Source organism: Theropithecus gelada, chromosome 15 (genome assembly GCF_003255815.1).
Source record: "Theropithecus gelada isolate Dixy chromosome 15, Tgel_1.0, whole genome shotgun sequence".
NCBI lineage: Eukaryota > Metazoa > Chordata > Mammalia > Primates > Cercopithecidae > Theropithecus > Theropithecus gelada.
The window spans coordinates 29,497,702-29,569,790 of NC_037683.1; the positions used below are offsets into that span (position 1 = coordinate 29,497,702).

The window sequence follows — 72,089 nt, forward strand, 5'->3', positions numbered from 1 at the left end:
ACCCAACTTTCCCCTCAGATTAGAGTTCAAATCCCTGAGTGCTATGGTTTGAATGGATGTGCCCTTCATCATTCATATGTTAGAATCTAATACTCAATGTGATAGGATTAAGAGGTGGGGCCTTTGGAGAAGTGATTGAGTCATGCACAAGCTGCCTTCATGAAAGGAATAGCGCCCTCATAAAAGGGCATGGGGGAACTAGCTAGCCCCCTTTTTTTGCTCTTCTGTCCTGTCTGCCATGTGAGGACAGAACATTCACCTCTCCAGAGGACACAGCAACAGGCACTGTCTTCAAAGCAGAGAGCAAACCCTTATCAGACATCAAATCTTCTGGGGCCTTGATCTTGGACTTCCCAGCCTCCAGAGCTATAAGAAATAAACTTCTATTATTTATAAATTAACCAGTCAATGGTAATTTGTTATAGCAGCACAAATGGACTAGAACACATAGCTTTCAGGATTCTGTGGCAATTTAGGATCTCAGATGCTCTGCGTTTGCTCACAGTGGTCCCTCTGCCTGAAATATTATTCCTCCCCACCTCCCCATGCTCTCTCCAACCTCCTATATCCTACAGTAGTACTTAGCCCAAGTGTCTCCTCTACTTGGAAGAAATTTCCTGACTCTTCCCTTCCCAGGTCATAGCCCCACATCTGATTTAGATGTATCTGAAATAGACAAACTCATAGAAGCAAAGAATAAAAAGGTGATTGGTGGTTACAGGACTGGAGGGAGGGGGAAAGGGGATTTGCTGATCAATAGGTATAAAGTTTTAAGTTCTAGAGATCTGTTTTACAACATTGTGCCTGTAGATAACAATACTGTATTGAACACCTAAAAATCTGTTAAGGCTGGCTGAGCACAGTGAGTGGCTCATGCCTGTAATCCCAGCACTTTGGGAGGCCAAGGTGAGAGGGTCACTTGAGGCCAGGAGATCGAGACCCACCTAGTCAACATAACAAAACACTGTCTCTACAAGAAAATTTTTTTTTTTTTTTTTTTTGAGACAGAGTCTCACTCTATCACCCAGGCTGGAGTCTGGAGTCTGGAGTGCAGTGGTGCGATCGATCTCAGCTCACTGCAACCTCCACCTCCTGGTTCATGCAATTCTCCCGCTTCAGCCTCCCGAGTAGCTGGGATTACAGGTGCACACCACCACACGAGGCTAATTTTTGTATTTTTAGTAGAGATGGGGTTTTGCCATTTCGGCCAGGCTGGTCTCGAACTCCTGATCTCAGGTGATCTGCCTGTCTCAGCCTCACAAAGTGCTGGGATTACAGGCATGAGCCACCGTGCCTGGCCTCTACAAGAAATTTTAAAATTTACTGGGTGCACTGGCTGGTACCTGTAGTCCCATTCTTGGGAGGCCGAGATAGGAGGATTGCTTAATCCCAGGAGTTGGAAGCTGCAGAGATATGATTAGGCCACTGCACTCCAGCTTGGGTGACAAAATGAGACCTGGTCTCAAAACAACTCCCAGCACTTTGGGAAGCCGAGGCGGGCAGATCACTTGAGGTCAGGAGTTCGAGACCAGCCTGGCCAACATGATGAAACCCTGTGTCCACTAAAAATACAAAAATCAGCTGGGTGTGGTGGTGGGCGCCTGTAATACCAGCTACCTGGGAGGCTGAGATGGGATAATCGCTTGAACCCGAGAGGTGGAGGTTGCAGTGAGCCGAGTTTGCAACAGAGTACTCCAGCCTGGGCGACAGAGCAAGACTCTGTCTCCAACAACAACAACAACAACAAGTTCTATGTCAGCCATAGGAAAGAAAAAACTAAATGTGTTTGGAGGGTAGATCTCATGTTAAGTGTTGTGACCACAATAAAATAAAATTAAGAAGATTGAATGAGGCTCGCTGAAAACTCACTTCAAAGCAGAGAGAACTTTGGTCCCCTGATGTGGCAGTTATTAATTTATTGCCTCTGAGCTTTGAACCCACCTTTCCTTGCCCCAGGGAACGATGCAAAGTCCATTTCCCCTTTGCCAGCTGGCTGGATGTTAAACGCTGCCAGCAGAGGGTGCTTGAAGGGCACTACAAACCTGGAAAAAGAAGGACGTTTTCTTCTCAAAGCAAACGGATCAACGTGCAGGTTTCCCTGTTCAGCACCAGTTTCTTTGCTGCCACATTGGGGCTGGCTGTGGTTGTGAGTTGAATTATGTCCCCAAAAAATATATGTTCAAGTCCTAAATCCTGGTGCCTGTGAATGTGACCTTTTTTGGAAATAGGGTCTTTGTAAATGTCATTAGTGAAGTCACTCTGGATTAGGGTGGACCCTAATCCAATAACCCGTGTATTTTTTTTTTTTTTTTTTGACCAAGTCTTGCTGTGTTGCCCAGGCCGGAGTGCAGTAACGCAATCTCTCCTCAGTGCAACCTCCGCCTCCTGGGTTCAAGCAATCCTTCTGCCTCAGCCTCCTGACTAACTGAGATTACAGGCATGTGCCACCACCCTGGCTAATGTTTGTATTTTTAGTGGAGACGGGATTTTACCATGTTGCCCCGGCTGGTCTCGAACTCCTGACCTCAGGTGATTCGCCTGCCTCGGCCTCCCAAAGTGCTGGGTTTACAGGCGTGAGCCACCACCCGGCCTCATGTCATTGTAAGAAGAGAAAACAGAGGCACAAGAGAAGATGGCCACAGAAGACAAAGGTAGAGGCTGGGGTTATGCTACCACAAATGGGGGAATGCCAAGGATTGCTGGCAACCACCAGGGAACCCCTCCTCCCTCAGAGGCCCCAGAAGGATCCAACCCTGCTAATACCTTGATTTCAGACTTCCCATCCCCAGAATGGTGAGAAAATAAATTTCTAGCTGTTTTAAGCCTTAGAGTGTGTGGTACTTTGTTTGTTACAACAGCCCTAGGACACTAATGCAGCTTCAGTCAGTTACTTTGTCACCAAGCTGGTGGCAGCTGTTAGCTCTCAACAGAGGCCAGTTTCTTCCCTACAAAAGCAGGCAGCACGCTCCTGGGGCAACCACACTCTCCCCTCAGAGCAAAAGGAGTAGTAAATGCATGCTTAACAGGTACCAGATATCCTTTAAAACGTACATTTTAAAACGGTTAAAACAGTATATTCTATGTTATGTGTATTTTATCACAGTTTAAAAAAATCGCAGATCAGGGAAGAGCTTTTTCTGAGTTTCTAAGTTCCATATCTGTTTACTTTTCCCTCCACCTTAGGAGTAATTAGCTGCTCTCTACATTCTTTATTTATTATTTGTTTTTGAGATGATGCTTTGCTCTTGTCACCCAGGCTGGAGTGCAATGGCGCGATCTCGGCTCACTGCAATCTCCGCCTCCCAAGTCAAGCGATTCTCCTGCCTCAGCCTGCCGAGTTACTGGGATTACGGGTGCCTGCTACCACGCCTGGCTAATTTTTGTATTTTTAGTAGAGACAGACTTTCACCGTGTTGGCCAGGCTGGTCTCAAACTCCTGACCTCAGGTGATCCACCCGTCTCAGCCTCCCAAAGTACTGGGATTACAGGCATGAGCCACCATGCCCGGCCTCATTATTTATTTTTTTAAAAATTATTTATTGTGAATTAATATAACATCACATTTACCATTTTAACTATTTTAAAGCATACAATTCAGTAGCATTAAGTACATTCACAATGTTGTATAACTACCACCACTATCTAGTTCCAGAAATTTTCATCACTCCAAATGGAAATCCTGTATCTCCTAAGCATGCAATTACTGCATCTTTTGCTCTGTACTCCTTAAGGTTCTCTTCTCCCTTTTAGTAGCTAACCATGACCAGCACCATAAAGGAGCATGCCCTACCTGAAGGAAGATAAGGCAGACTACAGGGGAACCAGGAAGAATCACAAAAGGCCTTGTCCAGGCGAAGATCAGCTGTCAGACTAATTATGCAAGGATGTATCCTTGATGGACTTATCCTACTCAAAAAAAATGAACACTATGCTTGAAAAGTGCTGCCAGGTGAACCAGGTCTCACTTCATCTCTCTCACCATAGGAAACCTTATGAACCAGAATCTGAAATAAAATATTGACATAGTCATCATATGCACAGGAAATTGGAAAATTTGGATGAAATGTAAAAGTTCCTAAAAATATATAAAATATCAAAATTAGTGCTTGTATTAATATTAAAGAAACTTAAAAGCCATTCAGGACTATCTCTCCTGAAAAAAAACAAGACAAAACAAGTTGCTATAGAAAATAGAAGATTTTCAAAATCTACCCATTCGTTTGATTACTGGTTATTGTCATATTGATTCCAAAATCAGATAAGGGCAATACAAGAAAATAACAGCTAATTGCATCCAACATCAGTGTCTTTAAAAAGTCCTACATCTTGATCCAGTAAGAACCTTTGCAGGAATGTAAAGATGTTTTACAATCAGAAAATTTATCAATGAATTAATAATAAATTAAAAGAAAAAAACCACATATTCCCACAAGTGATATAGAAAAAAATGTTTTATAATGTTTAATGACTATGATATTTAAAATTACAAAGTAGGAATACTGGACATTTTTCTTACCTTGAAAAGTTTATGTATAAAAATTCTACAGCAAAGTTGGACTTACAGCGAACTACACTTTAAGATCAGGAAAAAGACAAGCCATTGGAATATCCTTTCTACTGTTTAATATGATACTGGAGGTTCTTGTCTGCATTACGAGGAAAAGAAAACAGTGTAAGGATTATAAAGGCAGAGATAAAACTGCAGATATTTACAAATAATATGAGCATCTAGAAAAACTAACAGAATCAACAATCAAGCTATTAGAATTAGAGTTTAGCAAGATTAACACACAAATTCAACCCAGAAAAGTTAATAGCATTTCTCTCTATTGGCAATAACCAACTATAAAATGGAATATATTTTGTCCACTACTATGTATTCAGCATCCAGCATATAGTAGTTGCTTAATAAACATTTGTTGAATGTCTAAGTGAATGTGGCTTATGAAGAGCTTGCTGTTTATGGTTCTTCCTGGACTACTTACTACATGAATATCCACCTTTGCAATCTGAGGGAAGTCAGGGTTTAGTCTGGATGTACCTCTAACTGCAGCTGCAGGGCTGTATCATTTATAATATTCTCCCCACGATATCTTCCCACAGAGCAAAGCTATCTTCTTTCTGGCTTTCTTTGCCAAGGCTGAATAGAAGAATCAGGGGGCTTATCATTCATTAGTTCATTTCATACTACAACCCAGGCAAACGCTGAGGTTTGAGTGTTCTTTACTATCTCTGGTCCAATTGCTTAGGTGGACATGCTCAATCAGTCAGAACAATCTTCTGGGGAGGTTGTTTTGACCAATATAATTATTTGAGTAATAACATCTTAAGCCAAAAAAAAAAAAAAAATCCCTATTACCTGAAATCTAGCTTTTGATTCTATTTCTTTAGCCCAAAGGTCAAGATTAGATGATCACAGATGGATTTCGAGATGTAGCCTCTACATTCCATTCCTTAATTATCTATCTGCACCTTGAATTTCTTTTTTAAAATAATTTTTGGGCCAGGCGCGGTGACTCACGCTTGTAATCCCAACACTTTGGGAGGCCAAGCTGGGTAAATTGCTTGAGCCCGAGAGTTTGAGACCAGCCTAGGAAACATGGCGAAACCCTGTCTCTACAAAAAATACAAAAATTAGCCGGGTATAATGGAGTGCACCTGTAGTCCTAGCTACTCAGAAGGCTGAGGTGGGAGGATCGCTTGAGCCTGGGAGGTTGAGGCTTCAGTGAGCCATGATTGCATCACTGCACTCCAGCCTGGGTAACAGAGTGAGACCTTATCTCAAAAAAAAAATTATTTTTGTAGAGACAGGATCTTCCTATGTTGCCCCAGCTGGTCTCAAACTCCTGGCCCCAATCAATCCTCCCACCTCAGCATCCCAAAGTGCTGGGATTACAGGTGTGAGCCACTACACCCAGCCATTGAATTTTTTCATAAGGTATGTAAAAGGAGAACTAAGAAGCACAGCAAACAGTAATGTCTTCACAGATAACTTTTAGCTAAATTACTTCAATGAATCAGTGGACTTGTGGGTTAGCAACAGGTTATGATTAGCAACTTGATCACAACTATATCTAAGATTCTTGTAATTGGGATTGGTCTGTACAGCATTTCTAAGTTTTGATAAACAGCTTTGGAAATTTATATGGAAGACAATTAACATTTTCTTCTATCAACATGGACTTGTGAGTTCCATAAACTTAACTTTCATTGTTTCCTTTGATGACAACTTGTCAAGGACGGATTACCCATACTTATTCCAAAACAGAAGCCTTGATGAATAGACACATTTGCAAATTGTAGGGAATTCACGCACATCACAGGAAGTCTCAAAATTAAAATCCTTCTGATATGGTTTGACTGTGTTCCCAGCCAAATCTCATCTCGAATTGTAGTTCCCATAATCCCCACGTGCCATGGGAGGGACCCAGTGGGAGGGACCTGGTGGGAGGTAATTGAATCATGGGGGCTGTTAGCCCCATGCTGTTCTCATGATAGTGAGTGAATTCTCACAAGATCTGATGGTTTTACAAGGGGCTTTTTCCCCTTTGCTTGGCACTTCTTTCTCCTGTCGCCATGTGAAGAAGGACGTGTTTGCTTCCCCTTCAGCCATGATTGCAAGTTTCCTGAGGCCTCCCCAGCCACGTGCAACTGTGAGTCAATTAAACCTCTTTCCTTTATAAATTATGCAGTCTTGGGTATGTCCTTATAGCAGTGTGAGAACAGACTAATACACTTTCCTTTCAAAGTGGAGAAAGAAATGCTTCAATGCACATGTATTTAATGCATATACATTTAAAAAATAATATTACAGTTTAAAAAGCTAATCCAAAACCAGCATTGCCCTTGAACTTCCTTTTGTTGACATTTACAAATCTGTCCTTCTCACTGCAGGTGGACTGCCAGTGTAGCAACCCACTAGTGTGAGTCATGGTTCCTGGCATTGGACTGCCACCAATTTCATTGCCAACCCCATCTTTAACTTTGTCAGGCTTGTATGATTAGAGTTTCTCTTCTGCCTTCTTGGTGTATGTCTACATTTTTGTTGTTGTTGAGAGTTAATATCTGAGCCAGGTGTGGTGGCACATGATTGTAATCCCAGCACTTTGGGAGGCCAAGGCAGGTGGATTGCTTGAGCCTGCCCAGGAGTTCGAGACCAGCCTGGGCAACATGGCAAAACCCTGCCTCTACAAAGAATTAAAAAATAAAAACAATTGATTAATGAATTAAGATAATTAATATATGTTTCTTCCTTACCTCTCCTAAAATCTGTCCACTTGAAAAATGGCGAGGAGTCAGAGAATTCTGCCCGTATTCACTCCCTTTTTTTGTTTTACACATTCACTCTCCTTTACTGTTCAGCCCACTCAGTCACTTTTGTGGAGAAACTCATTTTACAATTCTCCCGTTCCTCTGGCATTCTTATTTGGGGCAAGCAGAAAACTCACACAGCTCACACAAACCGCTCATAGCGGGTTTAATACTGGACCTGCTAGGTCATCAGGGATACAAAGCAGCCGTTTACTTGCTGACCATCAGAGAGCCACAGAAAAATGCTGAGCAGAGATTTTGGAGAGGATTCACCCTGGATCTGTGTCTCCCCAACTGGTTCCAATGCACCCATCAGAGACCATACCAGTTCCAAAATTGTCCACTAGAGGATGCTACCCACTCCTGCACAGCCTGTTGGAGATGTCTAAAAGCTAAATTCCCATTTATAATGGTTTAAATTTTCCCTAGCTTTCCTCAGAATTCATAAATGAAGCACCTTTTTAAAACCAAGAACCCAAGAAGGGAAAATAAATCTGTATGACTGGCTACATGGACAAACGGGGAAAACTGAAAAAAAGCTCCAATACCCATTCCCCTGGCATACTTCCTATCAGGATGGAGGTGAAGGGGATTTTTTTTTTTTTTTTTTTTTTTTTTTTTTTTGGAGACAAGTTCTCCCTCTATTGCCCAGGCTAAAGTGCAGAGGCAGGATCATGGCTCACTGCAGCCTCAACCTCCCAGGCTCAAGCAGCCCTCCCACCTCAGCCTCCTGAGTAGCTGGAGGCTCATGTCATCATCTCTGGCTAATTTTTGTATGTTTTTGTAGAGCTAGGGTCTCATTATCTTGCCCAGGCTGGTCTCAAACCCCTGGGCTCATGTGATCCTCAAAGGGGACTTTTGAGCAAGCTAAACATACTTTTTAAAACCTGGCAGTTGGTTCTGTCAGGGAGGAAAAACATTTGCAGATGAAGAGCTCCAGTGTACACCTATTCACTTTTTGTCTAAATAATCTGTGAAGTTGCATAAACAGGCATTTCAGAAATATTCTCTATGATAAGGTTTTATATAGGAAACTCAAGGAGATATCCATCTGCTAATTAGCATAACCCCCAGGCAGGTCTGCCTGGCTCAGAGCTCCAGCTTCGCACCACTGTGTTCCACGGAAACAAAACGAAGCACAGACTGGAAGAACAAAGATGTGAGATGTGAATACTCAACAAAATTGTTGATGCAGAGAAGGCTTTTTAAATTAAGAAATGAGCCGGGTGCGGTGGCTGACACCTGTAATCTCAGTACTTTGGGAGGCCAAGGCAGGCGGATTGCCTGAGCTCAGGAGTTTGACACCAGCCTGGGCAATATGGTGAAACCCCATCTCTATTAAAAATACAAAAAATTAGCCAGGTGTGGCGGCGAGCACCTGTAGTCCCAGCTACTCCGGAGGCTGAGGCAAGAGAATCGCTTGAACCCAGGAGGCGGAAGTTGCAGTGAGCCGAGATCTGCACTCCAGCCTGGGTGACAGAGCAAGACAATGGCTCAAAAAAAAAAAGAAATGATGGAAATTTTTCATGAAGTTGATTACATGAAATGTAAGGGTATGCATTAAAACTCAATATTTAAGAACAAATGACAAATTTGGGAGTAGATATAGTAAATCTGACGAAGAATTAGTATATCTTACATAAGTATTTACATTATTTTAAAAGTTAAAAGGCATAATTAAAATGATTTTAGGGTGGGGCGCGGTTACTCACCCCTATAATCCCAGCACTTTGGGAGGCCAAGGAGGGCAGATCACTTGAGGTCAGGAGTTCCAGACCAGCCTGGCCAACATGGTGAAACCCCATCTCTGCTAAAAATACAAAATTTAGCTGGGTGTGGTGGTGGGCACTTGTAATCCCAGGTAGCCGGGAGGCTGAGGCAGGAGAATCACTTGAACCCGGGAGGCAGAGTTTGCAGTAAGCCGAGATCACGCCACTGCACTCCAACCTGGGTGACAGAGTAAGACTCTTTAAAAAAAAAAAAAAAAGACATTTTAAATAGTAATGGTCTTGAATCGACAGTCTCAGAAAAGGAAATCAAACCAGTCAGGATAAATGGAAAGACTTAATTTAATGAGTAATCACAGGAATGCAAACATTAACCACAAATTATCATTTGCCTGACAAAATTAGCAATGATTCTAAAACTTGCAATAGCGAATTTTAGCAAGACCAGTCAAAGAAGACAGCTCACACTTTTCTCAGGGCTGCATAAATTCCTAATTGAGACAGCTTTTTGTAAAGCAATTTGGTGATTGTAATACCTATACTACAAGAGCCCAGGTATTGTTTCAACTCCAAGAAAGTATTTATACCCTTTGACATAATACTTTTCTGTCTTAAGGAAAGAGTTCAAAATATGGAAAAGGATGTATGCACAAAGATGTTCATTCTGGCACTATATATGTGTTACCAGGCATTACCAATCTAGAGTTGCAAATGAGGTCAACATAAAAACAATAAAAGTATTCTTCTACGGCTGGGAGCGGTGGTTCACACCTGTAATCCCAGCACTTTGGGAGGCCGAGGCGGGTGGATCACCTGAGGTCAGAAGTTCGAGACCAGCCTGGCCAACATGGTGAAACCCTGTCTGTACTAAAAATACAAAAATTAGCCAGGCATGATGGCTCACGCCTGTAATCCCAGCTACTTGGGAGGCTGAGGCTGGAGAATTGTTTGAACCTGGGAGGTGGAGGTTGCAGTGAGCCAATATGGTGCCACTGCACTCCAGCCTAGATGACTGAGCGAGACTCCATTTCAAAATAAAGGAAAAAAAAAAGCATTCTTCTAACTGTCCCCATCTGCTCCACGAGGCCCCCAGTTGCCAGTAAAGCTTTGTGTTCTATCACTAGGTTGTCTTGGGTACCCAGCATCTGCTCCTCTATACTCTGGTTTGTTTTCTGTGGCTGCATTTACCAAGAAACGTAGCAATGCCACCCATACCCCATTAGGATCACTGTTGCTACTACTGCTACAAGTACTGATGCTACTGCAAACATGGCCAGCACTCAATGGTGAGAGTACTGATGTGAGCATCATCTGTCTTGGTTGCATTGGAGTGACAGCATAGATTACACAGTGACTTATAAATGTGGTGGTTTATTAAGGTGAATGTTGCTCAGAAACATCAGTGACAGAGATAGAATTTTCAGCCAAGGGAGATAAAACTTGTCTAGTTTAAATTTATACATGCTCTGCCTCCTATAAACAACTAAAGTGCTTTGTGAATGTTCGCTAAGTAAAATTAGTGATGTTCTATATTGTAACAACAGAAGTTGTAACCTCAAGACTATATACTGTACCATTAATATGGGAAACTATACTTGTTAAACTGTGATTTTTCTCACCAAAAATTATCAATTGTTTCATAGGAAATTGAATTTGGTCACTAATAATGTGATCATCTTGGCAGGGTGTAGTGGTTCATACTTGTAATCTCAGCATTTTGGGAGGCCGATATGAGTGGATCACTTGAGCCCAGAAATTCAAGACCAGCCTGAGCAACCTGACGAAAATCCATCTCTACAAAAAATACTAAAAAATTAGCTGGGTCTGGTGGCACATACCTGTAACCTCAGCTACTCAGAGGCTGAGGTGGGAGGATCACTTGAGCCCAGGAGGCTGAGGTTGCAGTGAGCCAAAATCATGCCACTGCACGCCAGCCAGGGCAACAGAGCAAGACTCTATCTCAAAAGAACAAAAAACAAAAAAACAAAAAAACAACTGTGTGTGTGTGCGTATGTGTGTGTGTGCAATAATCTCTGACCATGGCTTCTCAGGTTTTGTATAATTTAGTTCACCAGTATATAAACTGTAAAGTCTCTTGCCAGACAGGAAAAGGTCTCTAAATATGAACCTAGACTTTCCTATTTGAAGGCTATGCAAATAAAATAAAATTGTGTTGATGGCTTAATCTTTTTTTCTTTTTTCTTTTTTCTTTTTTTATTTTTGAGACAGAGTCTCGCTCTGTCGCCAGACTGGAGTGTAGTGGCACGATCTTAGCTCACTGCAACCTCCACCTCCGGGGTTCAAGTGATTCTGCTGCCTCAGCCTCCCAAGTAGCTGCGATTACAGGTGCGTGCCACCATGCCCAGCTAATTTTTGTGTTTTTAGTAGAGACCAGGTTTCACCGTGTTGGACACGATGGTCTCGATCTCTTGACCTCGTGATCCGCCTACCTCAGCCTCTCAAAGTGCTGGGATTACAGGTATGAGCCACTGTGTCCAGCTGACTTAATCATTTTGAACACAATGCTGAAGTCTTGATATTCTACAGAATACAAAGAGAAAGATTAAGTTAGTCTTCCTGAAACATGTGAATAGAACATTCCAGAATATACTCTGTTGAATGTACAAGATTAACTAAGTTTTCAAGGTATTTTGTACTGAATAAGAAGACATTGATAACAATTCTATATCTAACTTTCCCATTTGCTTTTCTCTTGGCACAAAGGTATTGTTTCTATTTTTTTCTCTCCTTTTGTTTTCTAAATGGAAAAACCATCTCATTCAATCCAAACCTACAAATGCCTCTTTCTCTCTGAAACTCTCAAAAAAAAAAAAAAAAAAAGTTGGAAAACATCATTCAAGGAGCACAAGAGAATTGTAACTCACATTGTGCAATTTTACCATTGTCCACATATTCAGGATCAAGGATACAGATTGATGGAGAAAAAGTAGTGTCTCCCTGGATTAATTCATTGTTGGATGGGGAAGGTGGGAAGCTCAGCTCATGCTTCCACAGCAGATTCTACCCTGACAAAATCTTACTCCAAAATTGGCATTATTTAAGCGCACAAATGTTATAGCTTCTGGCGCTCATTTCATACAGCCCCACCCCAAACACTGCATGATCTGATTCTCATTCTTGACTTTCTATTCGGGAACATCACCTGGCACATTTAACCTGTAGTTCAGGTTCTTCCACCCCCAAGATAGCTCTGCAAAAATCCTAGTTTTAGTATCCGGCTATTTGCAGCCCAGGCTGCATTGCTCTGTTCAATTTGTCCTAGGTCCTCAGCTTCTTTCTTTTTCTGGGACTCTTTTTTTTTTTTTTTTTCTTTTAGAATTCTAGGTTGGAGGATGCAGGAGTATAAACTATCTTCCACTGTTCTCTTGCTCCAGTGTTTTCTGAAAGCAGTTTCCCTTGGGGAACTGCCTGGTAAATTCAAAATAGTTACTGTTAGCTTTCTGCCAGAAATACTCATCTTCGAACCTTCTCTTGGCCCACAGCTCTGGTTCTGTGACTATGTCTGTCTCTACCACGTTCCTCTACTGTAAGAGGAAATTCCTGGACCCAAACCTCTGTCAGCTTGCATTACTTTCATTCCTTGGCACCATTCTACTAGCAGGTTAGATGTCACAGTGGATGTCATAGCTAGGTTGCGCCAGGTTTACAGCCCACCCTCAGTGCCCACCTCCCTGTGTGTCTATGTGCATCAGCTGTCCCCCTGAGACGACAGCGACCCACCAGAAAGTGTTAATCTGCAGCTGTGCTTCAGGGACAAATAGTCAAAGAACCAATGACTTCCTCATTTGCAATTGGCTATATTATTTTTCTTTTGCCCTTCCTTGAATATATTTCTTAAATACAGACCAGTTAGATGAGCTGCCAAGTTTTAACACATTTTTTGCTAACTTCTGAACATACACCATACAACATTAGCAATTCTAGTGGAAAATTTCCAGGATGAAATTCCTCTTAATGACTTCACTATTGCTAGGGGTTGTACTGGTGTACAGAAGAGTTAACATAGCAAGCCTGATCGTGACGTTGGCCTTGGGCTGGTGTCTGGGAACTTGGATTTGAAGAGTGTCCCCACCAGTCCCTAACTGACAAGGGTGACTTATTCTGCCTAGAAACTGTATAAACAGTGTGGTTTATGCTGAACACCTACGTTCCTTCAGGGGGTCTGGAATTTTGGTACATGCTAGGCAGAGGGTGCCTTATGTGACTAGACCCTAGTAAAACTTTGGGTGTTGAGACTCTAATGGGTTTCCCTCTAATGAGCAGGAACATTGAATGCTTATTGCTGGGGAAATATATTTTCCTTGCCGAAGGAAGAGTGCACTGTGTGATTCCTCATGGAGGGAGTGGGCAGTAGGATGCCTGCCCATGGATTTCCCCAGGCTCTACCTGAGTCTTTCTCCTTCCTCATTACATTGCCGGAATAAACTTTAGCCATGGATACAACTATATTTTGGATCCTGTGAACTCTTCCAGTGGCTCTCCAAACATAAGGGTATCCTTGGGTACCTCCACATGAGTAATTAGATTGATGAATCCCAATGTTTCCGATAGGGTCGAAGTCACTGGTGCCATCTCCCATTCATGTAACAAAGCTACTCAGTATGTCACAGAGAGTTTAATGAAGCCACTTGTTTAAGTTCTTACTTTTTTCTTTGTTGGTGTCTCCCTGAGCTGGAACTTGGGCCTGAGCCCAAGAGTCTGGGCTGAAGTTAAGATACAAGTAACCAACACTGAGCTGAGCGCTTGCTTTTCCCCTTGACCTTGAACCACTTACTGTCTGTGCATCTTAACTCTCTTCCATACAAAGCATTCCTTTCCTACAAAATTTCTCTGCCTCTCATATCAATATTTAAAAATTACTGGTGGGCGTGGTGGCTCACTCCTGTAATCCCAGCACTTTGGGAGACTGAGGCTGGTCGATCACAAGGTCAGGAGATCGAGACCATCCTGGCTAACACGGTGAAACCCCGTCTCTACTAAAAATACAAAACATTAGCCAGGCATGGTGGTGGGCGCCTGTAGTCCCTGCTACTCGAGAGGCTGAGGCAGGAGAATAGTGTGAACCCAGGAGGCAGAGCTTGCAGTAAGCCAAGATTGCACCACTGCACTCCAACCTGGGTGACAGAGCGACACTCCATTTCAAAAAAAAAAAAAAAAAAAATTATTACTGTTAGGCTGGGTGCACTGGCTCACACCTGTAATCCCAGCCCTTTGGGAGGCAGAGGCAGGTGGATCACTTTGAGCTCAGGAGTTTAAGACCAGCCTGTGCAACATGGCAAGATGACGTCTGTACTAAAAATACAAAAATTAGCTGGGCGTGGTGATGCACATCTGCAGTCCCAGCTACTCAGGAGGCTGAGGCTGCAGAATTATTTGAACCTGGGAGGCAGAGGTTGCAGTGAGCTGAGATCATGCCACTGTACACCAGCCTGGGCGACAGAGTGAGACCCTGTCTCAAAAAAAAAAAAAAAAAAAATATATATATATATATATAAAATTATTATTTTAGAGACAGCGTCTCACTCTGTCACCTGGGCTGAGGTGCAGTGGTATGATCATAGCTTTCTGCAGCTTCCAACTCCCGGGTTCAAGCAATCCTGCTTCAGCCTCCTGAGTACCTGTGACTACAGGCATGCACCACCATGCCCTACTCTTTTTTTTTTTTTTTTTAAGTTTAGTAGAGATGGGTTCTCGTTATATTGCCCAGGCTTGTTTTTAGGTTATTTTGAATGAAAAAATTAAGACACCACTGAGAGTTGCTAAAAAGTTCCTCCTAAGCGCCACTCATCCATCTGGATATAAATCCAGGTAAGTCATCCAAATCAGTAGGCCCTACTGACCCTTACCGTTCCCACAAAATTCACAAACCAAGGTATAAGACCTCAGTTAAGGAATGACGCCCGTTTCACAGTTCAGCATGACTAACAGCTGATATCTAAACAACGCCCCCAACCTGGCAAGTAAAATGCAAACATAACCCAAAGCCATCTGTGGGTGGCTCCTCTCCCCTTCAGAGGTCTGATTAAATTGGAACAAATCCACATTCTATGTTCCATGATAGTCCAAAGTCCTCCCACAATGTCTGTGGGCTCCCTGGGCTTGCCTCCTCCTGCGTCCTGCTAGCTTTTTTAAAATGTGAGCTCTATTTTGTTCCAAGATCATTAGGATATTTATCTCCTTCACCAATTTCCACAAGAAAATTAATTCATTCCAATATTCAGAAGTTTTTTTTTTTTTTTATTTCTTAGCCCTTGATTAAGGAATCCATGATGTAACCCAGAGCCATTCTCTCTACTCTTAATTTTTCCTTCTAAAATGGGGATTTCCAAATTCTTTTTTTTTCTCTCGCTCTCTCTCTTAAGCAAAGCAGTTCATTTCCTTCCAGGAAGTTTTAGTATCTGCTGGTAATGATGCTCAGTTTGCATTTTAAAAGCTCCTTCTAGCTGCTAGATGGTGAAAAGACTGAAAAGAGGCAAGGGGTAGGCAAAGGGACCAGTATCAGGTTATTTTAGGAGATGATGGTGGCTTGAACCAGATAGTGGCAAAGCTGATAAAGACAAGTGCATGAACAGGAATATTTTGAAGGAGATGCTGCAGTACTTGCCTATAGATTGGATTGTAGGTGGGTGTTAAGAGAGAAGAATCCCAGATAACTTGCAGGTCTCTGGATTTGGTGCTGGAGGTCCCAATTACTAATGGGGAAGGCTAGGGAGAAGTAGGTTTGAGTGGTGTATAGCTAAGGGTCAGTTGCTTGTAACAAAATGTCTGCTATACATAGTAGCTTAAACAAGTAAGGGCTGCCTCACTTGTTTAAAGGCGAGGTGGCTCACGCCTGTAATCCCAGTACTTTGGGAGGCCAAGGCGGGCGGATCATGAGGTCAGGAGACCGAGACCATCCTGGCTAACACGGTGAAACCCCGTCTCTACTAAAAATACAAAAAATTAGCCGGGTGTGGTGGCACATGTCTGTAGACTCAGCTACTCGGGAGGCTGAGGTAGGAGAATCACTTGAACCTGGGAGGCGGAGGTTGCAGTGAGCCAAAATTGCACCACTGCACTCCAGCCTGGGTGACAGAGCAAGACTCCATCTCAAAAACAAAACAAACAAACAAAAAAACGAGTACTGGTGTCATTTTTTTGCTGCAACATTCCAGAACTAACGTTGGGATCCCATGATGTTGCTTCTCAGGGTCCTTCTAACCTTCTGCTTTTTCACCCTCAGCTTGTGGACCTCATGATCATGAGGTGGCTGCTCTACCTCCATGCATGTTCCATGCAGATAAAAAAGAGAAGGTTGATTCTGCCCGCTTTTAAAAAGCTTTCCTGGAGGCCCTATCCAGTAACTTCTGCTCATACCTCTGGGCAGAATTGCCATGCGATCACTTCTAACAATAAAGGAGCTTGGCTAACAATTTTTTAGCTAGACGTGTTCCTATTCTAAACAACGTTGGGATACTTGCTAGCAAAGAACCAAGAGAGAATGCAGCTAGAAGCATCTGTTCCAGGTAGAAATCAGTTCGGTTTAGAACATGTACAGTTTAAGATGCCATGGGGAAAATGTCCAGGTGACTTTTTTTTCTTTTTTTTAATTCTTTTTTTTTTTTTTTTTTTTTTTTTTTTTTTTTTTTTTTTTTGAGACGGAGTCTCGCGCTGTGTCACCCAGGCTGGAGTGCAGTGGCGCGATCTCGGCTCACTGCAAGCTCCGCCTCCCAGGTTCAGGCCATTCTCCTGCCTCAGCCTCCGAGTAGCTGGGACTACAGGCGCCCGCCACCACGCCCGGCTAGTTTTTTGTATTTTTAGTAGAGACGGGGTTTCACCATGTTAGCCAGGATGGTCTCGATCTCCTGACCTCGTGATCCGCCCGCCTCGGCCTCCCAAAGTGCTGGGATTACAGGCTTGAGCCACCGCGCCCGGCCTCTTTTTTTTAATTCTTGAGACAGAGTCTCCCTCTGCTCTGTCACCCAGACTGGAGTGCAGTGGCATGATCTCAGCTCACTGCAGCCTCGACCACCCGGGCTTAAGCGATCCTCTCACCTCAGCTTCCCGAGTAGCTGGGACTACAGGCACACCCCACCACACCCGGCTAATTTTTGTATTTTTTGTAGAGACGAGGTTTTTCCATGTTGCCCAGGCTGAACAGGAGACTCTTTAGCCTATTAATAGATGGAGGTTGGAAGACATCTGGGACAGGAGATATAAATTTGGGAGTGTTTGGTTTGCTGATGGCCTTTGCCTTTTTGCTTGCAGTGTAAAGTATTCTAGTTAATTCAGAAGAGGTTAGTTATGCAGGAGAAAAGAAGTAATTCAAATAACCTAGGAAGGTTAGGAGAAATGCAACCAAAGTACATTAACCTTTGGTAGGAGGAGAGAACCTTCCTCCATTGTCACAGAAAGAAAAGTGAAGATGGGCCCGGTGTGGTGGCACATGTCTGTAGTCCCAGCTAATCGGGAGGGTGAGGCAGGAGAATGGCTTGAACCTGGGAGGCGGAGGTTGCATGGAGCCAAGATTGTGCCAGTGTACTCCAGCCTGGGCAACCCAGTGAGACCCTGTCTCAAGAAAAAGAAAGAAAGAAAGAAAGAGAGAAAGAAAGAAAAAGAAGTGAAGATGGATGCATATGCAGAAAAATTTGTAGTCTTGCCATAAAAAGACAAAGTCTCTGGTCTAATCTATTTTAATCTATCTGTGAAGCATCAGGTAAGAATAGTTGACGGGTGAGGCTTGTGAACTGTGTGAAAGGATAAAATTGTCATCAAATTTTGCGAGTAAGCAAATGTCCTGGAGAGTCTCTGAGTGTCATGTGTGCCTTTGTGTTGTTTGTGTTCATTAGAGGAGAACCAGTCAGTCTAGTTAAGTGATTTTCGCCAACAATGTTCAGGGGCTCATGGGAAGGTGTGGAGAAATCAGTGATTGCTTTCATTCGGGGTTAGGGTTATGCCAGGAGTGACTGATGGAAGAAGAAAAAAGCAAGGAAACTGAAAGCATTTGCCAGGGAGTGATTGCAACAAAGCAAAGCACCTCGGAATTGGAATCTTTTCTTTTCTTTTTTTTTTTTTTTTTGAAATAGGGTCTCTCTGTCACCCATGCTGGAGTGCAGTGGCGTGATTATAGCTCACTGCAGCGTCGACTTCCTCAGGCCCAGGTGATTCTCCCACCCCAGCCTCCCAATTAGCTGGGACCACAGGCATGTACCACCACATCTGGCTAATTAAAAAAAAAAAAAAAAATTTCAGAGCTGGGCGCAGTGGCTCATGCCTGTAATCCCAGCATTTTGGGAGGCTGAGGCAGGCAGATCACTAGGTCAGGAGATCGAGACCATCCTGGCTAAAATGGTGAAACCCCGTCTCTACTAAAAATACAAAAAATTAGCCAGGTGTGGTGGTGGGCGCCTGTAGTACCAGCTACTCAGGAGGCTGAGGTAGGAGAATGGCATGAACCCGGGAGGCGGTTTGCAGTGAGCAGAGATTGCGCCACTGCACTCCAGCCTGGGCGACAGAGCAGGACTCCGTCCCAAAAGAAAAAAAAAATTCGTAAAGCTGGGATTTCACCACATTGCCTATTCTGGTCTCAAACTCCTGGCCTTAGGCCATCCACCACCTCAACCTCCCAAAGTACTTGGATTACAGGCATGAGCCACTGTGCCCGGCTGGAATCGTATCTGAACTAAATTGAACTGAAATTTATGCCCACTCTGATAATAGTAATAAAAAGCCAGAAAACCAGAACCAAGGAAAAAAGAGAACAGAAATAAAAGACCAATAAACTGTTTAAGTTGAGCTTTATGCTGTGTCACCTCAGCCAACTCATGATTCCTGGTTCCTTTCTTGGCAGGAATCTTTTCACAAGGCCCGGCAGGTGTGGTGAATGAATTAGCAAACACCAGCATTGCATTTTAGCGCCAGCCAGAACAAGCATGCCCACAAGCGTCCAGGCAGAACTCTCAGCCTCAGCTTTGGGGACCCAACTAGGATTCGTTTCTTCTTCCCAGCCTTCCAGAAAGATCAAAGACTACAGACCACTCACTTTCTGACTCACCTTTTCCTGTCAAAAGCTTCTAGCTGGGCAGGTAGTACTCTGGCAGGGAAATGGTTATTTGTTGTTAAACCCCAGCCCCATACAAAGAGGATCTGGGGGAGCCAACATGGGGCTGGTGGGGTACATGTGGAATGAGATTGTCTGACGTCTGTGTGGAGGTAAGGAGATGGCAAGCTGGGAGTGTGTGGTGCAGACAAGTCAGTATCGGGGAGATGATAACCTGGAATGAGATCATGAGATAGCAAGCACAGCCCTCCACACACATTGTGTGGTCTCAGAATGCCAGGCAGGAGTTGGGGCTGGGAGACACTTCTGAGATGAAGGAGTGTCTGTGTGTGTACTTATGTGTAATCGAAATGGCCTTGTATTCCCTAATGCCTCACTCTGCACACTTCTGAGATGAAGGAGTGTCTGGGACAGGGCAGGAGAATGGTGTGAACCCAGGAGGCGGAGCTTGCAGTGAGCCGAGATCACGCCACTGCACTCCAGCCTGGGTGACGGAGCAAGACTCCATCTCAAAAAAAAAAAAAAAAAAAAAAATTAGTCGGGCATGGTAGTGGGCACCCATAATCCCAACTACTCAGAAGGCTGAGGCAGAAGAATCACTTGAACCTGGTAGGCGAAGGTTGCACGGAGCTGAGATGGTGAGATGGCATCACTGCACTACAGCCTGGGTGACACAGTGAGACTGTGTTTCAAAAAAAAAGGGGGGCCCTAAAAAAACCTCTCACCACTTCCACCATGCAAGGTCACAGAAGACACCTATGAGGAAGTGGGCCCTCCCCAGACACCAAATTTCCCAGCACCTTGATCTTGGACTTCCCAGTCTCCACAACTATAAGAAGCAAATGTTTGTTGTTTATAAGCCACCCAGTTGATAGTATTTTGTTATCAGTTTACTTAGCTTACACAAACTAAGACACCTACACAGAAAGCATTAATACAGTGCTTCCCAAACAGTAATGTGCTAAATCACCCCTGGGTCTTGTTTAAAATATAGATTCTAAATCAATAGGTCAGAAGTGTGACCTGAGGTTCTGCACTTCTAACAAGCTCTCAGCTGATCCTGATGCTACTGGTCCAGAGAACACCTTTGAGGAGCAAGGCTGTAATCATGTAAGAGTCATTCATTCCGGCCAGGCACTGTGGCTCACTCCTGTAATCCCAACACTTTGGGAGGCTGAGGTGGACGGATTACGAGGTCAAGAGATCAAGACCATCCTGGCCAACGTGGTGAAACCCCATCTCTACTAAAAGTACAAAAAAAATAGCTGGACATGGTGGTGTGCACCTGTAATCCCAGCTACGTGGGAGGCTAAGACAGGAGATCACTTGAACCCAGGAGGCAGAGGTTGCAGTGAGCCGAGATCGTGCCACTGCACTCCAGCCTGGCAACACAGTGAGACTCTGTCTCAAAAAAGAAAAAAAAAAAAGCGATTCATTCCCACAACCATTCCTCTATATTCTGGAGCTGCACTGAATTGCCATGAGTTCAGCTTCTCCTGAATAACATTCTCTAGTTTTCTATTCTGAGGCTCTGTGTATGGGCCTCGTTGAACATAGAGTAGATACACTGGGGTCCAAAGATTCTTGGACTAATAACTTCCATCACCTTGAAATAACTGAAGAAACTGTCCTCCAACTTCAGTCTTGAACATATGTAGATCATGGTGGTAGAACCAGGCAGTGTCTACCACTTGGATTTTTTTCTCTAAAGCAAGTGCCAGTTCATATACTCTTTTTTTTTTTTTGAGACAGTCTCATTCTGTTGCCCAGGCTGGAGTGCAGTGGTGCGATCTCGGCTCACCACAACCTCCACCTCCAGGGTTCAAGTGATTCTCTTGCCTCAGCTTCCTGAGTAGCTGGGTCTATAGGCATGTGCCACCACACCCGGCTAATTTTTGAATTTTTAGTAGAAATGGGGTTTCACTATGTTGGCCAGGCTGGTCTCGAACTCCTGATCTCGTGATCCGCCCTCCTCCCAAAGTGCTGGGATTTCAGGTGTGGGCCACCGCGCCTGGCCTCACATACTTCTTCTAATAGGTTTGTTCCTCCAGGGGTTTTCCTGGATGTCCTTGGTAGCTTATATATCTCTTAGGAGCAACTCACCCATCAGGATGTCAGTGGTACTGCATGAACTGAGGAAGTAAGAGAGATAAAACTATAGTTGCTATGAAATGGGGTGTTCTAGAAGAAGATGCTGGAGTTGTGCACAGCATGCTGGGTGGTGAGGACAGGAACCAATAGAGATACTGGAGGAGGTATAGAAACGCAAGTTCTCTTCAGACCCTTGTGGCTACTGATTAGGTGGGGTGATAGCCAGGTAGATGTAGATTCCAAGAGCCATTAAAGTATCCTCCAAACCAGGAGATAAGCTGGGGACCATGGTGGCACTGGGGAGAGACTGGATGGTGCATGACTGATGGTTGCAAAGAGGCCTCCATTCTCTTCAGTGAGGGCTTTTTCGTCTTTTGGGGACCTGAGTCCTCAGGAAAATCCTTTTCCAGAAGTATTTGCCTTTTCAGAACCTTTTATAGAAAACATTAATATGGAAAACACCACTGCAAGAAATGCCTTTGAAGAAAACATTTTCATGGAAAACACGACTATGCCAGAAGGCACCATCTCTGAAAACACAACCTACCATCATCCTCCTGAGGCAGATTCCGCTGGGAGTGCATTCAACTGTGACTATAATAGTGTGTGGGGGCTGGGCATGGTGGCTCACGCCTGTAATCCCAGCACTTTAGGAGGCTGAGGCAGGAGGATCACAAGGTCAGGAGTTTGAGACCACCTGGCCAACATGGTGAAACCCTGTCTCTACTAAAAATACAAAAATTAGCCAGGCGTGATGGCACATGCCTGTAATCCCAACTACTCAGGAGGCTGGCGCAGGAGAATCACTTGAACCAGAAAGGCGGAGGTTGCAGTGAGCAGAGATCGCGCCATTGCACTCTAGCCTGGGTGACAGATCGAGACTCCAAGTGAAAAAAAAATGTATATATATATATAGTGTGTGTAGAGTGCACAGCAACATATTCTCACCTATGTACAAGTCATTTAAGGTTGGGGCATGGGAAAATGAGGCCCTGTGTGTATGTTATTTGTGCATGTGAATGAAACTCCTTGACCCTGAAAACAGGACAGGGAGTGGAGTGTGTGGTGTGATAGGGAACACTGAGAACAGCCTCCTGAGAATGCAGTTTGAGTGCTCTTACAAGGCCACAGGTGTCTCACGACCTGGCCTCAAAAAAGATATCTAGTGGATGTTTGTGGTTTAACAAGCCCTTTCAATGAATACTTGGCGGACAGATGCTGGGGCGGACTCTCTTAGAAGAGCTGTTCCCCCACCCCGCTCAGCCGGAATTGTCTGAGAACTCATTATTGGCTTTCACTGCAAGCTATAAGCTCTGCGTAGTGATGATTCTGATTTTAATTTTCCATCTCATTGAGGTAAGGACAATAATTAATTCAGCTTTTCAGAATACAATCCTGTTTTTGTGTGGGTTCAGAGCCCACAAACTGAAAATCAAAGCCACTTTCCCACCTGCTACTACCTGACATTCTTCTTCAGTCGTTTAAAACTGAGGTATGCTTTGTTCTTTTACTGCAATGTATATTCCAGGAATTTTTTGTATTATTGTAATTATTTTTATGTACAGAAAACTCCACAGTGTACATTTAACCCAGTTTAGTGGCACGTTCTTTAGCCTTTGCCTTTTCAAGCTTGGCGATGCAAACCACAGACGTGGGACCCAGGACATTGCCTCCACAGTGACGGCGGATCTCATCATGTCTGTCGTTGTAATTGGTCCCGATAGCTTCCACCAGCTTAGCCAAAGTGCCTTTGTCTTCCGAGTTCACCTGTGTGAAGGCAACAGTGGTGCAGGTCTTCCCACAGACTAGACGGCCCAGTCTTGCCTTCCCCTTGATAATGCAGTAAGGGACTCCCATTTTATGACACAGGGCAGGCAAGAAGACAACCAGCTCAATGGAATCCACATCGTGTGCCTTCACCACCAGCTAAGCTTTCTTGTTCCCCACCAAGGTGGTGACAGTGTTAACTCCTGCTCCAAGGACAGGTAGTCTTTTAGGGGGGGACATCCCCTTTGCCAGCAGCTTTCTTTTTGGCTGGGGACAACAGCCTCTGCTTCTTTTCCTGCTTTGTCTCTGCTCTGTATTTGTGGGCCATGCTAAGCAGCTGAGTAGCTGCCTGGCGGTCCAGGGCCTGGGTGAACTGGTAAATCGCAGGAAGCACTTCCAGCCGCTTGTAGAGGATGGCTCTCTGCCGCTGCAACCTGATATAGCAGGGCCATTTCACAAAGCGGGTGAGGTCTCTTTTGGGCTGGATGTCCTGTCCTAAGCCAAAATTTTTAGGCCTTTTCTCAAACAGGGGATTCACCACTTTCTTGGCCTCCTGCTTCTTCACGACAGCAGGTGCTGGAGCCACCTTCATCCCATTGGCCTTCCTTCCTTTTGGCATCTTGGACCCCGGGAGGAGAGAGACTACTCCGGAATTTTTAAAGGATCGCTTCCAGGAGATCTCAAGTCATCCTTACTCTGCCACTAATTTATTTCCTTGTTGCTGAAATGATGAGAGATGTATAATCTCCACCCCCATGGGGTTGTCATCACCTGTCTTGTGCATGTGTCTCCCCAGGGGCATTTTCAGATTTCTGGCACATCGGAGATGCTCATGGCGAAGTGTGACTCAGGTACATTGGAGGATTCATTGCTGTCAGTGTCACACGCTTGAAAAACATGGCACAGAAGCTGCACGACGAGGAATCTTCTAATGAGGATGAGATCTTCAACAGGCACGTGGGGTAAATGACAGGCTCTCACAGTTTCCATCACAGCTGATTTCCAGAGGATGGAAGAAGTCAGGAAACTGGGGAAACTGCTGGTGAGGTCCTTGCAGCCCCACGGTCCCCAGGTTGGTGACTCGTGGGGGAGTATGGAGTCCAGCTGACCACCAGAGCCTGCACACCTGCTGCTACGGGGGAGGAAAGGATGACTTCTACCTCCTTTCCACATTCCAAATTCCACATGACTACATTTTATTGGCAGCACCCCGCTGGCAACGGAGCCTTGATATGTGCTTCCTGGGCTTCTGGCACCCGGCCGCCCTCGGACCTTGCTCCTGTCCAAGCCCCCGCTGTCTGGCCCCGGCCTTGGGTTGGGCTGTGCTGTCTAGTGGCTGTCTAACAGCTGTCTAATGGCTGCCTGGCCCCCTCCCCTGTACAGGAAGTCCTATGGTTGCTTTTTAACTACTTTTGGCTGCCAAATTGTGCTTCTTTAAATATGACTGCATGTTTTTTACTTTATAATTGTCAAGAACAGTGAAGGGACTGAGATTTTTGCCTTCCCTCGAAAGCCAACAAGTTAGCCTGCCCCAGTTTCATGGATGCTGACAGAAGACACAAGACTTCTGGATCAGAGGCAAAGGACTTTATCACTTATGGCACAGGAAACAGCATGATGTCCATGTTCATGTTGGTTTCCCCTGAGCCCTCAGCCTGTGGGATCTGCCTCCAGGTAGGTAGTGTTGAAATTGATTTGGAGAACATCCCGCTGGTGTTCACTGCAGAATTAATTGCTCCTTTGGTGGTGGGAAGAAATCCCCACACACTTGGTCACAGAAGCCTTCTTCTGTGTTAATGATTGCTGTTGTAGTGGTGCGAGAGCAGAGGAAAAACATGGTTTGAGAGTTTTTCTGGAACACCTCATCACAAGATTATAGCTCTCCTTAGAACTGCTCTATAGATAACATCTTGAACATTGTGAAATGTCAGGTTTGCCATTTGAGATATTCTTTCAGGTCCTGCACACGAGTGAAACTACAGACGCCAGCTGCTCTGAAGGACCCCACAAGAAGCTGACTCACCAAAGAATGTGGTGTCCACATCCTGATGATTTCATCCCCTTTATCCCAACCAATCATTGACCCCAATTTTCCAGCCCCTCCCCTCCACAATCCCCTTAAAAGCCCCAGCCCAGAACTCCTTGGCAAGACAGATTTGACTGTCTCCTCCCGTTGTTTGCTTGGTCACGCTAAGACCATTAAACTCTTTCTTTGCTGCAAACTCTGCTGTCTTTGTGTATTGATCTGTTACTGGACAGCAAGCATAAGAACGTGTTGGTCCAGTAACACATTTCTGGGGGGACTAGTAGTATACCGGGTGCTAACCCTAGTTTTTCCTTTTGTTTGCATTTCAGAATGAAAAAAACTCCTTTATATGATGGGGAGATGTGATGTACATACTTACAATGGTGACAGGGCAAGATGTCATTTTACTTCCATATGTCCTTTTTTTTTGGTGGAGGTGGAGGGGTCCTTTTCAAATTTTCATTAATTTACACCATTTGTCTAGAACTTTTTAAATGCATTTTCTCTTTCAAAATCAATGTACTTTCATCTCTTTTTTGTTTATAATAAATACATAAACAAATCAGACTGAGCAGTCTCCCAGCAGGAAACGGATGTTGTACCCACCCAAAGGGCAGTGTGCAAGGAACAGGGAAACCAGTGGAGCCTAAGAAGCTCCCACTTGGGCCTGAAGGAGTCGGGGAGGGGAGGTATGCCCAGGGGTTGCCTGAAAGAGCTGTGACTTTTGCTAGAGGGACATAGTCAACCTGCAGTAACTTACACAGAGAATCAACAAGCATCAGACCTCCACCAAAACCAAGCAGAAGCTTGAGGGTAGGGGTCCAGTTTATGCTGAGCAGGCTGGAGAGTGGCCCTGGAGCACAAGTGGAGAAAATTGAATACAGTCAGTTGCTCTTTCTCTCCTTGAAAGATTTCCTATCACAGAGGACTTTGGTCCCTATATTATTTTTTTTTTTTTTTTTTTTTGAGACGGAGTCTCGCTCTGCCGCCCAGGCTGGAGTGCAGTGGCCGGATCTCAGCTCACTGCAAGCTCCGCCTCCCAGGTTCCCGCCATTCTCCCGCCTCAGCCTCCCGAGTAGCTGGGACTACAGGCGCCCACCACCGCGCCCGGCTAGTTTTTTTGTATTTTTAAGTAGAGACGGGGTTTCACCGTGTTAGCCAGGATGGTCTCGATCTCCTGACCTCGTGATCCGCCCGTCTCGGCCTCCCAAAGTGCTGGGATTACAGGCTTGAGCCACCGCGCCCGGCCGGTCCCTATATTATTAGATCTAAGTTCTAACTTTCTCTTCAAAGAATCAATATGTCAGTAGATTCAATTCTTTGCCTTCTACTTTTAAACTTAACTTCCTCATAAAGAAACCTTTTCCGATTACCTGCTCCACCCTGACTCGTTCCAATTACCTCCTCATTCTCCACCCTGACTCATTCCGATTTCCGGCTCTGCCACAACCATTTTTCCCTGTCAAACCACTCACCCCATCATTCTCTTTAAATTAGCCAACAGAATTAGTTTAGCCTGTGCGGTCTAACCCTAGCCAATAGGGGGATGACACAGCAGCAGGGGCCACGTGCGGGTCAGGGATAAGAACCCTTTTCCCTCCCTTGTCCAGGCGTGCGCTCACCATTGCTCCATCTGTAAGGGCTCAGTCTTCTATAGAAGTACCTTGCCTTGCTGAGAATTAAAAAGAAAATTTTATATTAGAGTGCTACTTCTTTTGTGGCACCAAAATTTTATTTATAACAATATGAATAATAATATACCCTAATTTGTCTAGCACTTTGAAGACGGAAATTGTTTTCATAAACATTATGTCACAAGTACATTACATTGTTTTCATATACATTATATCACAAGTCAAGCTCATGGACACATATGTACTACCCTGTGATAAAATGAAGCAACAAACTCTGAGAAAAAAAACATGTCCTACCCAAAGGAACATAGCTGTCAACAGACAAACCAGCACTTAAATCCAGTTTTTCCTGCTCTGCCCACCACATATACAAATACTGTTTGGTCTTTCTGCAAGGTATTTCATGAGAAAAGTAAACATTGGCTGGGCATGGTGGCTCACGCCTATAATCCCAGAACTTTAGGAGGCCGAGGCGAGCAGATCACCTGAGGTCAGGAGTTCCAGACCAACCTGGCCAACATGGCAGAACCCCGTCTCTACTAAAAATACAAAAATTAGCTGGGCATAGTGGCTCATGCCTGTAATCCCAGCTACTCGGGAGGCTGAGGCACGAGAATTGCTTGAACCTGGGAAGCAGAAGTTGCAGTGAGCCAGGTTTGTGTCACTGCACTCCAGCCTGGGTTACAGAGTTGAGAATGTCTCAAAAAAAAGAAAGAAAAAAGAAAAGTAAACATCATTTGCATATACTCACAACTTAAAATAAGCAAATTAATAAGGCTGTGGGTGGTCGGGGAGCAGTTAAAAAAATATTTGGCCAGGGGCAGTGGCTCATGCCTGTCATCCCAGCACTTTGGGAAGTCAAGGCGGGTGGATCATCCGAGGTGAGGAGTTCGAGACCAGCCTGGCCAACATGGCAAAACCCCATCTCTACGAAAAATACAAAAATTAGCTGGGAGTGGTGGCACATGCCTATAATCCCAGCTACTTGGGAGGCTGAGGCAGGAGAATCGTTTGAACCCAGGAGATGGAGGTTGCAGTGAGCTGAGATCACACCATCGCACTCCAGCCTGGGTGACAAGAGCAAAACTCCATCTCAAAAAAAAAAAAAAAAAGCAAAAAACTTCGATTAATCTTATTCCTGTTTAATTCCTAGGATCCCTTTTTTTTTTTTTTTTTTCTTTTTTTGAGATGGTCTCACTTTGTCAGCCATGCTGGAAGGTGGTAACACAATCACAGCACACTGCAGCCACAATCTCCCAAGCTTCAGGTGAGCCTCCCACCTCAAACTCTCAAGTAGTTGGAACTACTGGTATTCCCCACCACACCCAAGTAATTTTTTAAATTTTTGGTAGAGATGAGGTCTCGCTGTGTTGTCCACTCTGGTCTTGAACTCCTGAGTTCAAGCAATCCTCTCACCTTGGCCCTGCAAAGTGCTGGGATGACAGGAGTGACCCACTGCACCCGGTCACCATTCCCTAATTCTTTCATAGAAAATTGCCAAGTCAGAGGCTGCTTCAGAGAGATTCTGCCTGAAGTCGATTAGAACCACAGGGAAGCTCTCAATTTAAATTTACCTTCCTCTCATTCCACAAATGCCTGGACACAGAAACACTGCACCTAGTTATATTTTTAAAATTTATATTAATCAACAAGTACAAATTACATATATTTATGGAGTACAACATGATGTTTTGATATCTGTGTACATTGTGGAATGGCTACATCAAGCTTCTTAACATTCTGTTACCTCTGATGAGGTTAAAATATGCTAGTCTGGTGCACAGACTAGTTAAGCTAAATGCATTTGAAAGACAGCAGGTGCAAGAAGATAGCTCTGATCTTCATGCTATTTTTCTTTTTTTTTTTGAGATGGAGTCTCACTCTGTTGCCCAGGCTGGAGTGCAGTGGCGCCATCTTGGCTCACTGCAACCTCTGCCTCCAGGGTTCAAGCAATTATCCTGCCTCAGCCTCCTGAGTGACTGAGATTACAGGCACCTGCCACCACACCCAGCTAATTTTTGTATTTTTAGTACAGACAGGATTTCACCATGTTGTCCAGGCTGGTCTCGATCTCCTGACCTCAGGTGGTCCACCTACCTCTGCCTCCCAAAAGTGCTCGGACTACAGGTGTGAGCCACCATGCCCAGCCTTCTTCACGCTATTTCTTAAAAGCAGAAGGTAAAACTCCCATATGAAAGAGGTAACGTCCTTATCCTTAAGAATAAGAAGTTGAGACGGAGAGAATTCCCTATGGATCTTGCTAAAATAACTTTTCTCTTTTAAGCCTCCCCACATAACTTAGTTGTTTCTTCATAACTGAGTATACTTTGTGTAAGGTTCTTGTATTGGTTCGAACCCAAGAGCGCACCAACAGACAACACGAGACAGTGTGGAGCAACATGCTGTTTTAAGGAGCGCCTGGGTGCAGGTGGGCTGAGGCTTAAAATGGCGACAGCCCCAAGTGAGGATGGGACAAAGGTTTTAGTCTCCTGTAAAAAGGAAAAGGAAGTGTCCTAGTCTGATGTAACTGCTACATTGTACCTGGATGGCCTCTTTCTTGATCTTCAGGGATAGGTGCCTTCCGGCCAGGGTAGGTGTCTTCCAGCCGGCTCTCTTCCTGCTTTTGCTCTCTTGCTGACTCATGCTGCTGACACAAGTGGCCTTGTGCTTGGGACTGGGCCTGAGAAGGGAGGAGTTATTCATCTCCTTAAGCTTTCAGGCCCCGGGGAGAATCTTACATTTTGTCCAATTCAGTATTTAAGTAACTGACTCTAACTGATTATTTGGGTCTTCATTTCCTTATTAGAAGGTCCCATGCCACATAAAACTTGTATTAACTAAATTTGTATGCATTTCTCCTCCTAATTTATCTTATGTCAGTTTAATTATTGGACCCAACCGGGACCCCAAGAGAATGGAAGGGGAATTCTGCCTCCCCTTCACCTCACATACCTATTTTTTGTAGTGAGAACCCTTAAAATCTAGTCTCTTAGCAATTTTAATGACAATATGTTGTTTTTAATGGTGGTCACTGTGATATATGATAGATCTTTAGAACTAATTCCTCCTGTCTAACTGAAATTTTGTGTCCTGTGCCCAATACGTCCCCAACTCCTCCATCCCCAGTCTCTGATAATCACCATTTTACTCTCTGTTTCAGCACATTCAACTTTTGTTATATTATTTTTAATGTTATGATAAGAAAAGCACATTGCTACCATATGATGTACGTGTTCTGTATCATTGGTAACTTCAACCTGAATAGGAAGAGCATTCTAAAACTGTTTTGGCCAGGTGCGGTGGCTCACGCCTGCAATGCCAGCACTTTGGGAGGCCGAGGTGGGTAGATCACCTGAGGTCAGGAGTTTGAGACCAGCCTGGCCAACATGGTGAAACCCTCACTCTACCAAAAACAGAACAATTATCTGAGCATGGTGGTGTGCACCTGCAATCCCAGCTACTCAGGAGGCTGAGGCAGGAGAATCGCTTGAACCCAGGAGGCAGAGGTTGCAATGAGCCAAGATCGTGCCATTGCACTCCAGCCTGGGCAGCAAAAGCAAAAGTCCATCTCAAAAAAATAAATAAATAAAATAAGATAAAAAATAAACAAAGAAAAAACTGTTTCACCTTCACCCATAATTCTTTTGGTTTAAAACAAGCTAGAGAAACTTTAAGACAGATTTTATTCTATGATAATGTGAAGCTGGGGCAGATTTGAAATGTCTCGGAATCCTGCCTGCCTCCCCACCCTTCAAATTTTGAGGTAATTTCTTTTCTTTTTTTTTTTTTTTTCTTATTCTGACTCCTTAACCTCCCTCCCTCCTTCCTTTCCTCTCTTTTTCCTTCCATCTTTCCTCTCTTCCTTCCTCCTTATACCCACTCTCGGGACACAAGTTTTCCTGTGAACTAGGTTGATACATCAAAAGCTCTCATTGAAAAGTGGTTCATAGGAATCAATATAATAATGAATAATTGATAATAATTTATCATTTGTACTTTCTAGCTTTGAACAAAAATTTGAAGCTTGCTGTTTGTCCTGCTTCTTTCACACTTTTCTCTTGAATTCTTTTTTTTTTTTTTTAGATGGAGTTTCGCTGGAGGGCAGTGGTGTGATCTTGGCTCACTGCAACCTGCACCTCCTGGGTTCAAGAGATTCTCCTGCCTCAGCCTCCTGAGTAGCTGGGATTACAGGCATGCGTTGCCACGCTCGGCTAATTTTTTTGTATTTCTTTTCAGTAGAAACGGGATTTCCCTATGTTGGTCAGGCTGATCTCAAATGCCTGACCTCAGGTGATCCGCCCGTCTGGGCCTCCCAAAGTCCTGGGATTACAGGCGTGAGCCACCATGCCCAGCCTCTCTTGAATTCTTTTATCCATTTGTCTATATTTTTCTTTTGGGAATGTTCTAATCCTTGGCATTGAGGACTGCCTGAAGGATATTTTGGTATATTTTAAACACTCTAATAAAACCTTTATTGTCTGATACAGCTGTCACTCAATCTTGCCTCTGACAGTCATTGCAATGATGATGTATGTGTACCAAATATCTTTATCTTTGGTATCTTTTTTTTTTTTTTGAGATGGAGTCTCGCTCTTTCGGCCAGGCTGGAGTGCAGTGGCGCTATCTCGGCTCACTGCAAGCTCCGCCTCCTGGTTTCACGCCATTCTCCTGCCTCAGCATCCAGATCTTTGGTATCTTTAAAGATGTGTTGGACACATTGTTATCCAATCAACCATTTTGGACAAGACTTTGCTCTTGTGAATTGTGCTGTGATAAACATATGAGTGCAGGATCCACCTGCTGTTTTTTTTTTTTTTCCTTTCAGACAGTCTCACTGTGTCACCCAGGCTGGAGTGCAGTGGCACTATCTCAGATCACTGCAACCTATGCCTCCCAGGTTCAAGTGATTCTCTTGCCTCAGCCTCTCGAGTAGCTGGGATTACAGGCACCTGCCGCCATGCCCAGCTAATTTTTGTCTTTTTATCAAAGATGGGGTTTCACCATGTTGGGCAGGCTATTCTATAACTCCTGACCTGAAGTGATCCATCCAACTAAGCCTCCCAAATACTGGGACTACAGGCATTAGCCCCCGCGCCTGGCCCCACCTGCTTTTCTTATCCATTTCTTTTGCCACCTTAAAAGTCTGGTCAAAGATGGGCTCTCAAGCTGACTTCAATTATTTTAGTTGAAAGATCTCTTAAAAGCCATCTAGGGCTTTTAAGGGAGAATTTTTAAAAATTTGTATAGGGAGAATTTTTTAAAATTTAAAATTCAGACAAATACTACCCATTCGGAAAAGGATTTGTAGCATATCAATTAAATATGACCAAATGGTAATTTTTTAAAAGACAGAAACTTACAGGCAGCAAAGGAAATATAACCAGGCAACTACTGGGTTGATTACATGAATCTAAGTCTCTTGGCTTTAATGTACAGGAGGAAATCATGGCAGACAATTTACAAAATACACACAAACACACACACACACACACACACACAGACACACACACACACACAAACACACACAGACACACAGACACAGCCAAAACACACACACAGACACACGCACTTTTTTGATTTTTTCATTTTCTTACCTACCAACCTCCTCCCATAAGGGAAAAACAAAAAAAGACCAATGGATAACTTATTTGCAAAGACAAATTTTGCTGGAGCCAAATAAAAAATGTGTTGCTTGGGAATTGCCCACAGTGTCTATAGAGAGAGGCTGAGGTGCCCAAGCTCCAGCCTGAAGCACAGGGGTGCCAGGACCCAGAAGATGCGAGCTTCTTTACCTCGGGCCACTGTCCCAGCTGTGAGCAACAGGAAGCTGTAGGCCACCTGGGCCACCCTCCTCTTGACACCATTAGCAGTGAATTATAAAACAACTTTTTAAAGATAAGCCTGAGGTCCATACCAGCGACTTGCTTATTCTCTAGAATGTAGGAAGACAAATGGAGATTCTGATGAAGAAGTTGTTTGAGATGAAATCAGAGTATCCACTGGAAAAAAAAAAAGAAAAAGCACAGCTAACACTTTTAGGAACAGAGATGGACTGTGTTGAAAACAAATTATCCAGTAAGCTTGTGTTCAATAACCCAATCATCAAAATAATGTGTGGCTGTGGAGAAAGCTTTAATATTTGACAACTCAGGATTCCTCTGGCTCTAAGCTCCAGGAGAGTGTGTGAAAGTCTTCGTTCTTACTGAAGAAGTCATGTGACTGTCACGTGCTTACGGTTTATCATCTGTGGCTGCCTTTTAAGGGAAATAAAGCGATGCATTTTGGAAAGGAAGCTAGTGTGTTAGATTCAGAAGAAGTGATATTTGTATTCTCTGCAGAAGACTGAAAACGAGAAGCCATTGCTCTCTGGATTATTTTTCTGTTCTGTAAAGAAAAAAATCCTGCTCTGCAGTTAACTCTCTTGCATCCCTTCTTTTATTTTTATTTTTTTGAGACAGGGTCTCACTCTGTTGCCCAGGCAGTGGCACAATCTCAGCACAATCACTGCAACCTCTGCTTCCTTGGCTCAAGTGATTCTCCAGCCTCAGCCTCCTGAGTAGCTGGGACTACAGGCGTGTGCCACCACGCCTGGCTAATCGTTTTTTTGTTTGTTTTTTTGTTTGTTTTTGTATTTTTTTGGAGAGATGGAGTTTTGCTATGTTGCCCAGGCTGGGTCCATCTCCTGAACTCAAAGGGATCTCCCTGCTTTAGCCTCCCAAAAGGATGGGATTACATGTGTGAGCCACTGCGTCAGCCTTCATCCTGTTAATCTGTTCAGAAAATGGATCAACAGATGTGCACTCATTTAGATCTCTATAGAATGGCTTGAATGTGCATCTCCCTGGCATTTTTCCCAACCGCATTGGTGACTCTTAAAATTCAGAGGCAGAGAGTGTGGACTGCTGGTAGTAACACAGTGGTACATTGCTTTTCCATTCAAACTTGGCATAGACTTTTTACTTTTTTTATTAAAAATTTCATTGTCAGATGCCTCATTTACATACCCTTTAGCAGTAGTCAGCAAAGATTTCCTTGAACTGTAGGGCAGAATAGTTCTGAGTGACAGTATGAAACAGTGAGAAATATTTTATTTACCTTGTTTGGTTGGTTGGTTGGTTTTACTTTATTTTATTTATTTTTGAAACAGAGTCTCACTCTGTCGCCCAGGCTGGAGTGCAATGGCGAGATCTCAGCTCACTGCAACCTCTGCCTCCCAGGTTCAAGCAATTCTCCTTCTTCCGCCTCCCCAGGAGCTGGGACTACAGGCACCCGCCATCGAGCCCAGTGAATTTTTGTCTTTTTAGCAGAGATGGGGTTTCACCACATTGGCCGGGCTGGTGTTGAACTCCTGACCTGAAGTGATCCACCCGCCTCAGCCTCCCAAAGTGCTGGGATTACAGGCATGAGCCACTGCACCCGGCCCTACCTGCTTTTTTATCCGTTCCTTTTGCCATCCTAAATGTCTGGTTGAAGAAAGGATCTCAAGACGACTTAGATTATTTTAGTTGAAAGGTCTTTTAAAAGTCATGTAGCCCACCCCCCTCAATTCTGTATGTGAGGAAGCAAAACCCTGGGGAGGCCAAAGGGCTTTTGTCTACCCTTAGTCCACAGGGTGAGAGATAGCTGGGACCAACCCACATCTCTTCTTCCTTATAGGTGACAGAAACTTGTGCTCTGCACTCTGAGGCAATCTGTGAAAGTAAATGGGGGTCTTTTTTGTTTTTTGGGGGTTTGTGGGGTTTTTTTGTTTTTTTTTTTTTTGAGACAGAGTTTTGCTCTGTCACCCAGGCTAGAGTGCAGTGGTGTGATCTTGGCTCACTGCTTCCTACGCCTTCCAGGTTCAAGTGATTCTCCTGCCTCAGCCTCTCGAGTAGCTGGGATTACAGGTGCACACCACTATGCTCACCTAATTTTTGTATTTTTAGTAGAGATGGGGTTTCATCATGTTGGCTAGGCTGGTCTCAAACTCCTGACCTCAGGTGATCCGCCCTCCTTGGTCTCCCAAAGTGTTGAAATTACAGGCGTGAGCCACCACGCCCAGCCAGAAATATTCTTCTTTTGATTTTTTTTCAACTATTAAAAATGTAAAAACCACATCAACTAAAACAACAAAATTGAAAGGCAACCCATGGAATGGGGGAAAATATATACAAATCATATATCTAATAACAGGTTACTATCCAGGATATATGAAGAACCCTACAATCAACAACAACAACAAAAATAACCCCGTTTAAAAACTGAAAAAAAGAATAGACATTTCTCCAAAGAAAATATGCAAATGGCAAACAAGCATAAAAAGATGCTTAACATCACTATCATCATAGAAATGAAAATCAAAACTACAATGAGATATCCCCTCACACCTATTAGGACGGCCACTCTCAGAAAATCATGAATGTTGGCAAAGATGTGGAAAAATTGGAATCCCTGGGCACTGTTGGTGGGAATATGAAATGGTGCAGCTGCTATGGAAAAACAGAATGGATATTCCTTAAAAGATTAAAAATAGAACTACCATATAAGCCAGCAATCCCACTTCTGGATATATAGCCAAAAGAATTGTAAGCAGGATCTCAAAGAGATATTCATACACCCATGTTCATTACCACATTATACACAATAGCCAAGTGGTAGAAGCAACCTAAATGTCCATGAACAAATAAATGGATAAAGAGAATATGGTACATACATGCAAGGAAATATTATTCAGGCTTTAAAATGGAAATCTTGCCAAATGCTACCATATGAGTGAAACTCGAGGACATGATGCTAAGTGAAATAAGTCACAGAAGGACAAATATTGCACGATTCCACTTATAGGACGCATGGAAGGTAGTCAAACTCAGAAACAAAGTAGAATTATGGTTGCCAGGGGCTAGCGGGAGGTGGAATTGAGCAGTTGTTCAATGGGTATAGAATTTCAGTCATGTAAGATTAAAATATTCTAGAGATATGTTGCACAAATGTGTGAATATATTTAACACTACTGAACTGCACACATGGTTAACATGATAAATGTTATGTTTTTTACTATAATTTTTTTTTTCTTTTCTTGAGACAGATTCTCACTCTGTCGCCCAGGCTGAAGTGCAGTGGCCCAATCTCGGCTCACTGCAAGCTCCACCTCCCGGGTTCATGCCATTCTCCTGCCTCAGCCTCCTGAGTTGCTGGGACTACAGGTGCCTGCCACCATACCCGGCTAATTTAAAAAAATTTTTTTTGTATTTACCACAATAAATCCAACAGACCTTGTGCCCCATTTAGTGGTCAATGGGCACATGACAGGGGAAGGAAAGTTTCCATCCCACCGGTAAGCATGGTTAAATCTGGTAGATGGAGAGCTTAGAAAAAGCGGCAATGAGTTTTAAACACAACTGGACCTGAGCCTTAGGAGATGCCCTAAGGGAAGACAAGTCCCAGGACTAAACAGGGGTGCGAGCATCCCTGTGTTTAAAATTCCAGATGGGAACCACACCTTCAGAACTGGACACTCCCCTAAAATATATCCTAAATAACTGAGACAAATTTGACCTTGAAACCTTAAAAAAGGAGTGGCTGATTTTCTTCTGTACCACTGCTTGGCCACAGTATTCCTTACAAAATAAGGAAACTTGGCCCCCTGAGAGAAGGATTAAATAGAACACCCTTCTACAATGAGATCTTTTCTGTAAACAAGGAGGTAAATGGAGTGAAGTTCCTTATGTACAGATTTTCTTTGCCCTTTGTAACAATATTGCCCTGTGCCAAGCCTGCAAGCTTTGCCCAAATGACGAGGCCCACAATTGCCTCCATACTCACTGCCTCTTCCCTCAGACCCACTCTCCTCCCCGACTGACTCTCCTCCATCCAGCCCCATGAAGTGTTAAAGGCACCCTGGAAAGAGAACATAAACTCCACAAGCTAAGCAACCCAAATTATGTCCCTTATAAGCAGTATGATTTGCATGCCCCCGTCTCACTCTCAGATTTAAAACAAATAAAGGCAGATTTAGGGAAATTCTCAGATCATCCTGACAACTATATATATGTCCTACAAGGATTGGGGCAGTCCTTTAATCTCACATGGAGAGATATCATTTTACCTCTTGATCAGACCTTAAGTCCTACTGATAAGGAAGCAACTTTAGCAGCAGCCTGGCAATTTAGGCAATTTACCTGGTACCTTAGCCAGGTAAATGATCAAATAGCCCTGGAGGAGAGGGAAAAATTCCCCACAGGGCAACAGGCGGTCCCCACCGTAGACCCTCATTGGGATTCTGACTCAGATCATGGAGATTAGAGCCACAGGTATTTGCTAACTTGCATTTTAGAAGGGTTGAAGGAGACCAGGAAAAAACCTATGAACTACACAATGCTATCCACAATTATGCAAAGAAAAGAGGAAAACCCCTTCGCTTTTCTAGAAAGGCTAAGGGAGGCCCTGTGAAAGGACACCTCCCTAACTCCAGATTCTGTAAAAGGTTAACTGATTTTAAAAGATAAATTTATCACCCAATCAGCAACTGACATTAGGAGAAAACCCCCAAAGTCTGCCTTAGGCCCAAAACAAAATTTGGAGACATTATAAAACCTAGCAACCTCGGTGTTGTATAACAGGGACCAAGAAGAACAGGCCAAAAGGGAAAAGCGAGATAAAAGTGCCGAGACCAGCTGGGTCATGGAGACCCTAACCCAGGGCGCTAGAGGAATTAAAGACACACACAGAAATATAGCATGTGGAGTGGGAAGTCAAGGGTCTCACAGCCTTCAAAGCTGAGAGGCTCAAACAGAGTTTTACCCACATATTTATGGACAGCAAGCCAGTGGTAAGCATTGTTTCTATAGATTGTAGATTAACTAAAAGTATTCCTTACAAGAAATAAAGGGATGGGCCAAAATAAAAGGATGGGTCTGGCTAGTTATCTGCAGCAGGAACATGTCCTTAAGATGTAGATCGCTCATGCTATTGTTAGTGGTTCAGGAATGCCTTTAAGCAGTTTTCTGCCCTGGTTGGGCCAAGTGTTCCTTGCCCTCATTCCAGTAAACCGACAACCTTCAGTGTGGGTGTCTTGGCCATCACAAGCATGCCACAGTGCTGCAGAAATTTTGTTTATGGCCAGTTTTGGGGCCAGTTTTTGGCCAGATTTGGGGGCCTGTTCCCCACAAAGAGAAAGGCTGAAGCCTTAGTCATGGCAGACCTTGGTGGCTCAGAAGGAACCAAAAGAAGAGCCGGCCAATTGCCTATGAGGGCTTGTTATCAGTGTGATTTGCAACGACATTTTAAGAAAGATTGTCCAACAAGAAACAAACCACCTCCTCACCCATGTCTAATATGCCAAGGTAGTCACTGAAAGGCACACTGCCGCAGAGGACAAAGGCCCTCTAGACCAGATGCACCCAACCAGATGTTTCAGCAACAGGACTGAGGGGGCCTGGGGCAAGCATCAGCTCATGCCATCACCCTCACAGTGCCCCAGGTAAGTCTGACCATTGAGGGCCAGGAAGTGGATTTCCTCCTGGACACTGGCATGGCATTCTCAGTTTTAATCTCCTATCTCCACTGCAGTTAAAATGACAGGGGTGGAATCCTGGATTCACCACACCCATGTTAAACCTTGGACACCACACCTGTGTTAAACCACACTCGTGTTAAACCTTGGACAGCAAAAATTTTACTGTAAGTTTCCCTGTATTGTTCTCTCCCTCTCTGTATCAGGGGAACCCATCCCCAATATTTCAATGTAGGTTGTTTCTATTTTCCGTGTCGGCCAGCTGAGAAATAAAGAGAAAGAGTGCAAAGACAGCAGTTTTACAGCTGGGTATCCGGGGGTGACATCACATATCAGTAGGACCGTGATGCCCACCTGAGGCTCAAACCAGCAAGTTTTTTATTAAGGGTTTCAAAACAGGAGGAGCTGTAAGAACAGGGAGTAGATCACATGCTTCAAAGGGAAAAAGCAGAACTACTGATAAGGGTCCAACAAAGATCACAAAGCAAAGGGCAAAAGCAGAACTTCTGATAAGGGTGTTTGTTTAGCAGTGCACATATTGTCATAATAAACATGTTAAACAACAGAAAACAGGGTTGAGAGTAGAGAACTGGTCTGACCACAAATTTACCGGGGTTGGGTTTTTCCCCACCCTAGTAAGCCTGAGGGTACTGCGGGAGACCAGGGCGTATCTCAGTCCTTATCTCAACCGCATGAGACAGACATTCCCAGAGCGGCCATTTATAGACCTCCCCCCAGGAGAGCATTCCTTTCCCAGGGTATTAATATTAACATTCCTTGCTAGGGAAAGAATTTACTGATATCTTCCCTACTTGCACGTCTGTTTATAGGCTCTCTGTAAGAAGAAAAATATGGCTCTTTTTGCCCGACCCTGCAGGCCTTATGGTTGTCTTCCCTTGTTCCCTAAAATTCACTGTTATTCTGTTCTTTTTCAAGGTGCCCTGGTTTCATATTGTTCAAACACACATGTTTTACAATCAATTTGTACAGTTAACACAATTATCACAGTAGTCCTGAGGTGATGTACATTCTCAGCTTATGAAGATAACGGGATTAAGAGATTAAAGTAAGACAGGCATAAGAAATCATAAAAGTATTATTTGGGAACTGACAAATGTCCATATTAAAAAGAAATCTTCACAATTTATGTTCCTCTGCCNAAAATAAAGTGCCACAGACTGGGTGGCTTACACAACAAATTTATTTTCTCACAGTTTTGGAGGCTAGAAGTCCAAGATCAAGGTGTCAGCAGGGTTGTTTCTTTAGAGGCCTTTCTTGTTTCGACTTGTAGATGGCTTCCTTTTCCCCGCATCTTCACGTGGCCTTCTCTCTGTGTGTCTGTGTCCTAACCTCCTTATGAGCACACCTGTCATATTGACTAAGGCCCACCTGTATGTCCTCGTTTTACCTTAACTACCTTTTTTTTTTTTTTGAAATGGAGTTTCACCCTTGTTGCCCAGGCTGGGGTGCCATGGTGCGATCTCTTCGCTGCAACCTCCGCCTCCCAGGTTCAAGCAATTCTCCTGCCTGAGCCTCCCGACTAGCTGGGACTACAGGGATGTGCCACCACGCCTGGCTAATTTTCGTATTTTTAGTAGAGACGGGTTTCGCCATGTTGGCCAGGCTGGTCTCGAACTCCTGACCTCAGGTGATCCACCTGCCTCGGCCTCCCAAAGTGCTGGGATTACAGACATGCACCACTGCACCCGGCCTCTTAATTACCTTTTCTTAAAGCCCTATCTCCAAATACAGTCCCATTGTCAGGCACTGGTGATTATGACTTAAAGGTATGGATTTGGATTGGGGGCAAACAATTCAGTCCATAACAGTAATCGTTCTCTATGTTTAACCTCTGAACTGGATTCTACCTTTCCACGCTCTCCAGATTCCTTTCTTCTTCAAGAACAAGAATGAATTGGGGCTTTCAAGTCAAAAGTTCCAATCTTAGCCAGGAGCGGTGGCTCACGCCTGTAATCCTAGCACTTTGGGAGGCTGAGGTGAGCGGATCACTTGAGCCTAGGCGTTTGATACCAACCTGGGTGAACCTAGCAAGACCTGTCTCTACAAAAACTAAAAAAGTTAGCTGGGCATGGTGGCACATCCCTGTAGTCCCACCTACTCAGGAGGCTGAGGCGGAAGGATCACTGGAGCCCAGGAGGTTGAGACTGCAGTGAGCTATGATTGTGCCACTGCACTCAAACCTGGGTGACAGAGTGAGACCCTGTCTCACAATAATAATAATAATAAAAATTTAAATCTCAGTTTCCCTACTTTGTAATTGACTGACTTCAAGCAAATAATCTTGTCTCTAAATCCATACAGAGTGCTAAACCATCACTGGAATGCATTAGGGAAAAGCTTGTACCAGGTAACTCAGGTCTCTATATAAGACCCCTTCAAAAAATCTGAAAATGGAAATTAGTTCCCATTAGTAGGCTGTGCCTTGTAGTAGAAAGAGAAATGAAGAACCTTCCTCACTACCATGCACCCTTCCTTCCCACACTCCCAGAAAAAGGTTAAACACATGTTGAAAGAACCTTAGCTTAAAGGGGAGGCAGATTATTAGACTGTCCTGCTATTTATATTTCCTGAATAGGACCTGCCTCTTCAGGGACCAGAGGTAATGAAGGGTGCTCCTTTCGCTGTCTATTTCTACCTCCTCTGAGATCATTGTGTTATTAAACTTTACTGTGCATCTTAATTAGAGGTTGCTTAATCGTGCTGGGCATAGTGGCTCACGCCTGTAATCCCAGCACTTCGGGAGGCCGAGGCAGGCGGATCACGAGGTCAGGAGATCGAGATCATCCTGGCTAACACGGAGAAGCCCCGTCTCTACTAAAAATACAAAACAATTAGCCGGGCATGGTGGCAAGCGCCTGTAGTCCCAGGTACTCGGGAGGCTGAGGCAAGAGAATGGTGTGAACCCAGGAGGCAGAGCTTGCAATGAGCCAAGATCGCGGCACTGCACTCCAGCCTGGGTGATAGAGCAAGACTCCATCTCAAAAAAAAAAAAGAAAAGAAAAAGAAAAAGAAATTGCTTAATCGCTGCCTTATGACACTTCACACTATGATCTGACACCTATTATTAAGTTCTTCTTAGGTGTACTTTGTAATCTTTTACACGTACTGTGTAAGTGGATCTTGCCCCCACTTGACTTCAAGTTCATGGAGGACAGGACCTCCATCTCTTATTTTCAAGGTTTCCAATGATGTACCTGATACATTTGTTGCTAGGATGAGAACAGTATATCATTGAGAATATTAACTTAAGTTTTGAAATTTGTTATTGCTTTGATACAGGGTAAAATCCAGGACAAGGAATATATCATCGAAGGATTTGAAAACATGCCAGCTGCATTTATGGGAATGCTGAAAGGAGATAATTTGGGGAAAACAATAGTGAAAGTATGAAAAAAAGGATACATGGAATCTGGAGGCCATTTAAATGATTACTTAATTTGTTTTTCACCATTTAGCAAAAATGTATACTACCTTAAATGTCTAAGAAACAGTACTTGTAATGAGTTTGATCTACTTAATAAAATACATTTAAGTGGTATGTAATTAGTGATGGAGGATGGAAGTTTCACCGTCAACAACAACCAGTCACCTCACTGTTCACTACAGCTTCTTCTGAGTTGTGGTAGAAAATAATGGCTTTGAAGTGTGAAAGTTTTCCAAACACTGCATGTTTTCATTCATAAGTGGGAGCTGAACGATGAGAACACATGGACACAGGGAGGGGAACAACACACATCTGGGCCTGTGGAAGCGTGGGTGAGGGAGGGAGAGCATCAGGATAAATAGCTAATGCATGTGGTGATGGGTTGATAGGTGCAGCAAACCACCATGGCACACATTTACCTATGTAACAAGCCTGCACATCCCACACAATTATCCCGGAACCTAAAATTAAATTAAATTAAATTTTAAAACAGTTAGCCAGGCGTGGTGGCTCATGCCTGTAATTCCAGCACTTTGGGAGGCTGAGGTGGGCGGATCACAAGCTCAGGAGTTCAAGACCAGCCTGACCAACATGGTGAAACACCATCTCTACTAAAAATACAAAAATTAGCTGGGCGTGGTGGCACACGCCTGTAATCCCAGCCTCTTGGGAGGCTGAGACAGGAGACTCACTTGAACCTGCGAGGCGGAAGCTACAGTGAGCCAAGAGTGCACCACTTTACTGCAGCCTGGATGACAGAGTGAGACTCCATCTCAAAAAAAAAAAAAAAAAAAAAAAAAATTGACTGCTTCTGTGACCTTAGACTTCTGATTTTTCATCTTTAAAGTGAGAATAATAACATCTGTTTCATATACATGTTATACATTTATTTAAAACACCACCATGGGCTGGGCGTGTTGGCTCACACCTGTAATCCCAGCACTTTTGGAGGCGGAGGCTGATGAATCACCAAAGGTCAGGAGTTCAAGACCAGCCTGGCCAACATGGTGAGACCCTGTCTCTACTAAAAATACAAAAATTAGCTGGGCATGGTAACAGGTGCCTGTAATCCCAGCTACTCAGGAGGCTGAGGCAGGAGAATCGCTTGAACCCAGGAGACAGAGGTTGTGGTGAGCTGATATCGTGCCATTGCACTCCAGCCTGGGCAACAAGAGCAAAACTCTGTCTCAGAAAAAAACAAAAAAAACAAAACAAAAAACACCAGCGTAATGCCTGGTATATATTAGGTAAGTGTTAGCTACCTCCCTGCCGATATCAGTGATTTTGAAGTCTTAAGATTACCACCCCTATTGCTTGTGATCATGCCAGAAGAAATAATCATTGCAGGTGTACAAGGGTCTTACAGCCAGTCCATACTGGTCCTCTACAGATGAGTCTAATTATACAACAGATCAAAGAAGGAATCTGTCATTCACAAGAGCTGCACAAAAGATAACACATGGGAATGTCTATACATCTACAAAGATGTGCACGATTTATATGAAGAAAAATTTAAAACATTACTGAGGGGCCAAGCATGGTGGCTCACACCTGTAATCTCAGCTGTTTGGGAGGCCAAGGTGAGAAGATCATTTGAGTCCAGGAGTTTGAGACCAGACTGAACAAGGCCCCGTATCTGCAAAAAATTTTAAAATTAGCTGGGTGCAGTGGTGTGTGCCTCTAGTCCCAGCTACTTGGGAGGCTGAGGCAGGAGCATCACTTGAGACCAGGAGTCCGAGGTTGCAGTGAGCTGTGACTGTACCGCTGCACTCCAGCATGGGCAGCAGAGTAAGACCCTGTGTCCAAAAAAAATTAAAAACGAAACAACAATGAAAGCAACACTACTGATGAACGTGAAAGAAGACTTGAACATATAGAAAGGTACCATGCTCTTGGACAGGAAGAGTCAATATCTTTTTTTTTTTTTTTTTTGAGATGGAGTCTCACTCTGTCGCCCACGCTGGAGTGCAGTGGTGTGATCTCCAGTCACTGCAACCTCTGCCACCCAGGTTCAAGCGATTTTCCTGCCTCAGCCTCCTGAGTAGCTGGGATTACAGGCATGAGCCACCACGCCTGGCTAATTTTTTGTATTTTTAGTAGAGACGGGGTTTCACCATGTTGGTCAGGCTGGTCTTGAACTCCCGACCTTGTGATCTGCCCACCTCAGCTTCCCAAAGTACTTGGATTACAGGTGTGAGCCACTGCACACGGTCCTTTTTTTTTTTTTCTTTTTCTTTTGAGACGGTCTCTCTCTCTGTCTCCCAGGCTGAAGTGCAGTGGCACGATCTCCGCTCACTGCCACCTCTGCCTCCTGGGTTCAAGTGATTCTCCTGCCTCAGCCTCCCAAGTAGCTGGGATTACAGGCGCCTACCATCATGCCCAGCTAATTTTTTTATTTTTTATTTTTTTTATTTTTTTAGGTGAAATCTCGCTCTGTCACCCAGGCTGGAGTGCAGTGGCCCGATCTCAGCTCACTGCAACCTCTGCCTCCCAGGTTCACGCCATTCTCCTGCCTCAGCCTCCAGAGTAGACGGGACTACAGGCACCCGCCACCATGGCCAGCTAATGTTTTGTATTTTTAGTAGAGACGGGGTTTCACCGTGTTAGCCAGGATAGTCTTGATCTCCTGACTTCATGAACCACCTGCCTCGGCCTCCCAAAATGCTGGGACTGCAGGCGTGAGCCACCGCGCCCAGCCTAATGTTTGTATTTTTAGTAGTGATGGGGTTTCGCCATGTTGGCCAGGCTGATCTCGACCTCCTGACCTCAGGTGATCCACCCACCTCGGCCTCCGGAAGTGCTGGGATGAGGCACTTTGGGAGGCATGAGCCACCGTGCCCGGCCAGAAGATTCAATATCAGTCAGGAAGATGTCAATTCTATTGATCAATTCTGCCATCATAGAGATAAGGGGTTAAATAAATTATAGTGCAATGAAACAACAGGGAAAAGAGTGTCTGTACAAAAACTCTGGAAAGATGTAATAAACTTTTAATATGGTTTGTCTTCAAGGAAGATAACTAAGGAATGCCTGAAGGACAGGGATAAGAGAAAAAAATCTCTGCCCATGTCCTCTTTTCTTATCAAACTATTCCATCCTAAAGACATTAGAGGGAGCCAAGAAGGTGACTATCTGCTGGGGTTTGGGGTGGGAGAGCCTCTATGGCCCAGAGCAGAGCAAAGAGGTCATGCATCAAGGCTGGCTGCTTGGCACAGGGAGTCATAGCCCAACGCTGTGTGTGTGTGTGTTGTATGTGTGTATGTGTTGTATATGTGTGTGTGAGTGTGTGTGTGGACACTGGTGAGCAGGAAGAAGGAGGGGTTGGGCAGTGTGTTGTGGCCTGATGAGGGGAGTTGGAGCCTAAGCAAAATGAACATGGCTCGAGTCATAGCGGGGCTTCCCAGATGGTGTATCAGAGCCCAAGAACAGTGAAGTCATCAGTGTGGGTAGGGGAGTGACAGCAGGGCCTGATTGAGGGTGTGAGAGTCCAAGTAGGGTGAGAAGGGCATTGGAATCGCAGGGCTGCCTGGTGTGAGGAGTCAAAGTCCACACAGAGTATGGAAGGCATCGCTCCTGGGGGCAGCTCAGCATGGAGTGTAAGGGCCCAGAATAAGGAAGGTGTGCATGTGAAGGGGTGGACTGGTGTGGAGTATGTGATCCCTAGAAGCAGTAGGAAGGCATTACTTGGGAGTGAGTGACCTGGTATGGGTGGTTGGATCCCAAGGAAGCTGAGGAGGTGCTGATGCATGGATAGCTTGGCACGGAGGGCAGAGCCTGAGGGGAGCTTCTACCTGGCAGCATGGCCCAGCATGAGTGGACAGAGCTTTGGCAAGGAAAGACTAACCACATGGGGAGGCAAGAGTAGGGGCTGGGAGCTGCAGGATGTCAGAGCTTGAGAGGAATGGAGGAGCATCTGCAGGAGAGGGGGTAGTGGTGGCGACAGAAGATGGTTACATACAGAAGGTTTGATCAAACAAGTAAATTAAAGATAAGGGAAGCCAGAGTTTCTCACTGTCAGAGAAGGGAGTTACAAACATGGGAAGAACCTTGTGGCGTTAGATTGGAATTGAAGGTATTGGTATGAACTCATGAATTTCAATGTATATGAGACAAAAAAATAGATGTGTATGTATATATCATATGTACATAGACACACATATAAATGAAAGTGTGTGTACATATATATATATATATATAACTCTGCCCACTAAGAGGGCCTGAAAGTAGTGACACTCCAATAGCAATGAGCATACCTAAATTCTAGATTGTGGCTTTTATGTTATTCGCTACTAAAAGGAACCAGAAATGGCTTGTTCTGGGGCTGGGGTAGGGAAGATACAAGATGAACTTGCAACATTTTCAGTTTTCCTTTTTTTTTTTTTTTTTGAGACGGAGTCTCGCTTTGTCACCCAGGCTAGAGTGCAGTGGCCGGATCTCAGCTCACTGCAAGCTCCACCTCCCAGGTTCACGCCATTCTCCTGCCTCAGCCTCCCACGTAGCTGGGACTACAGGCGCCTGCCACCTTGCCCGGCTAGTTTTTTGTATTTTTAGTAGAGACAGCGTTTCACCATGTTAGCCAGGATGGTCTCGATCTCCTGACCTCGTGATCCACCCGTCTCGGCCTCCCAAAGTGCTGGGATTACAGGCTTGAGCCACCGTGCCCAGCCTCAGTTTTCTTTTTTTAAGAGGCATCTTGCTATGTTGTCCAGGCTGGCTTCAAACTCCCAGGGTACAGTGATCCTCCTGCCTCAACCTCCCAGTTGACTGAGACAACAGGCATGTGCCACCATGCCCAGCCTGGAGCATCTTATACCATAAATCAAAGAATGCTCAAAGAACAATGAGGTCATGTCAAAAGAACACAAGCAGTTTGAAAGGGCTCCCACTAGACAAATCATGGAAAATTTGAGCTCCATGTAGACAATGATAATTACAGATTATATACCATTGAATTAGAAAGGGAAACCATGAGTCTATACTGAGATAAATACCTGAATACGCTGAAAGCTTGATGAGGAATGGAGTGCTTCCACAGTTTTTGTTTTTGTTTTTTCCAAGACGGAGTCTTTCTCTGTCACTCAGGCTGGTGTGCCGTGGTGCAATCTCAGCTCACTGCAAACTTTGCCTCCTGGTTTCAAGCAATTCTCCTGGCTCAGCCTTCTGAATAGCTGGGACTACAGAGGCGCACCACCATACCTGGCTAATTTTGGTATTTTTAGTAGAGACAGAGTTTCACTATGTTGGCCAGGTTGGCCTTGAACTCCTGACCTAGTGATCCGCCTGCCTCGGCCTCCCAAAGCGCTGTGACTACAAGCCACCGCTCCCAGCCCTACTTTCATAGTTTTAAATTACTTCTCCAGAGAATACTTTTTAATTACCAAGAGTAAAGGAGAAGTTTAAAGTGAAGAAGCCTACCACCACTTATCAAGTGGTCAAGGTTAACGTCATCAATAATGAGACAAATCAGCTGGGTGTGGTGTCGCACACCTGTAATTCCAGCACTTTGGGAGGCCAAGGCGGGCAGATCTCTTGAGGCCAGTAGTTCAAGACCAGCCTGTCCAACACAGTGAAACCCCATCTCTACTAAAATACAAAAATTAGCAGGGCATGGTGGCACAAGCCTGTAATCCCAGCCACTCGGCATGAGAATCACTTGAACCCAGGAGGCAGAGGTTGCAGAGAGCTGAGATTACGCCATTGCACTCCAGCCTGAGAGACAGAGTGAGACTCTGTCTCCAAAAAAAAAAAGATATTGAATCTTCCTGTCCAAGAGCATGGTACCTTTCCATATGCTCGTCTTCTTTGTTTTATTGGAGACAGAGTCTTGCTCTGTCACCCAGGCTGCAGTGCAGTGGCGCCATCTCAGCTCACTGCAACTTCTGCCTCCTGGGTTCAAGCAATTCTCCCGCCTCGGCCTCCCGAGCAGCTGGGCTTACAGGTGCGTGCCACCATGCCCGGCTAATTTTTGGATTTTTAGTAGAGATGTGGTTTCACCCCATTAGCCAGGATGGTCTTGATTTCCTGACCTCATGATCCACCCACCTCAGCCTCCCAAAGTGCTTGGATTACAGGTGCGAGCCACAGTGCCCGGCCTCTTTTTTTTTTTTTTTCCTTTTTTTGAGATGGAGTCTCGCGCTGTCTCCCAGGTTGGAGTGCAGTGGCGCAATCTCGGCTCACTATAACCTCTGCCTCCCGGGTTCAAGCAATTCTCTTGCCACAGCCTCCCGAGTTGCTGGAACTACAGGCGTGCACCATCAGGCCCAGCTAATTTTTGTATTTTTTAAAGGAGAGACGGGGTTTCACCATGTTAGCCAGGCTGATCTCGATCTATTGACCTTGTGATCTGCCCACCCAGGCTTCCCAAAGTGCTGGGATTACAGGTATGAGCCACTGCGCCCGGCCTCAAGGCTTCTTTGTGTTCATCAGTAATGTCGTTTTTGTTGTTGTTGTTGTTGTTGTTGTTTTTTTAAGAGACAAGGTATCAGTCACAGCTCACTGCAACCTCGGACTCCTGGTCTCAAGTGATCCTCCTGCCTCAGCCTCCCAAGTAGATGAAACTACAGGCACATGCCACCCCTAGCTAATTTTTAATTTTTTTGCAGATATGGCTTCTTGCCCGTATCTGCGGGTTCTTGCTTGTATCTGCAAAAGACAGAGCAAGACTCTGTCTCCAAAGAATAATAATAATAATGAGACAAATCAAATTTGCATGGCACCTGATACAATGCTAATGATCCTGGTTTGTTCTAGCTGTAGTTGTCAGGGGTAAAAATTTCCTCTGGAGGGTTTTGTCGTGTTTCTTCTGTTGTTCAGTAGCCCTGTAGATGTGGTTTCCCCTGTTGTACAGGAGCCCTATAGATGCAGTGTTGGCAGAGGAGGTGTTCTCTATGATAAGGTCTCAGCCTTTCAGTGGGCCATGTCCCTGTGTGGTGACCTTTACAAGGGCTTCTCTGTCACTCCCCACCTTTATGTGGTACAGGAAGACCCAAGAAGGCTGCCATTGGGTATTTCCCTTCTTCTAGGTTGGTTAGGCTCTAGTAAAATAGTTTCTCTTGAGGGAAAGCCTTAATAAAAAGTGCAGGCTGGGCGCAGTGGCTCACGACTGTAATTCCAGCACTTTGGGAGGCCGAGGTGGGAAGGTCATCTGAGGTGGGAAGGTCATCCGAGGTCAGGAGTTCAAGACCAGCCTGGCCAACATGGTGAAACCCCATCTCTACAAAAATACAAAATTTAACTGGGCATGATGTCAGGTGCTTGTAATCCCAGCTACTTGGGAGGCTGAGGCAGGAGAATCACTTGAACCTGGGAGGGGGAGATGCAGTGAGCCGAGATCGAGCCATTGCATTCCAGCCTGGATGACAGAGTGAGATGCCATGTAAAATAATAAATAAATAGGCCGGGTGCAGTGGCTCACGCCTATAATTCCAGCACTTTGGGAGGCTGTGGCAGGCAGATCATGAGGTCAAGAGATCGAGACAATCACTTTAGTAGAGACGTGGTCGCCAGGCTGGAGTACAATGGTGCAATCTCAGCTCACTGCAACCTCCACCTCCTGGGTTCAAGCGATTCTCCTGCCTCAGCCTCCCGAGTAGCTGGGACTACAGGCATGTGCCACCATGCCCAGCTAATTTTTGTATTTTTAGTAGAGACAGAGTTTCATTATGTTGGCTAGGCTGGTCTTGAACTCCTGACCTCAGGTGATCCGCCTGCCTTGTCGTCCCAAAGTGCTGGGATTATAGGTGTGAGCTACCATGCCCGCCTGGTTCCTGTGGAATTTTGCTCTTGGGTTTTTATTCCAGTAAGTTGTAATTCTCCGTATCTGCCTGTCTGTCTCCCCACTTTGTGCCCTCAGTTCTCTGCTGGATCTAGAAAAAGTTGTTGATGTTTCAGTTAATTTGACATTTTTCTTGTTGTTAGGGTGGGGTGACAGTGACCAAGCACCTTTCATGCTGAACAGAAACTGGAAGTTGAGCATACTTATATACATATATACACACACACACACACACAGATACATATACATACATATGCATATACATACATATATATTTGAGACAGGTCTCACTCTGTCACCAAGGCTGGAGTGCCATCACAACTCACTGCAACCTTGAACTCCTGGGGTCAAGCGATCCTCCCACCTCAGCCTCCCAAGTAGCTGGGAGTACAGGTGCACACCACCATGCTCAGTCAATTTTTTTATTTTTAGTTGAGACAAGGTCTCACTCTGTTGCCCAGGCTGGTTTTGAACTCCTAGGCTCAAGCCATCCTCCTGCCTCAGCCTTCCAAAATATTGGGATCCACAGTCATGAGTCACTGAGACTGGCGACAGCATATATTTTAAATTTTGGTAATATTTGTCTTTATTTGATGGATAGTGCTTTCTGTTTCTCACCAACAGAATCTTTGCCTATCTCAAGGTAATGAAATTTTTCTCACAAATTTTATTCTGTACGTTCTACAGGTTTAGTTCTTGTTTCTTTTCTTTTCTTTTTCTATATTTTTCTTTTTGAGATGGAGTCTCACTCTATTGTCCAGGCTGGAGTGCAGTGGCACGATCTCGGCTCTCTGCAACCTCCACCTCCCGGACTCAAGTGATTCTCCTGCCTCAGTCTCCCGAGATTACAGGCACTTGCCACTATACCTGTTAATTTTTGTATTTTTGTAGAGACGGGTTTTGCCATGTTGGCCAAGCTGGTCCCAAACTCTTGACCTCAGGTGATTCGCCTGCCTCAGCCTCCCAAAGTGCTGGGATTACAGGTGTGAGCCGTCGTGCCGGGCCTTCATTCAGTTGATTTCTTACTACATCTTTCCTCTGCTTCCCAGGTTCAAGCAGTTCTCCTGTCTCAGCCTCAGGTACAGCTTTAGTTGTTATGTTAGATGTGTGATGAAGCAGGGAGTGAGATTGGAATTGACTGCAAATGAGCAAGAGAGAATTTTCTGGGGTGACCCAGTGTTCTGTTGGAATGGGAATTATGTAAGGGTAGATATTTGTCAAAACTCATAACACGGTACTTTTAAAATGTGTGTATCTTCTGAGGTAAATCAATAAAGTTGATTTATAAATATATATATATATGTGTCCTATAAAAGACAGGCACTTGCTTGCCACCAAACTGCTGTGGACTCCTGGCTTAGTCCAAGGGAGAAAGAAGTACAATAAACAGCCAAAGTAAGGCCAAAGTCTGGAGGACCCACAGCCACAAGGTACAAGGTACTTTGTGAGAAAGGCTTCCAAGCAGGCAGTAATATGCTTTTCCAACTTGAAAGGAGGCAAGACATACACAGATCTTCATGGCCCTCCTACTCCCTTCTACATCTCTTTCTGGAATTTATTTTGGTCCCAATAATAAGATTGGTACCCATCTTTACTTACTCCCAACAATGACCAATCTTTTCTTCATTGATGTGAAATACATCTTTAATATGCATTGATATGGTTTGGCTTGTGTCCCCACCCAAATCTCATCTTGAATTGTAGCTCCCATAATCCCCACGTGTCATGAGAGGGACCCGGTGAAAGGTAATTGAATCATGGGGGTGGGTTTTTCCCATGCTGTTCTAGTGACAGTGAATAATTCTCACAAGATCCAATAGTTTTATAAAGGGCAGTTCCCCTGCACACTCTCTCTTGCTTGCTGCCATGTAAGACATGCCTTTGCTCCTCCTTCATCTTCCACCATGATTGTGAGACTTCTCCAGCATTGTGGAACTGTGAGTCCATTAAACCTGTTTTTCTTTTTTCTTAAGACCGAGTTCCACTCTTGTTGCTCAGGCTGGATCGCAATGGCATGATCTCAGCTCACTGCAACCTCCGCCCCTTGGGTTCAAGCGATTCTCCTGCCTCAGCCTCCCAAGTAGTTCGGATTACAGGCATGCACCACCATGCCCAGCTAACTATATTTTTAGTAGAGACAGGGTTTCACCAGGTTAGTCAGGCTGATCTCTAACCCTTGCCCTCAGGTGATCTGCCCACCTCAGCCTCCCAAAGTGCTGGGATTACGGGCATGAGCCACCACACCCAGCCAACCTCTTTTTCTTTATAAATTACCCAATCTTAGGTATGTCTTTATTAGCAGCCTGAGAATTGACTAATACATGTTTTCTATGTATAGATACTTAGTTCCATAGCTAGACTCACTTGTTAAAATGATCTTTCTGTTTTCTTCTTTTGCCACTAATGTTAACAGGATTATTCATATTACATTTTTTAATTAGTTACTGTTGGAGTTTTGGAAAGCTTTTAAGTACACCTGACTCTCAATCTATGCACAATTAATTTATGAATTTTCGGAATAAAATACTAAACAGTGCTTTTTTTTTTTTTTGAGACAAAGTCTCACTCTGTCACCCAGGCTAGAGTGCAGTGGCATGATCTTGAATCACTGCAACATCTGCCTCCTGGGTTCAAGTGATTCTCCTACCTCAGCCTCCTGAGTAGCTGGGATTACAGGTGTATGCCACCACGTCTGGCTAATTTTTGTATTTTTAGTAGAGACGAGGTCTCACCATGTTGGCCAAGTTGGTCTCGAACTCCTGACCGCAAATGATTCGCCCACCTTTGCCTCCCAAAGTACTGGGATTATAGGCATGAGCCACTGCGCCCAGCCAGAAAACAGTGCTCTTTCTAATACAGTATTCCAGATGAAATCATTTAAAACACTTCACACAATGTTTTAGCCTGATGCTTACAGCATACTTTAGAACTGCTGCCAGGTAGCTAATTGAACTTTTTATTATACAACTCACTGCCAGAAAAAAAAAAAATTATTTCTGCCAGCATGTCATAGACTATTGCTTCAGGCATTTTGAGTCTATGTTTTGTTAACTTATGCATGTCCCAGGTATTTAATTTTTTTTTCAGTGAAATCTTGATAGTAAGGTGACAGTCAACATCCCATAAATGCTCCAAGATGAAGAACCAGGCAAGATATCACCATTGACAACATATTATTAGCCAAATTTAAAAAGTTAAACAAGATCTATAGGATTACCAACTTCTGGTAAAAACTCTGTCCTGTTCTCTGGAAAATCACCCAAAATGACAAAGAGCATAAGAAACTGGAATACAAACTCCATTTTAAGTCAAATCTATAGGCACCAGCAAGGTGGCTGTAATAAAAAAGATAGACAATAACGATTAATGGCAGAAGTGAAAAATTGTTGTTGTTTTTTTTAACCTGATTTACTCACACATTACTGATGGGAATGTAAAATAGTACACTCACTTTGCAAAGCAGTTTGGCAGTTCCTCAAAATGTTAAGCTAAAGTTACCATATGGACCAGCAATTTCACTCATAGGTATACACCCACGAGAACCAACAATATACATCCACACAAAAACGTTTATGTAAATGTTCATAGCACCATTATCCATAACAGCCAAAAGAAGGAACAACCCGTATGTCTATCAAACGAACAAAATGTGATCTATTCATACAATAGAATATTATTCCATCCTAGTCTAAGCCAAGAAGACTTAAGTACTGATACCTGCTATGATGTTAATAGACCTTGAAAATATTGTCAAAATATTCCCTGAACCGTAGACTACCACATGCTGGATGAAACATTTTTCTTCTGGCAATGAGTTACTTCATTAAAAGTTCAGTTAGCTAAGTGAAAGAAGCCAGACATAAAAGGCCACATATTGTATTTACATGAAATGTCCAGAACAGGCAAATTTATAGAGATAGAAAGTAGATTAGTGCTTCTCCGGGACTGGAGGGAGGCTAGTGATGGCTAATAGGTATGAAGTTTCTATTTTGGGGTGGTGAAATTGTTCTTGAATTATTTAGTGGTGATGGTTGTACAGCTTTGCAACTATACTAAAAACCATTGAATTGTATACTTTGAAGAGGTGAATTGTATGGTATCTGAATTATATCTCAGTAAAGCTGTTAAAAAAAAAAGGGACATATGTAACCCTAAACAATAACATATAAAGACACTGATAAGGTTTGGCTCTGTGTCACCACCCAAATCTGATGTTAAATTGTAATCCCTAGTGTTGGGGAGGGACCTGGTGGGAGGTGATTGGATCATGGTGGCGGATTTCGCTCTTGCTGTTCTCATGATAGTGATATCTCATGAGATCTGGTTGTTTTAAAAGTGTGTAGCACTTCCCCTTTTGCGCTGTCTCCTTCTACGACGTGAAGATATGCTTGCTTCCCCTTCACTCTTCTGCCATGATTGTAAGCTTCCTGAGGCCTCCCCAGCCATGCCTCCTGTACAGCCTGTGGAACTATAAGTCAATTAAACCTCTTTCAGTTATAAATTACCAAGTCTCAGGTGGTTCCTTAAAACAGTGTGGGAATAGGCTAATATAGAAGATTGGTGAGGCATTGCTATAAAGATGCCTGGAAATGTAGAAGCAACTTTGGAACTGGGTAATGGGCAGAGTTTGGAACAATTTGGAGGGTTCAGAAGGAGACAAGAAGATGAGGGAAAGTTTGGAATGTCTTAAAGACTTGTTGAATGGTTGTTAACAAAATGCTGATAGTAATATAAAGTCCATGCTAAGGAAGTCTCAGAGGGAGATGAGAAACTTATTGGGAACTGGAGTAAAGGTCACTTGCTATGCTTTAGCAGAGACTGGCGGCATTGTGCTCTGCTTTAGGGGTCTGTAGAACTTTGAACTTGAGAGAGATGATTTAGGGTACATGGCAGAAGAAATTTCTAAGCAGCAGAGTATTCAGGACATGGCCTGGCTGCTTCTAATGCTCATATGCATTCGAATGCCTATATGCATTCAAAAGAGATGGTCTGAAATTGGAACTTATATTTAAAAAGAAAGCAGAGCAGAGAAGTTTGGAAAATGTACAGCCTGGCCATGTGGTAGAAAAGAAAAACCCATTTTCTGGGGAGGAATTCAAGAAGGCTGCAGAAATTTGCATGAGGAGCCAAATGTTAATAGCCAAGACAATGGGGAAAATGCTTCCAGGGCATTTCAGAGATCTTTGCGGCAGCCCTTTCAAAAGCCTGGAGGCCTAGGAGACAAAAACGGTTTCACAGCCAGGCCCAGGGCCGCACTGCTCTGTGCAGCATCAGGACATGGAACCATGCATTGTGGCCGCTCCAGCTCCAGGCATGGCTAACACAGGCGAAGGTATAGCTTGGATCATTGCTTCAGAGGATAGAAGCCCTAAACCTTGGCAACTTCCATGTGGTGCTGGGCCTGTAGGTGCACAGAAGACAAGAGTTGAGGTTTGGGAGCCTCTGCCTAGATTTCAGAGAATGTATGGAAATGCCTGGATGTCCAGGCAGAAGTCTGCTGCAGGAGCACAGCCTTTGTGGAAAACCTCTACTAGGGTGGTGCAGAGAGATAATGTGGGGATGAAGCCCCCACACAGTGGAGCCATGAGAAGATGGCCACCATCCTCCATACCCCAGAATGGTAGATTCACCAACAACTTGCACCATGCACCTGGAAAAGTCACAGGCACTCAACAACAGCCCTTGAGAGCAGCCATGGGAGCTGTAACCTGCAGAGTAACAGGCATGGAGGTGCCCAAGACCTTGGAAGCCCACCCCTTGCATCAGCATGCCCTGGATGTGAGACATGGAGTCAAACATTATTATGGAGCTATAAGATTTAATGACTGCCCCGCTGGGTTTTGGACTTGCATGGGGCCTGTAGCCCCCTTGTCTTGGTCAATCTCTCCCCCTTGGAATGGGAGCATCTACCTAATGTCTGTACTCCTGTTCTATCTTGGAAGTAACAAACTTGTTTTTGACTTGTGATTTTACAGGCTCATAGGCAGAAGCAGAAGGGACTTGCCTTGTATCAGAAGAGACTTTGGACTTGGACTTTTGAGTTAATGCTAGAATGAGTTAAGACTTTAAGGGACTGTTGGGAAGGCATGATTGGCTTTGAAATGTGAGAAAGTACATGAGATTTGGGAGGGGCTGGGGTGGAATGATATAGTTTGGCTCTGTGTCCCCACCCAAATCTGCTGTTGAACTATAATCCACAATGTTAGGAGAGGGACCTGGTGGGAGGTGATGGGATCATGGTGGCAGATTTCCCTCCTGTTGTTCTCATGATAGTGAGTTCTCATGAGATCTGGCTGTTTAAAAGTGTGTAGTACTTCCCCCTTTTTGCTCTCCCCTGCCACCATGTGAAGATGTGCTTGCTTCCCCTTTGCCCTTCTGCCATAAATTTCCTGAGGCCTCCCAGCCATGCTTCCTGTATAGCCTGCAGAACTGTGAGTCAATTAAGCCTCTTTTCTTCATAAATTACCCAGTCTCAGGTAGTTCTTTATAGCAGTGTGAGAACAGAATTCACATATTGTTTAGAGGAAAAATTTTATTAACAGAGCACAGTAGAATATAGCACAACTGCCTTCTGATGGGGTACTAATGGAATCTGGAAAGATTTAGGAGGTAGAGGCATCAGGTTTTCTGGAAGTAGGGAGGAAATCAGAGGCTAAAAAGATTTTGAAAATGTGCATAGAACAGTTTGAGCTCAAGTCGCCACTCTTACCTTATTTTGCCAGGTGATTATCAATTCATCACAATTGCCACAGGAAATGAGAGGCATTATCTTTTACCAAATAGAACTTGATAGGCTATTAACTTGGGTACCCTGGGCCTGGAGGAGGATAGAAATAAGATAGAAGACTAAAAACAGGATACTAAGTGGAAGTCTGAATAAAAGGGGATGAACTCCAACTCCTATCCCACCATGCAGTGTGCCTCTGCCTGCTCTCCAGTAATGGTAGCCAGGCTTATATCCCCCATGCGGACTGGGACATCCTTCTCTGGGGAAATTATAGAGCAGCCTCTGGAGAAATTACACTTCTCAAAGAAAAATTAACAGACACTGACATTTAGGGTCCCAAAGGCAAAAAGTACGTGACACTCAAAGTTTCTAACTCAGACTCTGGACGTTAGTTGTAAACCCTGAGCAGATTAGACTTCAGATTGTCTCCCTTGGGTAAAATACAGTTGTCTCCCCTTATTCAAAGTTTCACTTTCCGTGGTTTCAGTTACCCTCAATCAATCTTGGCCCCAAAATATTAAATAGAAAATCCCAGAAATAAACAATTCATAAGTTTTACATTGTGTATTCTGAGTAGCTCGATGAAACCTCTTGCCATCCTGCTCCATGCCTCCTAGGGCACAAATTATCCCTTTGTCCAGCATATCCATGTCATCTACACTACCTGCCTGTTAGTCACTTAGTAGCCGCCTCAGTTATCAGACTGACAAAACATACTACATACAGGGTTTGGTACTACCTGAGGTTGCAGACATCCACTCGGGGTCTTGGACCATATCCCCCATGGATAAGGGGGATACTGTATGCATTATGTGTGGGAAGAGATTGGTGACCAAAAGGAAAGACTGTGGTAGAAATAATCTATGTGCTCACCACAACAAGGGAAAAGCTGTATTTCAAGTCTGTCTTTAAGTGAGGTTAGGGTTATATGATTGATCTCTGGGCAACAGAAGAGTAGAAGTGACTTCTAAGACAGAGGTTCACAAACTTTCTTAGTTACAGCGTCCGTAGTACCAGGGCCATCTTTCCACAATGCTCCCAGGCAAACAAACCAACCAACCCGTTAACTACCAATTCCATTTGCTCAGTAGTTAGTTCCAAATAACATAATAGTAGTAGTTTGTGATGTCAATAGTTGTAGTTGTGATAATCTCAAGATTTTAAAATATCTTGGGAAGCCCGTGTGAGATCTCTACAGTGGCATGGGAAACCTTGGCACCTAGTTTGAAACCCATGGTTCTCAGCTGTTTCTAGGCTAGTGCTTAAAAACACTGCACAATGCTCCAGTTTTTCCTTTTCCTGCCTCTGGGACATTGGAAATCATGTGCTCCACACACCATGGCTACACACTATGGGAAAGCAACAAAACACTGGAAAGACCCCTGGGGAATAAACTTTCATTCAGTCAAGCTACTCCGATTTGTTGGGTTATCTGAGGCTAGGACTGCTTACTGCAACTCAATACGGTAGTCACTTGAGGCTAGTGAGAAATGGAAATGCACACAGTGCCACATTTCACAATTTTAAAAACAGAAGCAGAGTCAAATACGTTTCCACTAAATGTATCTTTATTTTGATAGAACTACAATTCACTTTAACCACTGCATCGCATAGGACACTGTTGTACTATAATGCTTGTACAGGAACGTGCATTATCACTAGTGTTACACGTAAACATGTCACCAATCTAGACAGTATTAATAGATTGAGTTAGATGATTTTTTTTTTCTATGCACGCATGTAATATCACAATGTGTTTACTTGGATATTTTATGCAGATAGCACAAGATAGAGTATACCTATGCAAACAGCGCAAGTTACAGTGATACCTATGTAAATCGAAATCCTAAAATGAGATACTTCACATTTTCATTATAATTATTTTCTAGGTTAAAAATATGAAAAAATATTTAAATTTTAAACAAAGGCATATTACTGAGGCAGAATTCAGTGCAGATACAGAAGCTGGTACTACAACTGGCATAGTCAAGACGACTAGAAGACAGTATAGTGCACATTTAATGATGAATGGCAATTGCAATTTACTGCAGCAGAGCAAAATGGAAAAGCTGTCTGTTGTATTCAGAAGTGTTAAAGATATATAGTAGATAATACTTAAGACAATATTTAAGACATGTAATTTTTAGCAACCATTTAGTGAGTTTAGGTCAAAAAAGAATACACAAAATTAGTCATATGAACTGAGTTAAATTTCTAATGAAACAATTTAAACAGCTTTTAAAAGGATCTGAGTTTGTAAACCTGGCAAGCTATAAAATAGCTTCTTACACATGCATACACAAAGAAGAACCTTAGATGGAGAGATGAACAAATTATCACTTTATCGTATTTAGAAAATTATGAGGAAAAGACCTTAAAAGACATTCACGAAAATTGAAAATCTCAATGAAACCATTAAACAATTTTGCTCTTGGATATACATGAACAAAATATATTTTTGCTTATAGAATATATTTTTAATAAAGACCAATTAATTCAAAATTTGAAAAATTTCAAGTATTTTTCTTTAGCCGTAGATGAACTGTTTGATATAAGACCCTGCCCAAAGAAAACTCTGGGCATATTCTGTCTCAAAGAACCTCCAAATTCACAATGTCGATTCATGTAAAGGCAATGAAATATGAATTCATTGCCTAAAGGCTCAAACTCATGGCAGATATTTTTGACAATCTTCCATCTGTCAAAGAATTTCAGTTAGAGACAGAAAAGTTAGTTTCTATCACGAGGATGGGACTCCAGCTATGTTAAGTCAAAAGACCATCCGTGTTGGAATTTTAAAGCAAGAGGGTAAGTTTTCCCTCATTGCTTTATTCTATTGCATGATACACATTGAAAATATTTGTGTTCAGTTTTCTGAAGCAGACTCCAAGAAACGAGTCATAGATACAGGTGTTATAATTCTTCAGTACATACGCACAAAAGCTATAGAATGTTGACAGTTTATGAAACTTCTGGGGAAAAAAAAAAAGTAACCAATGATCTCATTTACTTACCAATATTACTTGGATGACTTACAAAAGAATTTTATAAGGATTTCCTGTACTAGAAAATCCAATTCAAGGTTTCCTTGAAACAAAAGAAATGCTTACCAAATATTCAATCAAAGACAAAAAGCACGGTGATTCACATTTTCTCCCTAATACCACGCTGCATATGAACAAGCTAAATTTGAAGCTCCTAAAACTGGAAAAACTTGTGACCTGGCTAGACAGGTAAAAGAATTTATTTACAATAGAAACATTTCATAATACAAATAAAACAGAATAACTCACATATTTTTCAAATGAGTCAATATGCAGAAAATTTTAAATGTAATAAATGGCTGCAATAAGCAAAATCTGAAGAACGGTATGTTGTACTGATAAACTGTTTTGTTTCCATTTATACAATGCCTCATCAAATTTGATGCTAATAAACTGAATTGATACTGAATTTGCTTAAAAACAGTTTTGAAAGTGATATACATTTGCCTAGATATTAAATGAATTTTTCTAATAAAAGATGTTTTATTAATGTGGATGCAAATATAAAAAAAAAATTGGGGCTGTGTGCAGTGGCTCAGACCTGTAATCCCGGCACTTTGGGAGGCCGAGACAGGCAGACTGCCTGAGCTTAGGAGTTGGAAAACAGCCTGGGCAACATGGTGAAACTTCATCTCTACTAAAATAAAAAAAATTAGCCAGGCGTGGCAGCATGCACCTGTAATCTCAGCTACTGGGGAGGCTGAGGCAGGAGAATCGCTGGAACCCAGGAGGCAGAGGTTGCAGTGAGCCGAGATCGCGCCACTGCACCCCAGCCTGGGTGACAAAGTGAGACTCCATCTCGGAAAAAAAAAAAAAAAAATTGGATACTTGATTCAGTTATTGGAATTAAGCATATTTAGAACAACAAAATATGTTTAGAAGAACTATGTGAATCTACTTATCAACTGTTTTATAAATCTAAATGTGAGTTAAGTATTACAAATGAAAATTTTATGTGTAGATTAAGACGTGCTGTGACACATTACATACCAGATTTCAAAAATAGTGCAAAAAATAATATGTCTCAATAATTTTTTACATTGATTACATGATGAAATAATATTATGGATATACTGGGTGAAGTAAAATACATTTTTAATTTTACCTGTTTTATTTTCTAAAAGTAGCTACTACAAAATTTGAAATTACGTATGTGGCTCCCATTATATTACTGCTGGATGGTGCTGAAGTACCTAAAACACCTTCCAATCAGCTTGTAGAGACCTGCTCTTAAATATAAATAGTCAAAGATCACCAGAGGCTTCAGGAAAGCCTCCAATGTGAGAGACAGAAAACAGGTAAAAACAACTCAAAGGAAACAGCGATAATGCAGGGAGCAGAATAACACAGAAACACACTATAATTAACATGCTCAGAGAAAAAATACTTCACCTATGAAACAAAACCAATTAGAAAAAAGGAACAGAGAATCACATAATGCACTTGGAAATAAAAATATGACAGCAGAGATAAAACATTCACAACATTTAATAGTAGAGCTGGAAGATAAAGTTGAAGAAATCTTCAAGAAAGTAGGAAAAATCAAAGACATGGAGAGAGTGGCCCAGGAATCCACCTCTCCACCTAGATAACAATTACATCAGCAGAAAGTTCCTAAAGTGATTATTTTGGGAGCACATTGAGTCCATCTGAACACTTGTAGCTTCTAGGGGAAATCCTGACTGGTAAATTGCAGTTAACATTGGTGGATTTCACCCTTCAGTGAAGTAGCAGCTACCCATCCCCCACCCACTCCATGGAAGGCAGCTGTGGAGACACAATCCCACATTTCTGGTTCAGCTTGCTGCCGCCAGGGTGGACAATAAAAGCCACTTCCTCCAAATATCAGGGTTCTGATTGCAGATATCTACTTCTGATCACAGAGGAAGAGCAGACACAGAAGCAAGCTACCATTCTCCCAACCCCCAACTGGCTAAAGTGGCTTCTAGGAGAAAAAAGGGATGACACTTGTTTTTCTGGACATTCAAAAAACTGTGTATCTAGGAGAATTTAGAAAGCCATTGCCCCTGCCCAGGGGAAAACACAGGCTCTGAAAAGAACTGAGAAAACTTTAGGCATTCAACACAGGCTGATCCCTAGCAGAGACAGTCTATGATAATAAAACAAAAATGAAAACAAAAAACACACAATACACACACACACACACACACACACACACACACAAATAAAAAAAATAAACCCTGGGGGGAAAGGAATAATCTGATTTCCAGAGCTGCCACATTATAAGATTCAAATATCTAGCTGTCAACAAAAACAATCACAATGCATACAAAGAAACAAGAAAGTATGGACCATTCGAAGGCACAAAATAAACCAACAAAAGATGGACACGAGGAAGACCAAACATTGACTTGCTAGACAGACTTTAAACCAACTGCCTTAAAGATGCTCAAAGAGCTAAGTGAAAGTTCTGACTGTGTTGACAGATCAGAAGAGAAAATGAAGAAGACTGAAGCTTCAAAGCAGAAAAATGAAGGGAATATGTATCATTCACCATTAACTTAGAAGGCAAGGGTCCACTTTACAAAAGAACCACAAACATTTAGAAAATCAATGCGGAACACTGCGGCCACGGCCACCACCACCACCACCACCACCCCAGAAGAGCTACAGGTACGTTTAGCAAAGCTTGTAGATGATCAAACCTGCTCTGATAATCTAAAAGGGAGAGAGACCTAAGAACTCCAACCTGGAAGAACCTCTCTACATCAGACTTCATAAAAAAGACTCCAAGAGAGGTATCTCACCAATTTCTCAGGGTGAAAAACACTTTGCTTGCAAGTCGCAACTTACTGAGCACCAAAGGATTCATTCAGCAGAGGAACCTCACATGTGCTCTGGCTTGAGAGAAGTTGTCTCAGTTCAGACCTCTATAGGCACTAACATTTCCACACAAGGGAGAAACCCTAATATGTGCTACATTTTATGAAAAGCATTTTGACGGTGTGCTTTTCAGAATCGCAAGATATTTCTCCCTAATGATCAAGAAATTCCACATCTGATAAAACTATTCTGAGGTGAAAACAAGAGCAAAACAAAATTAAATATTTATTCATATACTCACACACACAGAGAACCTCCAGTGACTCTCTATTGCACTAATAAAGCAATAAACCACTCTACATAACTGGAAAGGTCTTTGTGGTGCAGGTTCTGAACTATGGCAACAAGCACTGCAACTGACTCCTACCCTCACCCCCCAAAGACACCAAGACAAATTATAATCAAGCTGTTGAAATCCAAAGAGAAAAGGAGAATCTCAAAAGTGGCAAGAGATAAGCAAATCATCACATAAAAGGGATCCTCAGTGAGACTGCTGATTGCTCATCAGAAACCTTGGAAGCTAGAAGGCTGTGGTGTCGTTATACTCAGCGCAGAAAGAAAAAACAAAACAAAACAAAACTGTCAACTGAGAATTCTATATCCAGCAAAACTGTCCTTCAAACAAGAATTTATCAATAAAAGGAAATTACCTTAATAAAGGTCAAATATGAAAAAACCACAGCTAACGTCATATAGAATGATACAAAATTGAAAGCATCTCAGGAAAAGGCACAGATGCCTGCTAGTGCTGCTTCTATTCAACACAGTAATGGAAGTCCTAGCCAGAGCAATTGGCAAGTTAAAGCCATTCAAATTGGGAAGAAGGAAAAATTATCTATTTGCAGATGCCATAATCTTATATTTAAAAATCCCAAAAATTTCACAAGAAACTGTTATGACTAATAAACAAATTCAGCAAAGTTGCAAGATACAAAATCAACACTCAAAACTCAGTTATGCTTTACTAACAAAGACCCATTTACAACAGCATCAAAAACAATAAAATACTCAAGAATAAACTTGACCAAGGAGGCAAAAGTCTTGTACAATGACAACTATAACACATTGCTGAAAAAATTAAGGATGGCACAAATACATGGAAAGACACCTTGGGTTTACAGACTGTAATGTTTCATATTAATATGTCCACATTACCCAACAGATCTACAAATTCAATGCAAGCCCAATCTCCATGCCATTTTCCACAAAAACCAACCAACCATCCTAAAATTCATTTGAAATCTTAAGGACCCCTGAATAGCCAAAACAATCTGGGAAAGAACAAAGCTGGAGACCTCACACTTCCTCATTTCAAAAACATACTACAGGAAAACAGTGTAATCCTGATTACAAAACATTACTGGAGTAATCAAAATAGCGTGGTACTGGCATAAAGACAAACATACAGACCAAAGGAACAGAGTAGACAGTCAGAAATAAACATGCATGTATATGGTCAAATGATCTTTGACGAGAGTGCAAAGAATGCATGATACGGAAAGGATAGTCTCTTCAACAGATGGGGCTGGGAAAACTGGATATTCGCATGCAAAAGAATGAAGATGGGACCTTCACCATACATAAAAATCAAAATGGTTAAAAGACTTAAACATAAGACCTGAAACTACAAAACTCCTAGAACAGGAGAAAAGCTTCATGACATTGGATTTGGCAATGGTTTCTGAGGCATGACAACGAAAGCACAGGGAACGAAAGAAAAAATAGAAAAATCGAACTTCACCAAAATTAAAACCTTTTTTCAAAGGGCATTAAGAATAGAATGAAAAGGCAACTCACACAGAATGGAAGAAAGTATTTGCAAATCATTTACCTGAAAAGTTCTTTATATATTCTGGATATACAAAGAACTTCTACACCTAAACAACAATGGCAACAAAACCAATTAAAAAATGGGCAAAGGACTTCAATCAACATTTCTCCGAAGAGATACAAATGGTCAATAAGCACATAAAAAGACAGTCAACATCACTAATCACTAGGGAAATGCAAAACAAAACCAGAATAAGATACCACTTCAAACACATTAGGATGTTTGTTATAAAAAAGAAATAGAAAATAAGTGTTAGCAAGGGTGGGAATATTGAAAAAAACCTTGCACATAGCTGGTGGGAATTTAGAATAGTGTAGTTTCATTTCCTCAGGAAGTTAAACATAGAATCATAAGATAAAGCAACTCCATTTGTAGGTGTATACTTAAAAGAACAGAAAGCACCACTGATTATAGCAATGTTATTCTTGATAGCCAAAATGGTGGAAACAACTTAAATGTCCACTGGCAGATAAAAGGATAAACAAAATGTGGTATACAAATACAATGGAATATTATTCACCCTTAAAAAGGAATTAAATGGAATATTATTCAGCCTTAAAAAGGAATTAAATTCTGATATGTGTTATGACACAGCAGAACCTTGAAAACATAATGCTAAGTGGAATAAGCCACACACAAAAGGGCAAATATTGTATGATTCCATTCATGCCAAGTAATTAGAACAAATTTGTATAGATAGGAAGTAGAACAGTGGTTACCAGGAGCCTGAGGAGGAGAAAATGGGGCATTATTGTTTAAAAAGTACAGAGTTTCAGTTTGGGATGATGAAAAAGTTCTGGAGATGGACAGTGGTGATGACTGCAAAAAATGTGAACCTGTATCTAAATGCTACTGAGTTGTATAACCAAAAAGTGTTTAAATGGTTAATTTTATGCTATGTATATTTTACTACATTAAAAAGTAATTCTAAAATAAATAAAGTTAATTTATCGACAAAAACCTTGCCTCGTCTTGTGATATGAAAAAAAATTTATACAAGCTCATTAAGAGGAAACATTATTTAAAGCAAGGACTTCATTTTAAAGTAAAATGTGTCACAGTGCTCTTAATAAAAGCAATCCTATAAGGAATCAAAAGATATTTAAAGCCTTTTGACAATGTGACTTAATCCAAAAGTGAATTTAAATATTTGGGTGATGGGCCAGAGTGAATGTCCCGCAGGCAATTATACAGACTTAGCTACTGAAATCAAGACTTTGATTATTATCCAACAGAGTTTGAGGCAGCCCTCTGTAGCTAGTACATGGTATTTAGAAAGTTCATATTGGATAAAGGACTTATATCCAGAATAAAAAGGATTACAACACAATATCAGCAACTCCATTTTTAAATGGACAAAAAATCTGGCAATAAAACACTTCGCTAAGATACATGAATGGCTGAAGAGCACATAAAAGATGCTTTGACATTATTCGTCATCTGGAAAATCAGAGTTAAAACCACAAAGGAATATTTCAAACACTAGAATGGGTATAATTTTTAAAAAACAGACAATGACTGGCAAGATTGTAGAGAAATGGGAACCCTCACACGTTACTAGTCAGAATGTAAAGTAATGCGGTCACTTGGGAAAACAATTTGGCAGTTTCCTAACAAAGTTAAACAAAAATTTACCATATGACATAGCAACTCCCCTCAGGCATCTGCCTAAGAAAAATGAAAACATGTCCACACAAAGGCTTGCACGCTAATGTTCAAAACACTTGCATACCAATGTTCAAAGCAGCATTATTCCTAACAGGCAAAAACTGGAAAAACCTCAAATGTTCTTCAACTAGTGAATGTACAAAGGATCCACATAATCTAATATTATTTATGATAAAAAGGAATAAAGTACTAGTATCTTACAATATGGATGAACTTAAAACACATTAATGAAAAAATATGGAAAGATCACATATAACATAAAATGTACAGAAAAAGACAACTCTAGAGACACAAAGCAGACTGAGTAGTGGGTGCCTGGGATTAGAAGTTGGAAGGGAGATTAACTGTAAACTGGAATAAGGGATCTTACTGGGATGATGTTCTAAAAAATGGATTATGGTAATGGTTACACAACTCAGCAAATTTACTAAAATTCACTGAATTGTACACTTGATATGGTTTTAATGATATGTAATTTGTACCTCAGTAAATTCATTGAAAAAAATGTTTATACTCTAGATTCCCAATGGATACTGGGATAAAACATTGTTATGAATGTTAGGGAGTCTAAGAGTAATCATCCTGGAACAAGTCTTTTCTGAAGTCTTTTGCATGTTTCTTCAACTCTTTCTATAAATTATATTTTTCAGAAAACAAAACTTAAACCAAGTTTTTTGTCTTTTCAGAAAAAAACTTAAAACCATCATGAATGATTCTCATTATAAACATTCCTTTCGTGGCTAGCATGTGATTGGTTGGTCCGCTGAGCAATAACTATGCAGACCAATTTATCACACGGCAATATTTAAACTGCAGGCTTGGGGTTGGGGAGGCACCAAAAACCTTCTCCCAGAGGTAGCATTTCACACCTACATACATTAGTCACAGTAAATGTTCCTGAGTCTAAGATCAGCATTAAGGATCGCTTTACTTCCATAAACCAAGAATTTTCTTGTTTAGCTCTCTTTCTATAGGAGCTGCCTACAATTTCAACTTTAGGAACTTATTTCTAGACCATTGTCCATGGGATTTCTCCAGAACCCTATGACCTGAAGCCAAAACCTCACTCATTCAGGGCCTTAAGTTCCTTTTTCAGTTGGAAATTATTATTCAGACTCCACCAATGAAATTTATAAGGAATAATCCACCAATACCCGTATATTCCATTCCTCTGAGGTCTAATGTCACGAAAGAAAACTTAACTGAAAATTTTTTCTGTATCAATTCTACATTCATTCCCTGAACTTTACTTGCTATCAATGGGGTCTCTTTAGATTTTAGGGTATCTATTCTCAAAATGGTAGGGGTTATAACAGAACATTCCTACAGTGGGAAAGTCAGGTTACATACATGAGAACTAGCTAAGTCAGAAAGTAGATTCCCCATCAAAAGGTGGCAGCTGCTACCCAGGACCAGCTGAGTGCTTTACAGAAATATAAGCCCAGTGTTGTTAGCCCTTATAATTTTTTAAGACAAGCATTGTTTTTAGTATGAAATGCCCTAATTTTAGACAGCGGCAACAATGTGTACACACACACACACACACACACACACGCGCGTGCGCGCAGGCACACCCCAGGTAGACAAATTGTTAGAACAGCTTTTAACTGTTGCCATATAGAATGCTTACACTCCAGTTGCAAAAAAATGTACTTGCTACAGGCAACATTGTTTTAAAGTAGAATTTTTGCAAACCAAAATCCATCCAGAACAGCTCTGTTTTCAGCACACTTCCTTCGCCTCAGCCCCCATCTATTTTCCTAGGACTGTTATTCTCACGGCTGAAATGGCTCCCGTGCAAGCTCTCTGGCTTCTCAGTCCCCTTGGCCAACGCCAAAAGAAAAAGAGCTCCCTTGGCCAATTAAAATACTCCCTCAAGGAAAAGTTGTTTGAGTTTCACTGGCCCATTCCTAGTTACAGCATTTCAGGGATTCCTGCACAAAGTTTTCAACAACTATACTGCATTCTCACTAAGCTAGAAGTCCAGCATCCTGGGAACCAGGCTTGGTGGAGTGTACCCGTAATGTCAGCTACTCAGGAAACTGAGATGGAAGGATCACTTGAGCCCAGGAGTTCAAGACCAGCATGGGCAACATAGTGAGACACCATCCCAAAAAAGAAAAGCGGAAAAAAAAAAAAAAAAGAAGTCCAGTATCCTGAATAGTGGTATTTTTCACTAGAGAAACTTGAAAGTAATGACAAAAAAAAAAAAATTATGTCCACAGCTTCAGAGATTATCAGGAATATCAAAAAACCAAAAACTAAAAAACCAAAAAAGACAAAAATCATTAGTCCCATCCCTTCATTCTGCTGGTGAAGAAAATAATTCTGAAAGGTCAAATGACTTGTCCAAGGTGTATACAGCAAGTTGGTTGGCAAACTGGGACAGAATCCAAGTTATCTGACTGCAGTCAAGTTCTCTTTCCATCACACTACATGGTAGTGGAAGAAATTAGAGGGAAATCCCCTGAAGAAAAGAGTTTTTCCAATTCGTTTGGCCTCAGAATCATTTTGCATTCTTCCCTTTCCAGTGACTTTACCAACTAATTACTGTTTACCAGCTGTTGCCATCCTTGAAAAGAAGAGGGATGGGCAAAAGAATATTTTTCCTAACTGCCAATTTATGAAAGTTGCAGCTACTGATCAATATTGTAAGTTTATATCCCAGGGTTTCAGTAACTGACAATTTGAATTAAATTCCCCCCATCTTAATGTAGTTCCAGGATTACTCTGCAGCATGAAATCCCCGATGTCTAATGAGGCCTGAATTACTTTTAAAAGTCTTCTCACATTCGTTACATTCATATTCTCTCCTTCCGGTGTGAATTTTTAGGTGTTCTACAAGGATTGAGCTTCGACTAAAGGTTGCACCACAATAGTTACATTCATAGGGTTTCTCTCCTGTATGAATTCGGTGATGCTCATTAAGAGATGAACTCTGACTAAAGGACTTCCCACATTCTTTACATTTATAAGGTTTTACACCAGTATGAATTCTCTGATGACGACTAAGCAGTGAATGAGTTGGGAAGGCTTTCTCACATTGGTTACATTTGTAGGGTTTTTCTCCTGAATGAAGTCTTTGATGATAAATCACAGATGTAAAATGGCTAAAAGTCATTCCGCAATCATTACACAAATACGGTTTTTCTCCAGTGTGAATTCTCTGATGCCGGGTAAGGCATGAATTCTGTCTAAAGGCTTTTCCACATTCGCCACATTTATAGGGTTTCTCTCCAGTATGAATTCTCTGATGTTTGGAAAGGGATGAGCTATGACTGAAGGATTTTCCACAATTGTTACATGTATAGGGTTTTTCTCCGGTATGAATTCGCTGATGTTGAATAAGAGATGAACTGTCACTGAAGGGTCTCCCACAGTCTTTACATTTATAAGGTTTTTCTCCAGTATGAATTCTCTGATGTTTAATGAGGTGAGCACTTAGGGTGAAACCTTTCCCACAATCATCACATTTGAAGGGTTTCTCTCCACTGTGAGTTCTATGATGTGGCGTGAGCGACGAACTATCACTAAAAGCTTTTCCACATTCATTACACATATAGGGTTTTTCTCCAGTGTGAATTCTCCGATGTTTGGTGAGTGAGGCGCTATAGCCAAAGGCTTTTCCACACTTACTACATTTATGAGTTTTTTCTCCAGTCTCATTTCCCTCATCTTTATTTAAGGCTGCTTCTTGACATGAATCTTTCCGACATTTCTCACACATAGGGATTTTTCTCCTAGAAAGAGTTGATCTTCTAATAAAGATTATCCCACACTTACTGCATTTTTGGGACCTATCCCCCAAATGAATCTTCTGACGTTTCTGATGTTCAGTAAGAGCTGAAGAATGACTTAAGACTTTCCCACCATCATTAGATTTCCGTGACTTTTCTCCAGTGGTTTTCTCCTTGCGGTTCAGAACGAGGTCTGAATGAAAACTGAAGGGTTTCTTGCTTTCATTATACCTCCGAGATTTCTTCCTCAAGTAGACTTTCAGATGTTTAATTAAGTCTGAAGTTTCTTTGAAATTATGTCCAAAGGGGCTTTTACCTGGGTCAAATTCCTCACCCCTATTGCCACTCCCAAGAGTTTTGTTTTGTGTGACTGTTCCTTTTGAATTTCCCTGATTACCGTGATCCTCCTCTGAGCTGCCACAATATTGCTGGAATTCTTCCATCAAGCCACAATCATCATCCCTGAGGCATCTTTCTATTATTTTATCTAAAGCCGATTCATCTAAAAGAAATAAGAAATAGAGTATTTCCTCTTTGCAAGAAAGGAAGCTGTTGTATTTGGGTCTGAAATAAGAATACATTAGTAACTACAAGGAATACAGTTTCGATGGTTCTCAAAAAGAGCTTTATAAAATAGAAAAGGAAAGGACAATATAGGGAAACAATGTAAACATATGGGTTAAGAAAAATATTGAGAAAGATGAAAAGTTTGTGCTTTACAGTTAGATACAAGTTTTCGCCCTCATTTGAATTTTTATAAGAAGTTCAGGACGGGCGTGGTGGCTCACACCTGTAATCTCAGCACTTTGGGAGGCCGAGGCAGGCAGATAATGAGGTCAGGAGATCAAGACCATCGTGACTAACATGGTGAAACCCCATCTCTACTAAAAATACAAAAAATTAGCCAGGTGTGATGGCATGAGCCTGTGGTCCCAGCTACTCGGGAGGCTGAGGTAAGAGAATCGCTTGAACCCAGGAGGTGGAGGTTGCAGGAAGCCAAGATTGTGGCACTGTACTCCAGCCTAGGCAACAGAGCAAGGCTCCATCTCAAAAAAAAAAAAAAAAAGAAAGGTTCAAACCTATTCTCCCTATATCGTAATTTTTCTCTTTCCAACAATGACAGCACAAACATTTGTCGAATATTTACCAAATGCCAGGTCCCGCACCAAGCACGATGTAATAAAAGTAAGTACAATATACTGCACTTAATCTTCACAACAACCCTACGGAGTAGCTTTTATTACCATCCCGGGTTTTATGGATGTTGACAACTGGGAACATAAGAGTATTAAGTAGTCTGCCCAAGGTCACATGTATAATACGTGATAGAGCTAGATTTTTAACTTAATCTGAAACCAAAGCCCACGCTCTTGATCCCTGTATCATATCACCTCTCCGCAAAGCAGACAAATAACACTACTTTGTTGAAAAGAGTATACACATCATAGATATGCAGCACCACCAATATAGACTTTCAAAGATTACAAGTTGGCCCTATCAGCCTTACATATACACTAATCAGGCATCCATTTTAAGTCTCTCCTACACTGTTGCAGTTTCAGTACTATTCTTCTGACCTGCATACTTCCTACTACCTAGAATGCATTCCCACAGCACCCTCACTGTCACAAACATAAATTCGACAGGGCCTAGGGTTCAATTGCAACAATCTCCAGAGCTCTCTCCAATACCATACTCTCACTGATTATGCTATTCTCAGAATTTTTGAATTCACTAATTAACTACATCCTGGCTTTTTGCCATGAGGTCACATTGTCACTTTTATGAAACTATTTTTTCAACAGATAATTATAAAATGCAAAGTTACTCAAAATCGTATTACCTAGAAGTTAACTAATGGTTAATACACAATTCTGTATATTTCCTTTGATGTTTCTATATAGTTTAAAACAGAAAAACTGTATAATTTGTATTGTTATTCTTTTCACTTTGTATTGTTACTCTTTTCATTTATGATTATTTCCCATTTTACTGCTAATTTTTCTTTAAAAAAATTTTTTTTTTTATTTTTAGAGACAGGGTCTTACTCTGTTGCCTAGGCTGGAGTGCAGTGGCATGATCACTGCTCACTGCAGCCTCAACCTCCCCAGCTCAAGCAATCCTCCCATCTCAGCCTTCCACGTAGGTAGAACCACAAGCAGGTGCCACCACATCTGGCTAATTTTTAAAAATTATCTGTAAAGATGGTGTCTCCCTGTGCTGATCAGGCTGGTCTTGAATAGCTGGCCTCAAGTGATTCTCCCACTATGGCCTCCCAAAGTGCTGGGATTACAGGTATGAGCCACTGCACCCAACTTGTTAATTCTTCACAAAGATAATTTTAATCAGTGACATAATCATCATATAGATATAATTGTTCATTCTCTCTTTTGTTTTTTTGAGATGGAGTTTTGCTCTTGTTGCCCAGGCTGGATGCAATGTGCAATCTTGGCTCACTGCAATCTCTGCCTCCCGGGTTCAAGCCATTCTCCTGCCTCAGCCTCCCGAGTAGCTAGGATTACAGGCATGTACCACCACGCCCAGCTAATTTTGTATTTTTAGTAGAGATGGGGTTTCTCTACGTTGGTCAGGCTGGTCTTGAATTCCTGACCTCAGGTGATCCACCCGCCTTGGCCTCCCAAAGTGCTGGGATTACAGGCGTGAGCCACCATACCCAGTCTCATTCTCTTATTGAACCTTTATCAAATAATACTTCCTGAAAAACAGAGTCATGAAGGCAGAATTACTAAACCAAAGGGTAGAAACTAGGTTATACTGCTTTACATGACACACAAGGAGCAGAAGCCCCTGAGTACTATCTCTGGTCAAATATTCTTTAAATCTTTGCAAATTTAATTCATAATAAATAGTATTATTGCTTTAAATGTGCACTGTATTGCTAACCAGTGAGT

The 72,089-nt window shown here is 42.7% G+C and overlaps 1 protein-coding gene and 2 pseudogenes across 1 annotated transcript in view; 1 reads left to right on the plus strand and 2 right to left on the minus strand.

The window, feature by feature from the left end:
• Positions 1-22,773: 22,773 nt before the first annotated feature.
• On the minus strand, positions 22,774-23,575 carry LOC112608424 (annotated as a pseudogene).
• An 8,817-nt stretch (positions 23,576-32,392) lies between these two features.
• On the plus strand, positions 32,393-32,759 carry LOC112608707 (annotated as a pseudogene).
• Positions 32,760-68,146: 35,387 nt separating this feature from the next.
• ZNF483 (zinc finger protein 483) overlaps positions 68,147-72,089 on the minus strand; it is an 18,055-nt gene continuing 14,112 nt past the window's right edge. The window contains exon 6 of the mRNA XM_025360185.1: positions 68,147-69,679. Within this exon, the coding sequence (XP_025215970.1) occupies positions 68,166-69,679 (1,514 nt within the window). The 3' untranslated portion in view covers positions 68,147-68,165. The remainder of the gene's footprint in view (positions 69,680-72,089) is intronic.